The sequence below is a fragment of the Stomoxys calcitrans genome, chromosome 4, assembly GCF_963082655.1.
Source record: "Stomoxys calcitrans chromosome 4, idStoCalc2.1, whole genome shotgun sequence".
Taxonomy (NCBI): Eukaryota; Metazoa; Arthropoda; class Insecta; order Diptera; family Muscidae; genus Stomoxys; species Stomoxys calcitrans.
The window spans coordinates 13,180,739-13,252,827 of NC_081555.1; the positions used below are offsets into that span (position 1 = coordinate 13,180,739).

Sequence of the window (72,089 nt, forward strand, 5' to 3'; positions counted from 1 at the left end):
AATGGAAAGAACCGTACTCTTCCGCAGGCGAAAGGGTAAGAAAACTACCCTTCCCCAAGGTGAGCGTAACAAAACTACCCAAGGAAAGGGTTAAGAAACATAACCTTCCCCAAACGAAAGCGTTAGAAAACTCCCCTTCCCCAAACGAAAGGGTAAGAAAACTAATCTTCCCCGAACGAAAGCGTAAGAAAACTACCCTACCCCGAACGAAAGGGAAAGAACCCTACTCTTCCGCGAGGGAAGAAAACTATGCTTTTCCAAAAGAAAGGGTATGAAAACCTATTTTTCCCAGAGAAAAGATAAAAAACTAACCTTCGCCAAGAGAAAGGGTAAGAAAACTGCCCTTCTCCAAGAGAAAGGGTAATAAAACTACCCTTCTCCAGGAGAAAGGATAGCAAACAACTCTTCCCCAAGCAAAAGGGCAAGAAAACTACCCTTCTCAAAGAGAAAGGGGAACAAAACTACCCTTCTCCAAGAGAAAAAGTGACAAAACTACCCTTCTCCAAGAGAAAAGGTAAGAAAACTACCCTTCGTTAAGAGAAGAAAACTACCCTTCCCAAAGGAAAATGTAAAAAACTACCATTCTCAAGGGAAAGGGCTAGAAAACTATCCTTCCTTGAGGGATAGGGTAAGAAAACTTACCCTACTTAAGGGAAAGGGTGAGAAATTACCCTTCCCCTAGGGAAAGGGTACGAAAACTACCCTTCCCCAAAGGAAAGGGTACAAAAACAACCCTTCCCCAAGTGAAAGGATAAAAAATTACCCTTCCCCAAGGAAGAGAGTACGCAAACTACACTTCCCCATAGGAAATAGTAAAAAACTACTCTTTTCCAAGAGAAAGGGTAAGAAAACTTCCTCAAGAGAAAGGGAATGAAAACTCCGGCTTTTTCAAGGGTAAGAAAACTACCTTCCCCAAGGGAAAGGGTACAAAAACTACCCTCCCCAAGAGAAAGGGTACGAAAATTACCCTTCCCCAAGGGAGAGGGTACGACAATTGCCCTTCTCCAATGGAAAGGGTAGGACATCTACCCTTGCCCAAGGAAGGTAAGGTTGAAAAGAGGGTCCGGATATGTATCAGCCACATGCCAATATAGACATACACCTAAGCCAGTAATCGGCTTTTCCCCAAGGAAAGGGGTAAGGAAACTAGCCTTCCCCAAGCGAAATCGAAAGAAAACAACACTTCTCCAAGAGAAAGGGTAAGAAAACTATTCTTCCCCACGGTACAGGGACAAAAAACCCTTATCCTACCCTTCCCCATGCGAAATGGTAGAAAAACTACCCATTTCCAAAGGAAAGGTTAAGAAAGAAATGTAAGAAAAATATGCTTTTCCAAAGGAAATTATAAGAAACTGACCCTTTCCCAACGGAAAGTGAAGAAAACTACCCTTTGCCTAGGGAAGGGTAAGAAAACTTACCTTCTCGATTTGAAATGAGTGGAAATTTACCCTTCCCTTTGCGAATGGGTAGGCAGTCTACCCTTCCCCATGCGTATGGGTAGGCATTCTACACTTCCCCATTCGAAAGGGTGGGAAGCTACGCTTTTCGAAAGGAAAGTTTAAGAAACCTACCATTTCCCAACGGAAATTATAGGAAAACTACCCTTATACAAGGGAAAGGGTAAGAAAACTACCCTTCTTCAAGAAAAAGGGTAAAAAGGTACCCCTTCGCCATAGGCAAAGAAGAGGTAAAAAACATTTCTTCCAAGAAAGGGTAAAAAAATTGCCGTCCTCAAGGGAAAAAGTAATATAATATATAATTTTTATATTATTTTCCCCAAAGGAAAACGAAATAAACTGCCTTCATTTGCCAATGGGAAATGGTAAGAAACAAACCTTTCCCAAAGGAAATGGTAAGAAACAAACCTTTCCCAAAGGAAATGGTAGGAAAACTACCCTTCCCCAATAGAAAGGAAAGGGAAAGGAAAGAAATCTAGCCTTTCGCAAAGGTATGCCTGGGTAAGAAAAATACCCTTTCCTTTAGGGTAATAAAAATACCCATTCCCAAGGTATAGGGTATTGAAAATACCATTTCCCAAGGGATAGGGTATTGAAAATACCCTTTCCCAAGGGATAGGGTATTAAAAATACCCTTTCCCAAGGGATAGGGTATTAAAAATACCCATTCCCAAGGGATAGGGTATTAAAAATACCCTTTCCCAAGGGATAGGGTATTAAAAATACCCTTTCCCAAGGGATAGGGTATTAAAAATACACTTTCCCAAGGGATAGGGTATTAAAAATACCCTTTCCCAAGGGATAGGGTATTAAAAATACCCTTTCCCAAGGGATAGGGTATTAAAAATACCCTTTCCCAAGGGATAGGGTATTATTGGGTTGCCCAAAAAGTAATTGCGGATTTTTTAAAAGAAAGTAAATGCATTTTTAATAAAACTTAGAATGAACTTTAATCAAATATACTTTTTTTACACTTTTTTCTAAAGCAAGCTAAAAGTCACAGCTGATAACTGACAGAAGAAAGAATGCAATTACAGAGTCACAAGCTGTGAAAAAATTTGTCAACGCCGACTATATGAAAAATCCGCAATTACTTTTTGGGCAACCCAATAAAAATACCCTTTCCCAAGGAATAGGGTATTAAAAATAGCCTTTTCCAAGTGATAGGGTATTAAAAATACCCTTTCCCAAGGGATAGGGTATTAAAAATGGCCTTTCTCAAGGGATAGGGTAAGTAACATACACTTTCCCTTAGGAAAGGGTAAGAAAAATACCCTTTCCCAAGGGATAGGGTAAAAAACAACCCTTTTCCCAAGATAAATAGTAATACCCTTTCCCAATTGACAGTGTAATAAAACTACCCTTTTCCAAGGTAAATAATAAAAATATCCTTTCTTAGAGGATAGGGTACAAAAATACCCTTTCCCAAGGGAAAGGGTAAGAAAAATACCCTTTCCCAAGGGATAGGGTAGGAAAACTACCCTTTACTGAGGGATACGGTAAGAAAAATATTTTTTTCCAAGGGATAGGGCAATAAAACTACCCTCCACCAAAGGAAAGGGTTAGCATTCTACTTGGGAAACCAAGCGAAAGTCTAATAAAACTACACTTCCCCAAGGAAAGGAGTAGGAAACCTGCCCTTTACCAAGGAAAAGAGTAATTGAACTACCCTTTACCAAGGAAAAGGTTAATTGAACTACCCTTCCCCAAGAGAAAAATCAATAGATATACCCTTCCTCAATTATTTGAAGTCCATCCTACTTTTTCATAGAAATCCCCAATGTCGGGTAACTACTAATATGGCAATATTTTGTCTAAAGTTCTATGTCCAAATTACTCCACGCTTAGCATGTTTGCCATGGTTGTTACAGTAACATAGTTTCGACTGGTTTTTGTTTCGCTTATAGTTTATACTATTTTTTGTATCAATATAACTGAGAATTTAAACCTCAGCTAGTAACGGATTTAGAATGTTTGTTGTCTGTTTGGCTGCTCTTCCATCCGACAACCACTTGATTGCCGTGCAACCAACGCTAAGTTCATTGAGACTAAGGTGAGGTGAGTGCATGTGGAGCCAAGATGAGATGCTGGCTGGTGGGTTTGCTTCCGTCTTAAGATATCAGACCACAAACGAATGAATTGGAAATATTCTTAACAGTTTGTTTACAATTCTGGGCGCAAGCGCACGTATTTTGAATTTAATTCGTTCGCTTAATGTTACAACAGACGGTGTAGCTGAAACGACCAACAACTGTGCGTAGACAGCAGCTGAATAAAGAGAAAATTATAGCAAAGCACTTGAGAAAGAAACAACATAAAGAAAATGTGAAAGTAATTTATTCAACCCAATTTTGTATGTTACTGAAATCTTAAGGAAATATAAAAAAAGACAGCTTCCAAAACTTATGACTAAACCAAATCAACGAAAGTGTGACTCTGATATTGAATTTAAATTCAATCCAGTTTTATTTTTAAAAATTGTCTGTTTTGAAATTAAGTCAATAAAAAAAAGAGTAATGAAATGCATATCAGTCGCCGACCTCTAATATTATTATTCAATATGGTTTCGAAGGAAACACATTTAGCTGGGTCGAATTTTGTATCCACTTCAATGTGGGGGTAGTGAACTAAAATATCTTTTTAAGTGGGCAAAATGTTTAATGATTATAAAATGAAGCCAAAAGTTTCTTAAAGAAATAAAATTTTTAAAAAATATTTTTCTAAGAAATAAAACTTTGACAAGGTTTGCTATAGATGCATCTCTGCATGTTCACTTTTAAGGACTTTGCTAACGCATTTATCAATCGATCTTCCCAAGAATTTGCACAACGATTTACTCTATGGCTCCTACAATATGTTCCGTACATATGATCGAAATTCGACTTATCAAATTTAAGCAAATTTTAAATTCAATGACATAATCTGCATATCAAATGTGGTATAGGGTATCAAAAGGTCAGCTTTGCCCGACACTTCCTCACTTGTTTTTCATTAAAAAATTTTTATATTTTGATTTAAGAAAATAATTTGTGTAACAAACAGTGTAACAAATCGAAGATGCTCATGATGAAGCGTGTTATACAAATGCTTATAATCTAATGAATCACAAAGGAAACCTTTCAGTGAACTTAAGACAACGTAAACGGCTTGCAAAAAAAAAAACGATTCGCTAAAATCTAAAAAAGGTTAAATTTTAAAAACAGAAACTAAACATAAACAAAAAACAATATCGGTATTTTATGAAACTACAAAAAAAAATAGGTAAAAGCGTGCTAAGTTTGGCCGGGCCGAATCTTGGGAACCCACCATGGATTCTGCTAAAAGTTGTAGGGCATAATTTTATTCTACATACAAAACTTTTGTCAAACCAGCAAAAATTAAAGATTCTAGGAACCGACCAAGGATGATCGATGGACCGATTTACATGGGAGCTATATCAGATTATAGACCGATTTTGGCCGTATTTGGTATAATGGTTGGAAGTCATAACAGAACACCACATGCAAAATTTCAGTCAAATCGGACAAAAATTGCGGCTTGTAAGGGCTCAAGAAGTCAAATCGGGCGATCGGTTAATATGGGACCTATATCAGGCTATAGAACGATTTGAACCGTAATTAGCACAGACGTTGGAAGTCATAAAAGAACACCAAGTGCAAAATTTTAGCCAAATCGGAAAAAAAAATGCGGCTTGTAAGGGCTCAAGAAGTTAAATCGGGAGATCGGTTTATATGGGAGCTATACCAGGTTATAAACCGATTCGGACCCTACTAGTCGTGAAAAAACACCACATGCAAAATTTCAGCCAAATCGGACAAAAATTGCGGCTTCCAGGGGCTCAAAAAGTCAAAACGGGAGATCGGTTTATATGGAAGCTACATCTAAATCTGAACCGATATAACCCATTTGCAATCCCCAACGACCAACATCGATATTAAGTATCTGTGCAAAATTTCAAGCGGCTACCTTTTCTCCTTCGACCTCTATCGTGATTTTGACAGACGGACGGACATGGCTAGGTCGATTAAGTCCGTCGAGACGATCAAGAAAATATATATACTTTATGGGGTTTTAGAAGAATATTTCGAGGTGTTACAAACGGATTGACTAGATTGGTATACCCTCATCCTATGGTGGTTGGTATAAAAATAAAAGTTATTAAGAAAAGTCATGTATAATTCTTGAGAAGTTTAGGTTAGGCAAAAGTGGCAGTCCTTTACAAACTCATTTGGGCAATTTTAAGTCTATTGTGAAACCGCAGTAGTGACAGGCCTATACTGGAAATCGAACCTACATGCCAGCTCTGGTAATTTAAGCACGCTACCAATTCGGCTAACGGGGCGCTTACTTTTTGAGAAAAAACAAGTAAAAACGTGTTAAGTTCGACCGGGACGAATCATATATATCCTACACCATGGATCGCATTTGTCGAGTTCTTTTCCCGGTATCTCTTTTAAGGCCAACAAAGTTTAAAAGAAAATAATTGATATGCTATTGGAGCTATATAAAGTTATGGTCCGATTTGGACCATAATCGATTTTAATATTGAAGACCATAGTAGAAGTCATTGTGTTAAATTGCATGCAATTCGAGTAAGAATTGCGTCCTTTAGGGGCTCAAGAAATAAAATAGGATGATCGGTTTATATGGGAGTTGTACTAGGCTATGGACCGCTTCAGACCATATTTGACACGTATGTTGAAGGGAGAAGCCGTTGTTTCAGCCAAATCGGATAATAATTGCGCCCTCTAGCGGCTCAATAAGTCAAGATCCGAGATCGATTTTTATGGGAGCTATATCAGGTTATGCACTGATTTGAACCATATTTCGCATTGTTGTTGGAAGTCATAACAAAACACCTCATGCATTTCATCCAAATCGAATGAGAATTGCATTCTTCAGTGGCTCAAGAAGTCAAGATTCAAGTTCGGTTTATATGGCCGCTATATCAGGTTATGAACCGATATAGCGGAAGTCATAACAAAACACTCTGTGCAAAATTACAAAACACTCTGTTACAAAATATGTGCCAAATCGGATAATAATTGCGCCCTCTAGAGGCTCATGAAGTCAAGACCCCAGATCGGTTTATATGGTAGCTATATCAGGTTATGGAAGCCACAACAAACACCTCATATAAAATTTAAGAATTGCGCCCTCTAGGGGCTCAAGCAGTCAAGATCCAAGATCTTTTTATATGGCAGCTACAATATATCAAAATATAGACCGATATGGCCTATTAACAATCCCAACCGACCAAAAATTTCAGCCAAATCGGATAAGAATTGCCACCTCTAATGGCTCAAGAAGTCAAGATCCAAGATCGGTTTATATGGCAGCTATATCAAATGTTATATATTATATGTCTATGACCGATATCAGCTATATCATATGTCTATGACCGATATGACCCATTTACAATCCCCACCGACCTACACTAATAAGAATGTCAAGTGGCTAACTTTACTTCTCCGATAGACGGACGGACTGACGGTTTGATATGTGGGAAGTTTGCCCTATTCCTTAATGGAATGTTCATGGCCAAATTAATTTTGCCATATCTGAACAGACCTGCATCGCTTATAATGTTCCAGCACGATTAATTGTCGGCCTGTCTTTCAGACGTTTGGTATTGAACGGGTTTTCAGTTGTCTGAAGAACATTATCAGTACCAGAGTACAGCTTCTGAGTTATTTTAGCCTTATCAATGTGTCATCCACGGTCATAAATACTTCAGCTAGTAATCCATTGGTTCCTGTCACCTTATTGTCCTTCAATGACTGCTTTACTGACTTCATTCTAGGCGGTTAACATTCAATATCATCATCAGGGATTGATTCTTGGGGAGTCATTATTGCCGCCACTATAGCATACTCACTTGCACTTCATTCTGTCATTCCGACATGTTGATGAACTCACCTTATTCCACGTTTATTCCTGGTGAAAAGGCGATTCTATTGTACTTTCCTCATTTTTCCATCCGTCAGCCATTGGCTTTTGCTGCCTTCATAAAGTCATCTTATTTTTCCTTTCTTCCTGCTGCCTTAATGAACTCACCTGATTTCTCTCTTCTTCATGGTAAAAAGACGTTTCTACTCTCTCCTTTTTTTTTTTGTCTGCCTTGTTATTGTTCAGCAGAATAACTGCTTTACTGACGTCATTCTGATTAGACGGCATACATTTTATAACGTCATTTGTTTTGGGGTACCAGCGCCTCTTATATGGAATACTGGTCTGGGCAAATGTTCTTTTGACATCCCAAGAACACGGTATTTATCTTTCTTCCTTGCTTCTGTTATTTTTTATACCGAGGTAAAATTTTCGAACTTCATTTTGATTTCACGAAATGTTGATTCTCAAATATTTAATTTCCCATGTACATTCCATTAAATAAGGGGGGATACTTATCTCATATCAATGAGTGCAGTGCTGTTAAAGTTTAAGCTCAATGATAAGGGGCCTCCTTTTTTAAGCCGAGTTCGAATGGCGTGTCGCATAGCGACACTACTTGGTGGAGAACTTCTAACAAGGCAGGGTATCCCACAAATGAAGCCTGCATTAGTAAGGGGTTAACCACAGCTGAAAATGTTTCTGATCTTCACGCCGGGTTTTGAACCCAGGCGTTCGACGTCATTGTTGAACATGCTAACCTCTGCGCCACGGTGGCCTTTATTATTGTCGATTTAATTATCAGATTTCTCTCCTCTTGCTAGGGTCTTGAAGTTTCACATTTATCCTTTTCTCCCAGTTATTTTGCTTCGGTTGGTGAGATGTAAAAACAAATATTTTTGAAAAATTAAAATTTTGAATTTTTTTAATATTTATTTAACATAAATAATTATTTTTATTATGGCATACATTAGAACTCTATAACTCCCTGTTTGTTGAGCCAAAAATTGTTTTTGTTTAATAAATACGAGTAATCATACAACCTACAAATCGTTCATTCCCCTTGAAGTTTTATTGTCCACCATTCATATAGTACTAAAGAAATCATTCAGCTTTTAGCCAGTATTCACCGGTTTATATTTGTTTTTGTTTATTTTAAATTTTAGAAAAAAAACCCACTTATAATGGAATTGGCGATGTTCTTTACAAGAATTTGAGAGTAAATATTTTGCAAATCAACTGGAAAGAAATAGGTACGCACAAAAAAAAAATACATAATTATAACCCTCACATACAAAGCTAGTACTCAACCATAAAAGATTGCCCCCTCTTGGCACAATGGACAATATGGCTGATTTACCACATGATATGATCAATGTTGTCACAGATTTCAATACCTGCATGTCGGAGTTGTTTAATAATATTCATTTACATTCGATTATTAGAATATTTGAAATATGGCGTTATTTTTTTTCTTATTGAAGTGGATATCACCATTGAAAAATTAAAAAATAATGTAAAAGTTTAGGTTTTACTTACAGTTAATTATAAGAATTTATATTTATTTAATTTTTTTCTGAATGTTTATTTAAGTAAAAAAGACTTATAGAGAATAATATATGTATAATAATGTAATGGAATATATTTAGAAGAAAATAAAAATATATAGGATATATTAAACAAATTAAAATATAATTTAATACGGAAAAATAGAAAATACAACGATTTCGTTGACTAGATCGTTCGGCCGCAACGAATGGAAAGAAGTTGTTTGAAAATATACCAGGAGGTACATACAGATGGGGAGGACCAAAAATCTATTCTGAATACGTGGAGTGAACTAAACCTTCTAAGATAGACAACTATGCAAGTAAGTCAGTGAGTATTTAATTTTTTTTTTTTAAATTTTATTTTTTATTTTATACTAGCTGAGCCGGGCCCACTCTGCTGCCCCTTCTTTCACTTTATATTAAAGAGTATATGCAAATCGCTTGACTAGCAGTATTACAATATAAGTGCCATTATCTGAATCCCATATAAACTTTTTGGTCTACAAATTCGCTCGGAAGGTTTAATGTCATTTAAATTTAATTGCAGACCGATATTCTTATAAAGTCCATTTAGGGACGTTTTTGGGGTTGAGGTGGTCCCCTCAGCATCATGCTCTTCTCTTAAATGCGATTTGTCTAAACCCTATGTTGCCATTGGATTAAGGGGAGTTCATAGGATGAGGCGTCTCCCAAACACTTGGACCCAAACTGGTTATCAATTTTTGGTTTTCTAATCTCAAATACCACCGTAGCGCAGAGGTTAGCATGTCCGCCTATGACGCTGAACGCCGGGGTTCGAATCCTGGCGAGACCATCAGAAAAAATTTTCATCGGTGGTTTTCCCCTCCTAATGCTGGCAACAATTGTGAGGTACTATGCTATGTAAAACTTCTCTCCGAAGCGGTGTCGCACTGCGGCACGCCGTTCGGAATGGGCTATAAAAAGGAGGCCCCTTCTCATTGAACTTAAACTTGAATCAGACTGCTGTCATTGATATGTGAGAAGTTTGTCCCAGTTCCTTAGTGGAATGGGCAAAATTTTTATTTGCAATCTCAAATACCTTTCATTAGATCCACATATTGGCATGGTCAATAAATTTTTACTCGAAAATACCTCTTATTTGAGCCCCATATTGCAATGGTCACTAAATACGTCCTATATGGGTGGTGTTATGGGGGTGGGGTGGCCCCATAGACACTTTGTCCCGAATATTGATATCAAATTCGTGCTATACTCCTAAAGAACTTTTATTTGAGCCCCGTATTGCTATGGTCGTAAATTTGTCCTCTTTTGGCGACGTTTGTTTTTGGGGAGGGACGGCCTCCCAAATGCTTGGTCCCAAATTTGGATTTCAAATTCGTTTGGGGGTGTTTCGGGAAAGGGTCGGACCCCCAGAAACTTGATCAAACATTTGGATATCAAATTCGTATTCTATTCGTAAATACCTTTCATTTGAGTCCCATATTGGTTAAATAATGTCCGATTTAGGGGTGTTTTGGGGGGTGGGGTGGTCCCCCAAACACTTGGTCCGACAATTGGATATCAGATACGTTTTCTAATCTTAAATACCTTTTATATAAGTCCCATATTATCGCGATTGGCCAAAATATATATATTTTGCAGGTTTTGGGGGTGGGACGGGTACCCCCAGGTACCCCATCCGAAATTCGGATACCTAATTTTTGTTTTTAGTTTACTATAAGAGAGCACACAAAATTTCGCTTAAGTCGCACCACCCATCTCCGAGATCAGGGGTTTCTGAAAATTATGGTAAGGGGGAGGGTCCCCCTTCAGATGTCAAAAATGTAGTACCCTATTTTCACACACTCCAACAAACAAACAAATAAACTGAAAAACATACACAAATTGATTTTTATATATAAGATTTATTTTTATTTTATATATATTTTTATTTCATTTCATTTAACTTTATCTTATTTTATTTAAATTTAATTTATTTTGTTTTATTTTATTTTGTTTTATTATATTTTATTTTATTATATTTTATTTTATTTTATTTTATTTTATTTTACTATTTGTTTTATTTCATATTAATTTTTTTCGTTCTTCTCTTTGTTAATAAAAATGTATTCTTCCCACCCTATGGTATTTTCGCCTTCGCAGGTGAGTTCCGAATTATTTGATTTTATTGTTCTATTAAAAATCAATCTAAGTGGCTCATCTTTCAATACTATTGGAAAAGTTTATTTGTTTTGAAATTTTAATACAAAAGATATTGTTAAGTGATTTAATCAAAAACAACTCGAAGAGTTTATTGACTTATTTCAAATCAAAAGTGGGTGAATTAAACATTCATTTTGTATGATGCTACAACACATGAGGCACTTTTTTTACTTTTCTTTTAAATCCTCAATATTTATTTATAGAAAAGAATTCTCGTGATTTAGCAAATACCGGAAGATCTCTATTTTTGTTGTCATAACAATTGTTGTTGCTGTTTACTTTTGTGTTCTATGTTTATCCATTAATCTTAGTCAGAATATTTCAATTTCAGATGTAGCCAATAGGTGAATTAATAAGATATATTTTGGAGGTCATACATAAATTATAAACAACGGAATGGAAGTAGTGGAAACAAAATTTGTGGTATGGCTGTTTCAATGAATTCAATGAAGTTGAATAATCGCTTAGTTGGAGTTGAAACATTTCAAAAGACATCACTAACTATGAAATGAAATGTGACAAATTTTGAATTTAAATCTCAAATGTGAAACAGGTGATGTCAAAAATTATGGGTTTAAAGATTTAATAGTGTTTCATGATTAATGTGAAATATGTGGGATAATTGGGATGGGGAAAAAAAATATTTCAATATATTTTTTGTAGGTTGACTATAAATCCCAGATTTTGGGTTTGAATATTACTGCCAAGCTTTTAGGTGTGAGTTCTATGCATGCCATTTTATGTTACATATTTAGATATTCTCTTGATTCCCTTGTACGTAATTTTTGAAGTCATTTTAGAAACTGGTTTTAATTATAATTTTTTTTTTTTTATTTTATTAATTTGTATAACAATTCTCATAGAACAGTTGTCGATTTTTCTAATTTTCATTTTAATTTATGCAATTTAACAGCATTTCAAATGTCAATAGATGTTTAAGTGTTGCAATAAAAATATGTATAAGATGTGATCACATTTTAAGGAACGTGCCCGTCAAAGAGTTATCAAATATAATGTTAGATAATGAAATGATTATTGTAAAAAGATTGAAAAAGTAACAGGTAAAAGCTGTTACGTCCGGCCGGGCCGAACTTTGGATACCAATCACCTCGTGTATATGTGTAAACCACCTTTCATCATAATGCAGTGAAAAATGCATAATTTATGCCCCTATAGCAGCTTTTTTGAAATATGTTTCGATTTGGATTAAATTCGGTTCGGACATTAAGTGGTCTAATAAGTACAAGTCATTGTTCAATTTTGTAGAACAAAATATTGGTCATTTTGGTAGCAATAACTAAATGTAGACCGCTATAAAAAATATACGACACGGGTATTGAAAAGCCAAACATAAGTCACTGTGTTAAGTTTCATCGAAATCAGATTATAAATGCGCCTTTTTTTGGGGCCAAGGCTTTAAATCGAGAGATCCGTTGTCTATATGGCAGTAATATCCATATCTGAACCGATCTGAGCCAAATTGCAGAAAGATGTCGACGGGCCTAACACAACTAAAATTTCTGCGAAATCGGACAATAAATGTGATTTTCCTTGGCTCAAAACCTTAAGTCGAGAGAACGGTCTATATGGCAGCTATATCCAAATCTGGACCGATCTGTGCGAAATTGAAGAAGGATGTCGAAGGGCCTAACACAACTCACTGTCCCAAATTTTGGCGAAATCGGACAATAAATGCGCCTTTTATGGGCCCAAAACGTTAAGTCGAGAGATAGGTATATATGGCAGCTATATCCAAATCTGAACTGATCTGGGCCAAATTGCAGCAGGATATCGAAGGTCCTAACACAATTTACTGTCCCAAATTTCTGCGAAATCGGACAATAAACGCGCCTTTTATTGGCCAAAAACCTTAAATCGAGAGATCGGTCTATATGACAGCTATATCCAAATCTGAACTGATCTGAGCCAAATTGCAGAAAGATGTCGACGGGCCTAACACAACTAAATCGAGAGATCGGTCTATATGACAGCTATATCCAAATCTGAACTGATCTGAGCCAAATTGCAGAAAGATGTCGACGGGCCTAACTCAACTTACTATCCCAAATTTCAGCAAAATTGGGTAATAAATGTGGATTTTATGGGCCCAAAACCTTAAATCGAGAGATCGGTCTATATGGCAGCTATATCCATATCTGCACCGATCTGGGCCAAGTTGAAGAAGGATGTCGAAGGCTCTAACATAACTCACTGTTTCAAATTTTGGCAAAATCGGACAATATATGCGTCTTTTATAGGTCCATGACCCTAAATCGAGAAATCGGTCTATATTGCAGCTATTTTCAAGTCTGAACCGATCTGGGCCAAATTGAAGAAGGATGTCGAGGGGCCAAACACAACTCACTATCCTAAATTTCGGCAAAATCGGATAATAAATATATCTTTTATGGGCCTAAGACCCTAAATCGGCGGATTGGTCTATATGGGGGCTATATCGAGATAAAGTCCGATATAGCCCATCGTCGAACTTAACCTGCCTATGAACAAAAAGAATCTGTGCAAAGTTTCAGCTCAATATCTCTATTTTTAAAGACTGTAGCGTGAATTCAACAGACAGACAGACGGACGGACATGGCTAGATCGTCTTAGATTTTTACGACGATCAAGAATATATATACTTTATACGATCGGAAATGGACATTTCGATGTGTTGCAAACGAAATGACAAAATGGATATACCCCCATCCTTCGTTGGTGGGTATAAAAATGTGCTAAGGAACCTACCCACCATGGATTCTGCTTAATCGCACAGCAATTGTGGTTCCTAGGAGCTCAAGATGTCATATCAGAAGATCGGTGTATGTGGGAGATATATCAGGTTATAGACCGATTTGGATCGTACTTGGCACAGTAGTTTGAAGTCACATAATAATTACGGCATCCTGGAGCTTTAGATGATAAATCTGGAGATCGCTTTATATGGTAGCCACATAAGGTTATAAGCCGGTAGAGACCGATACCGATAGAGACTGAACCGATATGACCCATATGAAATCAGCAAAGACCTACATCATGAAGAAGAATCTGTGCAAAATTATGGGCTGCAAATTTTACGCGTTCGACCGCTATCGTGATTTCGATAAATAGACAGATGGACGGACTAACCGATGGACATGGCCGGATCGACTCAGAATGTCAAGATGAGCAACAATATTTATATTTAATGGGGTCCCAGATCAATATTTTGAGGTGTTGCAACCCCACAAAAATAGGTTAGTTTACCTCCCATCCAATGGTGGAGGGCATAAAAGTACAAACATTTCAAAATTGTAAATAAAATATTTTTTTTACTAATATATCAACAATAAGCAAGGAGAAATGTAACCAGTTTAAACCTTATTGGATAAATTCTCATATATTTTCTAAAACTATCTAAAATTGTAATAAGAAAAGAATCATTTTGATCGCTGAAGACAATTTAATTGAATTGCAAATTAATGTAAACTTATTTAATATTCTAATAAGAGTTTTTAGTGTATATTTTATTTCATTTGTAGGTAATTTTTGAAAGGCAGATTAAAATATGCAAAAAATTTTGCTATATTGCTCTCACAAAAAAAAAAAAAAAAACGTGGACATGTGTTCCACACGTGGACTTCAAATTTGTTTTTTTTTTAATACACCTTCATGTTATTCAAAGAAGAAAATAAACGAATGCTAGCGGATAGCGTTAATGACGCTCTCAGAATGAAGAAGTTTCTCTCAAAAACCCATGTTGGTGGACGATATGAGAGTAAGAGCGGAGAGGATGAAGATCGTGTTGCATAGGAGGGGTTTGAATCCATCTGCCGAATCATCTATGCAGAAATGCTGAAATGGCCTTGGAGTTGGTTTACAACTGGGCTAGACCTGAGACCCATATAAGAATAAGTTCTGCCTATTTACGAGAAAGACGAAGGTGGGGCAATTTGAGGCGCCACGTTTCCTCTACAGAACCATTTCGATATCCGACAAGGTCAAATACTTGAGAGGGAAATTGAACTGGTAGTGACAATTTCAGGAGCGAACTGAGCAGGCCCCAGATGTTGGGCATTATGTGGATGGTTCGCAGACTCAAAATAGGTCCTGAATCCGAGGATAGCTCACTGGCTCAACAGAAGTCTCAGGCGTTGGGTAGGCGGTGATGTATAAAGTTCAACATAAAGACTCTACAACGGGTTCAGCTGCCACGTTGCCTTTCCATAAGCGAGGTTATGAGAAATACGTCCTCTAGGGAACTGAACACTAAGATATTTTGCCCATAGACATACAGATTATATATAAGCTGGCCACTGCGATTATAAGACTTAAGGCAATGGGAAAGTGAATAAAGAATAGGAGCAAGGACAATCGGGGCGACGATATGAAACCTGCACGGATGAGAAGAGGTTTCGACACTTTCGACACCTGAGACGACACTTGAGGTAGAGTGCTAGGTACTGGTCTTGTATCAGATGGAACTCTGGTATTACCAGGGTGGGCCTGTGTGCCAGATTGAGGACCCCGAGAATGAAATCTTTTTCTTCCCGAAAGCCTGACTATAATACAGTCCTGCAGGAGTTTAAGCGATTACCATACCATCTTATAGAATAAGCTTAGAAAGTCCTCTGGGGGATGGGCTAAGCACCCCCGACAAGTTTCAGCTCCCAGAATCTTGAAAAATAAGTTGTTTTCGACAAAATACCTTTTCAAAATGTTATTGCTTTTCAACGAGTTTTAGCCTCCCTTGAGAGCCGAGCTAGTTTCGCTAATGCCTTATAGGCGAAGAGCGCTATAAAAGCCAGGATGGTAAGGTCATGTACGCTCTTGGAGTGTAAGAAGGAGATTAGCGCCTTCTCTATGAAGATCCGCATTGCTTGATTGCCTGCCCATAGCGGAACAAGGGGATATGAAGGGGCAATGAATGTGCCCTAGAAGTGAAGTGGCGGGTAGAACAACGAGGCATATAACTGAGAGGATAAGCAGGTAATCATAGGTTTGGGTGTCTTTACGGTTTGGGTGTCTTTACACATATCACTATGGGCACACATATGCATAATTGGAGGGGCAAGTGACGGCTTGTGTAGGGCATGTGGCGTAGATGATGAGATATTTTCTATGTCAATGTCCGGCTTTTGCGGCTATCAGATTCCGGCACTTGGCTGCGCATGCGATACCAGTCTGTTCTTCGGTTCGTCCGATCTTTAGTCCGTTTTCCATCCTTCCGTTCGGCCCTTCATCTGCCCTTCACGACCTTCTGAGCCGATTAAGCCATGTTTGTTGTCTGTCCGTTCTTCCGTCTTACCATCCGTCCTTCCGTCCTTCCATCCATCCTTCCATCCATCCTTCCATCCATCCTTCCATCCATCCTTCCATCCATCCTTCCATCCATCCTTCCATCCATCCTTCCATCCATCCTTCCATCCATCCTTCCATCCATCCTTCCATCCATCCTTCCATCCATCCTTCCATCCATCCTTCCATCCATCCTTCCATCCATCCTTCCATCCATCCTTCCATCCATCCTTCCATCCATCCTTCCATCCATCCTTCCATCCATCCTTCCATCCATCCTTCCATCCATCCTTCCATCCATCCTTCCATCCATCCTTCCATCCATCCATCCTTCCATCCATCCTTCCATCCATCCTTCCATCCATCCTTCCATCCATCCTTCCATCCATCCTTCCATCCATCCTTCCATCCATCCTTCCATCCATCCTTCCATCCTTCCATCCTTCCATCCATCCTTCCATCCTTCCATCCATCCTTCCATCCATCCTTCCATCCATCCTTCCATCCATCCTTCCATCCATCCTTCCATCCATCCTTCCATCCATCCTTCCATCCATCCTTCCATCCTTCCATCCATCCTTCCATCCATCCTTCCATCCATCCTTCCATCCATCCTTCCATCCATCCTTCCATCCATCCTTCCATCCATCCTTCCATCCATCCTTCCATCCATCCTTCCATCCATCCTTCCATCCATCCTTCCATCCATCCTTCCATCCATCCATCCTTCCATCCATCCTTCCATCCATCCTTCCATCCATCCTTCCATCCATCCATCCTTCCATCCATCCTTCCATCCATCCTTCCATCCATCCATCCTTCCATCCATCCTTCCATCCATCCTTCCATCCATCCTTCCATCCATCCTTCCATCCATCCTTCCATCCATCCTTCCATCCATCCTTCCATCCATCCATCAATCATTCCGTCCACCATTCTGTTTATTACTCATTCTTCCCATACTTCCATTCATTCTTCCATCCATCCCTCCATTCATCCAGAATGGACGGTAATTCTTCTATCCATTTGCCATCTTCCTTCTGCCCATTATTCCATCCATCCTTTCGTTTATCCTTCCGTCCATTCATCCATCCATACTTCAGTCTATTCTCTCTTCCATCCATAGTTCCGTCCATTCTTCCATTTATTCTTTCGTCCATCCTTCCACCTATACTACCGCCTATCCTTCCGTCCGTGTCGACCTTTTGAGCCGATTTAGCCATGTTTGTTGTTCTGACCGTCCTTTCGTCCGTCCATTCGTCCGTCCTTTCGTCCGTCCTTTCGTCCGTCCTTTCGTCCGTCCTTTCGTCCGTCCTTTCGTCCGTCCTTTCGTCCGTCCTTTCGTCCGTCCTTTCGTCCGTCCTTTCGTCCGTCCTTTCGTCCGTCCTTTCGTCCGTCCTTTCGTCCGTCCTTTCGTCCGTCCTTTCGTCCGTCCTTTCGTCCGTCCTTTCGTCCGTCCTTTCGTCCGTCCTTTCGTCCGTCCTTTCGTCCGTCCTTTCGTCCGTCCTTTCGTCCGTCCTTTCGTCCGTCCTTTCGTCCGTCCTTTCGTCCGTCCTTTCGTCCGTCCTTTCGTCCGTCCTTTCGTCCGTCCTTTCGTCCGTCCTTTCGTCCGTCCTTTCGTCCGTCCTTTCGTCCGTCCTTTCGTCCGTCCTTTCGTCCGTCCTTTCGTCCGTCCTTTCGTCCGTCCTTTCGTCCGTCCTTTCGTCCGTCCTTTCGTCCGTCCTTTCGTCCGTCCTTTCGTCCGTCCTTTCGTCCGTCCTTTCGTCCGTCCTTTCGTCCGTCCTTTCGTCCGTCCTTTCGTCCGTCCTTTCGTCCGTCCTTTCGTCCGTCCTTTCGTCCGTCCTTTCGTCCGTCCTTTCGTCCGTCCTTTCGTCCGTCCTTTCGTCCGTCCTTTCGTCCGTCCTTTCGTCCGTCCTTTCGTCCGTCCTTTCGTCCGTCCTTTCGTCCGTCCTTTCGTCCGTCCTTTCGTCCGTCCTTTCGTCCGTCCTTTCGTCCGTCCTTTCGTCCGTCCTTTCGTCCGTCCTTTCGTCCGTCCTTTCGTCCGTCCTTTCGTCCGTCCTTTCGTCCGTCCTTTCGTCCGTCCTTTCGTCCGTCCTTTCGTCCGTCCTTTCGTCCGTCCTTTCGTCCGTCCTTTCGTCCGTCCTTTCGTCCGTCCTTTCGTCCGTCCTTTCGTCCGTCCTTTCGTCCGTCCTTTCGTCCGTCCTTTCGTCCGTCCTTTCGTCCGTCCTTTCGTCCGTCCTTTCGTCCGTCCTTTCGTCCGTCCCTTCGTCCGTCCTTTCGTCCGTCCCTTCGTCCGTCCTTTCGTCCGTCCCTTCGTCCGTCCTTTCGTCCGTCCCTTCGTCCGTCCTTTCGTCCGTCCCTTCGTCCGTCCTTTCGTTCGTCCCTTCGTCCCTCCATTCGTCCGCCCCTTCGTCCGCCCCTTCGTCCGCCCCTTCGTCCGCCCCTTCGTCCGCCCCTTCGTCCGCCCCTTCGTCCGTCCTTTCGACCGTCCTTTCGTCCGTCCTTTCGTCCGTCCCTTCGTCCGTCCTTTCGTCCGTCCCTTCGTCCGTCCTTTCGTCCGTCCCTTCGTCCGTCCTTTCGTCCGTCCCTTCGTCCGTCCTTTCGTCCGTCCCTTCGTCCGTCCTTTCGTCCGTCCCTTCGTCCGTCCTTTCGTCCGTCCCTTCGTCCGTCCTTTCGTCCGTCCCTTCGTCCGTCCTTTCGTCCGTCCCTTCGTCCGTCCTTTCGTCCGTCCCTTCGTCCGTCCTTTCGTCCGTCCCTTCGTCCGTCCTTTCGTCCGTCCCTTCGTCCGTCCTTTCGTCCGTCCCTTCGTCCGTCCTTTCGTCCGTCCCTTCGTCCGTCCTTTCGTCCGTCCCTTCGTCCGTCCTTTCGTCCGTCCCTTCGTCCGTCCTTTCGTCCGTCCCTTCGTCCGTCCTTTCGTCCGTCCCTTCGTCCGTCCTTTCGTCCGTCCCTTCGTCCGTCCTTTCGTCCGTCCCTTCGTCCGTCCTTTCGTCCGTCCCTTCGTCCGTCCTTTCGTCCGTCCTTTCGTCCGTCCCTTCGTCCGTCCTTTCGTCCGTCCCTTCGTCCGTCCTTTCGTCCGTCCCTTCGTCCGTCCTTTCGTCCGTCCCTTCGTCCGTCCTTTCGTCCGTCCCTTCGTCCGTCCTTTCGTCCGTCCCTTCGTCCGTCCTTTCGTCCGTCCCTTCGTCCGTCCTTTCGTCCGTCCCTTCGTCCGTCCTTTCGTCCGTCCCTTCGTCCGTCCTTTCGTCCGTCCCTTCGTCCGTCCTTTCGTCCGTCCCTTCGTCCGTCCTTTCGTCCGTCCCTTCGTCCGTCCTTTCGTCCGTCCCTTCGTCCGTCCCTTCGTCCGTCCCTTCGTCCGTCCCTTCGTCCGTCCCTTCGTCCGTCCCTTCGTCCGTCCCTTCGTCCGTCCCTTCGTCCGTCCCTTCGTCCGTCCCTTCGTCCGTCCCTTCGTCCGTCCCTTCGTCCGTCCCTTCGTCCGTCCCTTCGTCCGTCCCTTCGTCCGTCCCTTCGTCCGTCCCTTCGTCCGTCCGTCGTTCCCACCGACATTTTGAGTCGATTTAGCCATGTTCGTCGTTCTGCACACTGTCTGTTTCTCCGTTTGTCTATGCGTCCGCCCTTCTGTCTGACCTTTCGTTCATCTTTCGTCTTTCTATCCGTCCTCCATCCTTCAGTCAGACCGACCATCTGTCCGTCTCTCGAAATCAAAATAGCGTTCGAATATGTACAGATACTTACTTGCAATCGCCACATAAATATCGCCCCATATGACTTCTTACGACCCAATAAAAATAAGAAATTCACCTGATTTTATTATTTACTAAGTTAATATGTGTGAATTTTGTTTTTTTTTTTAGAATCCTTGTTTCTGATGCCGAACTTAGAACTTTTTAATTGTTACTTTTCTATTCATTATTTATATATTTTTTACAAACTTATTATTTGTGGTTTTTTAACACAAATGAATTTTAATTTTCCCTTAATATGAATAACCATAGCCATTGCCACTGGAACCGCTGCCACGAGTTCCATCAGAAGAGGCATAACCAAAGCCTCCATTTCCACCTGAACCGCCATAGGGACCATTGGGTCCTATACCACCGTAGCCATAACCACCATTACCACTGCCACCACCACCGTCTCCTCCTCCGCCACCATAATATTGGGGTTTTCCTAGAATACCAATGGCACCGCAAATCAGCAAAAATCCAAGCAATAGGAACACCTTCATAGTCACCATCTTACAAAAGTCAGAACAATGGATTGATTATTCGGCCGAATAGACAAAATATTTATACTTTGCTACCAAATGAAAGCTTGTAAATTGAATAGGAAAATTTGTTTACAATTCAATTCAATCAAGTTTTAGTGATAAGGTTTTTAAAATTAAAAAAAAAAAAAAATTATAGAAGATTTGTTTACTCAAATTTAAAGATAAGCTTGCAGCTAATTACAGTCACTGCAATGTTTTATATTAAAACAAATATTTTTTTTTTAACAAAATTTTAATATACATATTTTTTCCTACTCATTAGGGAACATTTTTACAAATGTTTGTTTTATGGCACATTTTCACTTTGTTGATAGTCTTAGTAGCGTCCCGGGAAGTGATCATAGCGTTGTCCTACAGTTCGATCATAGTTCTCAGCTAAACGGCCTGCTTGGCCCCTTTCATTGCCACCAAAATTTCTTATATTTCTGTCACCTCGCATCTCTGTCAAGGGTCCCACAGCATCCATACGTCCTGTACCGCGTACCCCATTACGACCACCATATAAACCCTCATATTGCCCACGGCACAATTTTAAATTGCTCCATAGCAGAAGCAGCAGACCCAACCAGAGCAATGTTTTCATTTTATGGATGTTGAAATTCAAATGAACTATAGAAGAATGACGAATTGCCTTTATATAGATAGAGAGTCTTGCTAGACGAATCAAAATATTTTGAAATTCACATAGCTGATATGATCTGATGATAGTCAAATATTTCTTGTGCTTGCTAATCTGAGGTAAGATTCTCATATTGGGTCATGTATGACACATATTAAAACAAAAATAAGTAAACAAGAGCTAATTTCGGATGGGCCGAATCTAGGGAACCCACCACTATGGACTCTGCTAAAAATGTACACAAAATGAACTTACTTGAAGGGCATAATTCTACTTAATGTACCTACCCCATTCAGTCAAAAATTGAAGCTCCTGAGAGCCGTAGAAGACTTATCGGGAGAAGCTGCATCAGATAAAAAACTGATTTAGACAATCCATGGATGTTGTAAGTCATAAGAAATCACAAAGTGCAATATTTCAGCCTAATAGGACAAAAGTTGCGGCTTCCAGAGGCTAAAGATTTGAGATAGTCTCATATGGGAGTTATATCTGGTTATACCCTGATTTGAACCATACTTGGCACGGCCGTTGGAAGTCGTAACAAAACACAATGTGTAAAATTTAAGAATAATATTGGGTTGCCCAAAAAGTAATTGCGGATTTTTTAAAAGAAAGTAAATGCATTTTTAATGAAACTTAGAATGAACTTTAATCAAATATACTTTTTTTACACTTTTTTCTGAAGCAAGCTAAAAGTAACAGCTGATAACTGACAGAAGAAAGAATGCAATAGCAGAGTCACAAGCTGTGAAAAAATTTGTCAACGCCGACTATATGAAAAATCCGCAATTACTTTTTGGGCAACCCAATAATTGCATTGGATTAATTGTAGCTTCTAGGCGCTCAAAAAGTCAAGTCGAAGGACCGTCTTTTATGGAAGCTTTATCCAAATATGAACAGACATGGCCCATTTGCAGTCTTCAATGACCTACATTCCCTGTTCTTTAATGGTATGCTAAAGGGAAATTTAGTATAATTACCTACTTCAATAAGAAATATCTGTGCAAAATTTCAAGCGGCTAGCTCAACGTGTTTGACGGCTATCCTTATTTTCACAGACCGACATGGCTAAAAATACTATAAATGTCAAGCCGATCAAGAATATATATAAAAGTTTTATGGGATCGCAGATCAACGTTTCGATGTCTTACAAATGGAATGACAAGGTAAGTGTACCCCATTCTATGGTTAAGGGTTTTAAAAAGCAAGTAATAACAAGTAAAAGTTCCGCTGGGCCGAATCTTATACACCCTCAACCGGACATAGTATAATGGATAAGAATTGCCATGCTATTTCAGCTATACCAAGTTATGAACCGATTGGGGTCATACCAGATTTGGCTGTTGCACTATTGGAGAACAAAGTGCAATTCATTGTGCAAATTTTCCGCCAAATCGGATACGAATTGCTCCCTCTGGAGGCTCAAAAATTATAATCGGGATATTGGTTTATATGGGAGTTATATCTGGTTATGGACCAATTCAGGCCATACTTAGTAAAGTTGTTGATGGTCAAACCAAAACACTTCGTGCACAATTTCAGCAAAATCGGATAATAACTGCGCCCTCTAGCGGCGCAATAATTATGCTAAGTTCGGCTGGGCCGAATCTTATACACCCTCCACGAAACATAGGATAATAGATAAGAATTGCTATGCTATTTCAGCTATACCAAGTTATGATCCAATTGGGGTCATACTAGATTTGGCTGTTGGACTATTGGAGAACAAAGTGGAATTCATTGTGCAAAACTTCAGTCAAATAGCATAAGAATTACTCCCTCTAGAGGCTCAAGAAGTATAATCGGGCGAACGGTTTATATGGGAGCTATGAGATATGAGGTTAAAGACCAATTCAGGCCATACTTGGCGCAGATGTTGTTGGTCAAACCAAAACACTTCATACAAAATTTCATCCAACTCGGATAATAATTGCGCCCTCTAGCGGCTCAATAGGTCAATTTCCGAGATCTGATTATATGGGAGCTATATCAGGTTATTCACCGATTTGGTCCGTACTTGGCACAGTTGTTGGTGGTCAAAACAAAACACTTCATGCAAAACTTCAGCCAAATAGGATAAGAATTGCTCCCTCTAGAGGCTTAAGAAGTATAATCTGGAGATCGGCTTATATGGGAACTACATCAGGTTATGCACCGATTTGGACCGTACTTGGCACAGTTGTTGGCGGTCAAAACAAAACACTTCATGCAAAACTTCAGCCAAATTGGATAAGAATTGCGCCCGCTAGAGGCTCAAGGAATCAAGATCCGAGATTCGGTTTCTATGGGAGCTATATCATGTTAAGAACCGATTTGGATCGTACTTGGCACAGTTGTTGATGGTCAAACCAAAACACTTTATGCAAAACTTCAGTCAAATCGGATAAGAATTGCTCAAAAAATCAAGATCCGAGATCGGTTTATATGAGAGCTATATGTTAACAACTGATTTGGACCGTACTTGGCACAGTTGTTGATGGTCAAACCGAAACATTTCATGCAAAAATTCAGCCAAATGTGATAAGAATTGCGCCCTCTAGAGGCTCAAAAAGGCAAGATCCGAGATCGGTTTCTATACGAGCTATATCAGGTTATGAGCGGATTTAGAGCATACTTGACACAGTTGTAAAGGGTGATTTTTTTGAGGTTAGGATTTTCATGCATTAGTATTTGACAGATCACGTGGGATTTCAGACATGGTGTCAAAGAGAAAGATGCTCAGTATGCTTTGACATTTCATCATGAATAGACTTACTAACGAGCAACGCTTGCAAATCATTGAATTTTATTACCAAAATCAGTGTTCGGTTCGAAATGTGTTCATTCACCGTAACGTTGCGTCCAACAGCATCTTTGAAAAAATACGGTCCAATGATTCCACCAGCGTACAAACCACACCAAACAGTGCATTTTTCGGGATGCATGGGCAGTTCTTGAACGGCTTCTGGTTGCTCTTCACTCCAAATGCGGCAATTTTGCTTATTTACGTAGCCATTCAACCAGAAATGAGCCTCATCGCTGAACAAAATTTGTCAAAATTTGAACACATTTCGAACCGAACACTGATTTTGGTAATAAAATTCAATGATTTGCAAGCGTTGCTCGTTAGTAAGTCTATTCATGATGAAATGTCAAAGCATACTGAGCATCTTTCTCTTTGACACCATGTCTGAAATCCCACGTGATCTGTCAAATACTAATGCATGAAAATCCTAACCTCAAAAAAATCATCCTTTAGATGGTCAAACCACCTAGGTTAACTTCTTCGAAAGTTGGCGTGCTTTCGACAGACAGACGGACGGACAGGGAGACGGACGGACGGTCTTGGCTAAATCGACTAAGAATATCAAGACGATCTAGAATTTGTATACTTTGTTGGGTCTCAGATCAATATTTCCATGTGTTCCAAATGCAAGGACGAAAGTGGTATACTCCCATCCTTCGATGGAGAGTATAATAATGCATTAACTACAGACAGGACGAATCTTTTGCAATTTTCTCCATGGATTGTTTTTCGAGAGAACTGATGTACTATATATAATTAAACCCGACCCCACTATCCTACCCCACTACCCTACACCACTACCCTACACCACTACCCTACACCACTACCCTACACCACTACCCTACACCATGTCCGCCTATGACGCTGAACGCCTGGGTTCGAATCCTGGCGAGATCATCAGAAAAAAATTTCTGCGGTGGCTATCCCCTCCTAATGCTGGCAACATTTGTGAGGTACTATGCCATGTTAAACTTCTCTCCCAAGAGGTGTAGCACTGCGGCACGCCGTTAGGATTCGGCTATAAAAAGGAGGTCCCTTATCATTGAGCTTAAACTTGAATCAGACAGCACGCATTGATAGGTGAGAAGTTTGTCCCTGTTTCTTAGTGGAATGTTCATGGACAAAATTTGCAATTTGCAGATATCGAAATCGTCTTATTGAGGAAACGTGGTGTGTTCGTCTTCCTCGTGAACTCGCATATTTCAGTCTTCTCTGGGTTAACATTGAGACCTCTGGGTCTAGCCCCAGAGTCATATGCCATATGCAAGACCTTTTCGGCCATTCTGCATAGCTCGTTAAGATCGTTACCCCTTAAAAGTATTATAACATCGTCTGCTACGCAGACAGGTTCAAATCCCTCCTCAGTCTGCATCCGTAATAGATCATTTATGATGGTCACCCACAAGAGTGGCGATAAAATTCCCCCTGTGGCGTGCTTTTTGCCACTTTCTCCCTTATATTATGCCATGGGAGACGCAATTTATCCACCTGTTCCTTAGCATATGGTTTATCCAGTCTCTAAGGACCGGGTCCAGCCGGTACTGGTCTAAGGATTGGATCAGTGTATCTGTCCGCACATCGCTAAAAGCCCCCTCGATGTCAATGCATACCGCCAGGCTGTACCTTTTGGCATCGAAGGATTCTTCCATTTTATGCACAACCTCGTGCAGGCAGTCTCCACCGATCTTCCCTTGACGTAGGCATGCTGTTTGTATTTAAGCAGTTCGCTGGATGTCCTACTTTTTATCACGGTGTCCACAATACGTTTCATGGTTTTGAGTAGAAAGGACGTAAGGCTTATGGGTCTGTAGGCCTTGCCCAGCAAGGCAAGTTATGCGACACCTTTGCCTCCTGCCAGGCTTATAGGGTAGTTGTAGGGTATTTTGCAGTCGACACCTCAAGGTGATAACTCTCAATGTTAAAAGTATACAACTTGGCTTATATTAGCTCAAGAGGATGGATTTGAAGATCGTTCTGCATTTCTTATGCTTGCTTGCCTTTCAAAGCCATAGAGAAACTCATTAAATGAAATTTTTAGATACTGGTTTATTAAGTCATTTAAGATTTTATAAGAAATTCGAATAATCCATTATCACAAAATACGTTGCAGATGTCTGTTAAAAGGCAGTTCACTAAGGTTTACTTTCCTCCACCGCCGCCACCACCACCTCCACCGCCACTATCACCTCCACCGCCACCACCACCTCCGCCGCCACCAGCACCTCCACCACCGCCGCCGCCTCCACCTCCACCACCGGGCAGGGGATTAGGATAGGGATTAGCTTCAAGAAAAATCAAATGCTTCACAAAAATCCTTTTAAATCTTTTTACCAAAATCATTTACCCATGGCTAATGCCAGCAAAGATAAACCAAATGCCAACAGGGTGTATAACTTCATTCCGTTCAATGATGTCTTTGTTTTTGAATTGTTGCTTATTTATATTGAAAACTGTTTATGTTTTGGCCAGGGAACAATTGTTGACAACAAAACATAGAGAAGCTCACATTGCTATTCATTTGGCTTATCAAGAATTCCCAAGGGGTTCCCCATTATAAATTTGGAAAAAAATAAATGCTATGATCACTGCATGGGATGGATACTTGACACTTGAGATAATTTGTATTAGCATGGATGTTTGTTGAATTCTTGGAAAAAGGAAGGAGAAAAAACTGTTGTGCTTGGCTGATCGCTAAAATTATTTGCTTATTATTTAATTGAATTCTAAAGTGGTTATTTCCCAAAAAAAATGAAAACAACCATTGGTATCTGGCGGGTAACAAAGGCAATATTAGCCCTAGAAGCTTGTATTGTAAGATTAGTGTTTTAAAAATTATGTTTATTATGAAAGAACAGGTAAAAGTAGAAGACATTTGTAAGAGCATAGGCATTTAGAAGGGTGACATAGTGAGGAGGCTACCTAAAACGGTTGGCAATTTTTCTCGTTTGGATATTTAGGTATATAGGTGTCTTAGTCAATCTTGCGAATGACACGGCGAGCAAACAATTTTGTAGGCCTTAAGCGACTCATGTTGAAGTAAAATTTTTTATGCCTAGCTTTAATTACCACAAAATCCCTAAAATGGATTTAAGTTAAGTTAAAAAAAAAAAAACGAGGGTGGCTATATAAGTTTCTGGCCCAATTATGAAAACACAATATTTATCATCACAAAAGGTTTTTATTGTTTTTCAAAGTATTCTCCAGCAGGTTAGGTTGAAAAGAGGGTACGGATATTCATCCGCCCCATGCCACTATGGAGATACACCTAAGCAAGCAATCGGCTTGTTATGAGCTCTAAATACTAAATACGGTTAATAAATGAGTGCATTATTGCAATATTTCTCCAAACCGGAACAACATATATATGGGAGCTACCTCTAAATCTTAACCAATTTCGAGCAAGCTTCTTAGATATTGTGATAGGCGTTCAGCGTTGTACAAAATGTTGGTAATATTGGTCAATAAATGCGGCTCTTGAAGTGAAAATTGTGCGATATACATATATGGCAGGTATATCTAAATCGGAATCAATTTCTATGAAATTTTCCTTATAATGTCGAAAGTCAAGAGAAAATGCTTCCTTTATGTGCCAATTTTGAGGCCGATCGGATGAAAATTGTCATGGCATTACATATCTGCAGTATTCAAAAATCACAGACTGGAAACTTGATTCTGAAATTGTTCGGTTGCGAAATTGTGATGTTGAAAAAATGCAAATTTGCATATTCTGTGTTGTTCTGTGTTCGCAATGCGAACTTCGCATACTATAAATGTATACATATGCTTGATTGTTTTGACATAGGAAGTGGATACATAGTTATGTCCTTCCGCCTATCCGTTCTGCTGTTTGTTTATTTCTCCGTCTGTTTGTCTTCCAGTCCGCCCGTCTGTCTGTCTGTCCGTCTGTATGTCTGTCCGTCTGTATGTCTGTCCGTCTGTCCGTCTGTCTGTCTGTTCGTCTCTCCATCTCTCTGTATGTCTGTCTGCCTGCCTGTCTGTGTGTCCAACTGTCTGTTTGTATGTCCGTCCGTCTGTCTGTCTTTCTGTCCGTCTGTCTTTCTGTCTGTTTGTCTGTCTGTCTGTGTGTCTGTCCGTCTGTCTGTATGTCTGTCTGTATGTCCGTCTGTCTATCCGCCTGTCTGTCCGCTTGTCTGTCTGTCTGTTCGCCTTTCTGTCTGTTCGCCTTTCTGTCTGTCCGTCTGTCTGTCTCTCCATCTGTCTGTATGTCTTCTTGTATGTCTGTCTGTCCGTCTGTTTGTCTGTATATCTGTCTGTCTGTCCAACTGTCTGTTTGTATGTCCGTCCGTCTGTCTTATGTATGTCTGTGTGCCTGTCCGTTTGTCTGTATATCTGTCTGTCTGTCCGCTTGTCTGTCTGTCTGCTTGTCTGTCTGTCCGTCTGTCTGTTCGTATGTCTGTTCGTCTGTCTGTTCGTATGTCTGTCTATCCGTCTGTCTGTCCGTCTGTCTGTTTGTCTGTCCGTCCGTCTATCTGTCTCTCCGCCTGTCTGTGTGTCCGTCCGTCTGTCTGTCTGCTTGCCTGGCCGTCTGTCTGTCAATCCGTCTGTTTGTCTGTCTGCCTGTCTGTCTGTCCAACTGTCTGTTTGTATGTCCGTCCATCTGTCTGTCTTTCTGTCCGTCTGTATGTATGTCTGTCTGTATGTCTGTCTGTATGTCCGTCTGTCTATCCGCCTGTCTGTCTGTCCGTCCGTCTATCTGTCTCTCCGCCTGTCTGTGTATCCGTCCGTCTGTCTGTCTGCTTGCCTGTCCGTCTGTCCGTCTATCTGTCTGTCTTTCTGTCCGTCTGTCTGTCTGTCCCTCTGTCCGTCCGTCTGTCTGTCTGCTTGCCTGTCCGTCTGTCTGTCTGTCCGTCTGTCTGTCCGCCTTTCTGTCTGTCTGTCTGTCCGTCTGTCTGTCCGTTTGTCTGTGCATCTGTCTGTCCTTCTCTATATCTGTATGTCTGTCCCTCCATCTGTCTCCCAGTTTGTCTGCCTGTCTTCTTGTCTGTCAATCTGTTGGTTTGGCTGTTTGTCTGTCTGTCCGTCTATCTATTCGTCTCTCTAATTCTTTGTTTATTTTTTTTTCTGTCTTTCATTAGTTCTTGCACATTAACTTAAGTCTCCTCTTGAGACTTTTTCATTGCCGTTTTCTCCGGGATACTGCCCGTTGCGTTTTTCGTCCAGCCCCCAGGACCTTTGACATAACTGTTCCTAACCTGGGGATATTCCACGCTGACCGGCAAGGATAAGGATTTTTCTCAATAAATATGGGTGAACCAACCATTCATATCGCAGGACCCCTTCTGGTGAAGATATATGAAGGCCACCTGTTGGTTCCGGTAGTAGCCTAAGGCTAGGCCTACCTTTTTTGTCTGTCTATCTGTCCGTCTATCCGTCGATTTGTTTGTCTGTCTGTTTGAATATTTATCTGTTAATGTGTCTGTCTGTCTGTTGATCTTTCCGTTTATTTGTGTTTCTTTCTTTCTGTTACCCTGTCAGTTAATCTGTTTGTTGTCGGTGTAGCTGTCTGTCTGCCAGTCTTTCTGTTTGTCTCTCTTTGTGTTAATCTGTTTGTTTAACTGTTTGTCTGTCTATATGCCTGTCTGTCTATCTATCAGTCAGTCAGTCTTTCAGTTTTTCTCTCTCTCTGTTAGTTTGTATGTTAATCTTTCTATTTAACAGTCTGTCTGTCCGCCCGTCTATGCTGGTTTTTCTGTCTGTTCGTCCGTCTATCTGTCTTCGTGTCTGTCAATCCGTCTGTTTCCAAGTCATCCGTTTGCCCGTTCTTTCGTCTTCTAGATATAGGTCGTTGGGTAATGTAAGTGGGCCACATCGGTTCAGATTTGGACATGCAAATGCAAATTTGTCCATGAACATTCCATTAAGAAACAGTGGCAAACTTCTCACATATCAATGAGTGCTGTCCAATTTAAGTTTAAGCTTAATGATAAGGGGCCTACGTGTCCGAACGTCATGCCACAGTGCGACACCTCTTTTGGGAGAAGTTTTTACATGGCAAAGTACCTCACAAATGTCGCCAGCATTAGGAGGGGATAACCGCAGAGGAAAACTTTTTTCTGTTGTTCTCGCCTGGATTCGAACCCAGGCATTCAGCGTTATAGGCGGGCCTCCTTAGATGCGGATATAGCTGCCATAAAAAGAGATCTTCTGATTTGAAGCTAAGATCCCCCATATCCTTAAATTTTTACACAGTCGGGATTTATTTTGTTTATGATGTACACTTATGCCCTCTAAAACTCTTGTGCTATCCCATGGTATCTGGTTGTACGGATTGACCCGATAAAGTCCGTCATAGGCAAGGGCTGTCGCCTCAGGCTAAAACACACTACAACAACAACAATACACTTTTGCCCTTCAACATTTATGTCAAATGCCACCAAGGTAGGTCCATAAATAGATATAGCCCCAATACTAACCGCTCCCTTGAATTCATTTCTTGAGCTCCTAAAAGCATATTTTTTTTTTAATTGAGCTGCAGTTTGGTAAATTAAATACAACAAGTTTCAGACGAATAGGAAAATACATGAATATAGTCCTCATATAAATCGATCCCTCAACGTGACTTCTTAAGCCCCTTGAAGATATATTCGTTTAAAATTATAGAGTTTTTTACATTTTTGCTGCACATCCCACTGTGCGACGTTGTTAAAAATGTAATATAAAATAATGTAATTTTCAAAAAAAAAAAAAACTTAATTAGAATTACATTTTACTAAAACTTGGTTCGCTGTAACTCCTTCGGAATCGGAATCATCTATCACATCAATTATTTAAATATAAGAATAAAAGTCCTGAAAACCCTTGATTAGGAACTCATTTATTGTAAATATGGGTTGCCCAAAAAGTAATTGCGGATTTTTCATATAGTCGGCGTTGACAAATTTTTTCACAGCTTGTGACTCTGTAATTGCATTCTTTCTTCTGTCACTTATCAGCTGTTACTTTTAGCTTGCTTTAGAAAAAAAATTAAAAAAAGTGTATTTGATTAAAGTTCAATATAAGTTTTATTAAAAATGCATTTACTTTCTTTTAAAAAATCCGGAATTACTTTTTGGGCAACCCAATAAATAGTTTTTATTTTTTTTATATATTTTTGATTTTATTTTCTTAGTAGGGCTCCGGTGAATTATTTGCCACCACCACCACCGTTTCCATCACTGTTGAGGTATAATATTGGGTTACCTAAAAAGTAGTTCCGGATTTTTTAAAAGAAAGTAAATGCAGTTTTAATAAAACTTAGAATGAACTTCAATCAAATATATAATTGCCATTTTGTTCGATAACCTTTTGCCATCTTCCTGGCAAATTTAGTATCCCACGCTCATAGAACTTCTGGCCTTTATCTGCAAAAAACTGAACCAAGTGCGATTTTATAGCCTCATCATTGCCAAAAGTTTTACCATTTAAGAAGTTCTGCAAAGATCGAAATAAATGGTGCAAGGTCAGGGCTATATGGTGGATGCATCAAAAGTTCCCAGCCAAGCTCACTCAGTTTTTGGCGAGTGACCAAAGATGTGTGCGGTCTAGCGTTGTCCTGGTGGAATATGACACCTTTACGATTGACCAATTCTGGTCGCTTCTCCGAATTAATTGTTTGGTTCCTTGGAAGCAGTTCAAAATATACCACATCCTTTCAATCCGACCAAACAGACAGCATAACCTTCTTTTGGTGGATATCAGCCTTTGAAGTGGTTTGAGCTGGTTCACCATGCTTGGACCATGATCGTTTTCGACTAACCTTGTTGTAAACAATCCATTTTTCATCTCCAGTTATGATGCGGAGATCGAATTCATTGCGTTTAAGGTGCATATCACAAGCGTTGATTCGGTTTGTTAAATGAATTTCTTTCAATACATGTGGTACCCAAATATCAAGCTTTTTCACCAGTCCAAGACTTTTTATGTAATAATGAACGGTTGATTTTGGTATATTTAACTTCTCTCCTATCTCACGCTCAGTTACATGACGATCCAATTCGATTAATGCTTAAAATTTTGCTTACAATTTGTCAACGCCGACTATATGAAAAATCAGCAATAACTTTTTGGGCAACCCAATACGTATATGTCTGACAGGTGATCCACGAATCAAGTAAAGCTGCGACAATCTGATAAGAGTCCTTTCGGCTTAACTTTTTTCTCGGGATATGCAAACTAATCCGAAAAAAATTTCGGCGTCTAGGGGCAATCCCCAACGACCTACATTAATTAGAAGAATATATGCAAAATTAAAAGCGGATAATTTTACGCTTTCGACAGCTGTTTTCGACAGACGGACGGACGGACATGGCTTGATCGATTTATGTCAAGACGATCAGGAATATTTAACGCCATGACTAGATTAGTAAGCCCCCATCCTATGGTTGTAATAAAATATGGGGTATAAAAATGTTTAAGAATTATTCCCCTCTTCTGCTGTGCGAAGTTGTTGAAACTATCTTTTCTTCACATTGCAGTAATCTAAATTGTTATAAAAACTTCCTTTACAAAAAATTTTGTTTAATCTTCCAAAAAAACATTTTCTAAAATAAAAAACATTAATTTTAAATAAATTGTTTTTAATTTTTTATATTTTATTGAGCTCTTTTCCTTTTCTTATGTTCCCAGTCAGATTCAGGTGAATTATTTGCCACCACCACCGCCGCCGCCTCCACCGCCACCACCGAAAAAGCCACCACCACCGCCGCCACCGCCTCCTCCACCACCAGGCAAAGGTCTGGGTTGAGGATGGGGATTAGGATTGGGATTAGCTAAAAATTGGAAGATGCAAAAATTCATTATTGAAAAAAACCTTTTTTTCAAATTCGCTTTGTAGAGAAAACTTACCCATGGCCATAGCCATTAAAGCCAAGACAAATGCAAATAGAGCGTAGAATTTCATGTTGGCAAATGATAATTTCCTCCACAAAACACAGTTTATTTATACAAAATACCACCAGACAGGCTATTAACTATCGTGTGTACTAAACACCTCCAGATACATGTTTCTTTTTTTTATCTTCTTTGGGAATTCCCTTTATTGTTTGCTTTACTATCACTCGACGAGTCTCAATGATTTGGAACAAAACACAGCCTACTCCAGAGATTGATTACACTTATGTACCTGGAATTTAATACGCTTCAACTTGAGATATTTCTTGAGATTTGTTGATATTTATTTTGTGTGTTTGATTGCCTAGCACTTATCATTGATGTTGAAAATTCAGACGTATTAAATTCTAAGAATTTAAGGGGGAAATCTAGTGCTAAGCTAGCTAGAAGCTAAAGTTATAAAATATTAAATGAGAATGGCAGCCTGAATTAGTATAGAAGTTTGTAAAACCTAGAAATATTTATCTGGGACCCCATAAAGTATATATATATACTGGATCCTCTCGACATTCTGATTCGATCAAGCCATGTCTGTCCGCTCGTCCGTCTGTCGAAATCACGACAGGGGTTCGCAGATACTTAATATTGATGTAGGTCGTTGGGGATTGCAAACGGGCCATATCGGTTCAGATTTAGATATAGCCCCCATATAAACCGATCTCCGGATTTGACTTCCTGGGCCCCTTGAAGCCGCAATTTTTTTTCCGATTTGGCTGAAATTTTATATGTAGTGTTCTGTTATGACTTTCAACAAGTGTGCCCAGTATGGTCCAAATCCGCCTATAAACTGATATAGCTCCCATAAAAACCGATTTCCCAATTTGACTTCGTGAGCCCCTAGATGCCGCCCCTGTCGAAATCACGACAGCGGTGCAACGCGTAAAGCTATCTGCTTGAAATTTTGCACAGATACTTGATATTGATGTAGGCTGTTGGGCATTGCAAGCGGGCCATATTGGTTCAGATTTAGATATAGCCCCCATATAAACCGATCTCCCGATTTGACTTCTTGAGCGCCTTGAAGCCGCAATTTTTTTCCGATTTGGTTGAATTTTTGTATGTATCGTTCTGTGATGACTTTCAACAAGTGTGCCAAGTACGGCCCAAATAAGCCAATAACCTGATATAGCTCGATTGTAAACCGATTTGACTTCGTGAAACCCAGGAAGCCGCAATTTTCATCCGATTAAGCTGAAATTTTGCACGTGGTGTTATTTTACAACTTCCCATAGCTGTGCTGAGTACGGCTCAAATCGGTCTATAACTTGATAAAGCTCCCATATAACCCGATCTCCCGATTTGACTTCTTGAGCCCCTGGAAGCAACAATTTTCATCTGATTGAGCTGAAATTTTGCATGTAGAGTTCTGTTATAACTTTAAACAACTGTGCCAAGTTCGGTGTAAATTGGTCTATAACCTGATATAGCTCCCATATAAACCGATTTCCCGATTTGACTTCGTGAGCCCCTGGAAGCCTAACCTGATATAGCTCCCATATACACCGATTTCCCGATTTGACTTCATGAGCCCTTACAAGCAGCAATTTTTGTCCGATTGAGCTGACATTTTGCATGTGGTGTTTAATTGGAGGCCACCGTAGCGCAAAGGTTAGCATGTCCGCCTATGACGCTGAACGACTGGGTTCGAATCCTGGCGAGACCATCAGAAAAAAATTTCAGCGGTGGTTTACGTCTCCTAATGCTGGCAACATATGTGAGGTACAATGCCATCTAAAATTTCTCTCCAAAGAGGTGTCGCACTGCGGCACGCCGTTCAGACTCGGCTATAAAGAGGAGGCACCTTATCATTGAGGTTAAAATTGAATCAAACTGCACTCATTGATATGTGAGAAGTTTGCCCCTGTTCTTTAGTGGAGCATTTTGTTATTTTAAAGAGGGATTTTTGAATTCAAATTTTTTTTTTACCATTAATATACCCACCTCTTAAGGATGGGGAGTACACTAGCCTAGTCATTCCATTTGTAACATCTCGAAATAGTCATCTCCGCCTTCATAAAGTATATATATTCTTGATCGTTTTGACATTTGGAGTCAATCTAGCCATGTCCGTCCGTCCATGGGTGTGTCTGTCCGTATGTGGAAATCGTGTACGCGGCCGAACGAATAAAGATATCCCTTTGAAATTTCGCACAGAGACTTCTTACTGATGGAGGACATGTGAATTGAAATATCGGCCATATGGGCTTCAATTTCGATATAGCTCCCATGTAAAGTGCTCACTCGATTTTACTTTTTGGGCGCTTAGAAGTCTCAAATGTTATAATACAATAAGGCTGCATGTAGTGATCTGTTATGACTCTCAATGACCGTGTCAAGAACGGCCCAAATCGGTACTTAACCAGATGTAGCTCCCATGTAAAATTTCTCTCCATAGAGGTGTCGTACTGAGGCGCGCCGTTCGGACTCGGCTATAAAAAGGAGGCCCCTTATCATTGAGCTTAAACTTGAATCGGACTGCACTCATTGATATGTGAGAAGTTTGCTCCTGTTCCTTAGTGGAATGTTCATGAGCAAAATTTACAATTTGCATTTGCTCCCATGTAAAACGGCTTTCTGATTTGACAACTTGAGCCCTTGAGTCACTGGAAGCCGCCATTGATATCCAATTTGGCTGTAATTTTGTATATAGGGATTTGTTATGTTTACCAACATCCATGATAAGTATTGTCCAAATCGGAGTATAATCTGCTGCAGTTCATATATGTAGAGATTTTCAGATAAGTCTTCTACGGCCCCCAGATTTCTGACTTGAAAACTTGAGCCCTTGAGTCACTGGAAGCCGCCATTGTTATCCGATTTGGCTGTAATTTAGTACACAGGGATATGTAATGACTACCAACAGCCATGATAAATATTGTCCAAAACAGCTTCTATATATACAGATTTCTAGATTAGCCTTCTAAGGCACCTAAAAGTTTGAATTTTTGCCAGATTTGGCAGAAATTTGGTATGTAGAGTACCCATATGCCCTTCAACTTAGTTTATTTTTTTTAAATTTTTAGTAAAATCTATGACGGTAGGTTCCCAAGAGATTCGGTCTTGAAGAACATAGCATTTTTTTTTTGTTATACGTAAACAAGAGAATTAAATATTTTTCAATGTCTGCCTCAACATTGGTTTTTAAAATTGGTATTTTATACTCCAGTAGCTACTTCAATACTAGGTATTTAATAGATAACTTATTTGCAATTCCTCCAATGAAGTATCAATTTTAATTAATAATTAAGTGCCATAGAAGTAAGTGTTAAAAATCAAAAGTTTTAATTAAAATACTAAAGAAAATAAGAAAAAATAAAACATTTATCTTTTTCTATTGGTTGCCCAAAAAGTAATTGCGGATTTTTCATATAGTCGGCGTTGAAAAATTTTTTCACAGCTTGTGACTCTGTAATTGCATTCTTTCTTTTGTCAGTTATTAGCTGTTACTTTTAGCTTGCTTTAGAAAAAAAGTGTAAAAAAAAGTATATTTGATTAAAGTTCATTCTAAGTTTTATTAAAAATGTATTTACTTTCTTTTAAAAAATCCGCAATTTTTGGGAAACCCATAGGTTCAGTTTAGGGTTCGAAAAATGTATATTGCGAAATTGTCCTAACAGACAAAAAACTTGAAAAATGAAAAAATTCGGCAGAGCCCGGCCGGGATTCGAGCCTGGGCAAACGGAGCAACAGCGAGAGCCGTTGTCATTGTCTAGCGTTCGAAGCCATCAATACAACTTCCAATTGCCACAGAAAAAAAGTCAGTCATTACACAAAAATACATGCATTGGGAAAAAGTATAGCTGATAGACAGGGTTGACGAGCGTGGTTAATGTGGTAGTTGTATCATAGATGCGTTTTCGCAGTGAATACGATTCAAATACAACATACCAACGCACGGCCCTTGAAGCCATCACACCTTATATGGATGAAAAGTCTTCAGACGAAACGTGTCCCATAGTGGTTGGTGTGTGTTACTATCTTTGGCTTTCCTTTGTCATTTGCAATCTCCGATCATTGAACTCGTCTCGAAAGAGAAACAGACAAAAAGATTGTAAAATTTAATGATATTCGCCTTAACAAGCAAAAATTTTGAAAAATGACAAAATTCGGCAGAGCCCGGCCGGGACTCGAACCTGGGCAAACGGAGCAACAGCGAAAACCGTTGTCGTTGTCTAGCGTTCGAAGCCATCAATACAACATCCAACAGATGCACAAAATCATGTGTAGTACGGAAGAAGTGCAATTGCCACAGAGAAAAAGTGTGTCATTACACAAAAATACATGCATTGGGAAAAAGTACAGCTAATAGACAGAGTTGACGAGCGTGGTTAACTCGGTAATTGTATCATAGATGCGTTTTCGCAATGAATACGATTCAAATACAAGATACCAACGCACGGCCCTTGAAACCATCGCACCTATGCTTGATCGTCTTGACATTCTGAGTCGACCTAACCATGTCCGTCCGCCCGTCCGTCTGTTGAAATCACGATGCCGTCGAAGTAGCTGATTTAAATCTGTCTACAAGCTGATATACCTCCCATTTTTTAGCAGAAACCTTAGCAGTGGGATCCCAAGATTCGGCCCGGCCGAACTTATCACTCTTTTACTTGTTTAATTTAAGAAAAACTCATAGATAGCAATTGCAGCTAAGTATATCATTGTTGCATCTTTAAAATCTTGGCCTTACAAAAATCTTTTAACATTGTGTTCTTCTTAATGTCTTACTTGTTGATTAAAGCTTTCCCAACAATTTTATCAGTTTTTCTCAAGAACTATTTAACATTAACAAACTCTTCCAGTAGCAAGTCATATAAGCAAAAAATAAAACGAAAACTACGCTTGTGTTCATTAATAACCTGGTGGAAAAGGTATATAAATGCAATAGCTTTCATTGGAAGGCTTTAAATAGACAATTCTCTTGAAGCTAAACTACACGGCAAAATGGGCAAATTTTTCATTGTTGGCATTTTAGTTGTATTCAGTGCTTTGTGTGTGTGTAATGCCCAATATCGAGGAGGTGGTGGTGGAGGTCTATATGGCGGTGGGGGTGGTGGAGGTGGTTCTCTAGGAGGCGGAGGTGGCGGTGGAGGTCCTATAGGCGGTGGTGGCGGCGGACCCTTTGGAGGAGGTGGTGGTGGCGGAGGATCCTATGGAGGAGGTGGTGGCGGCGGCCCTTTTGGTGGTGGAGGTGGTGGTAACTATGGAGGCGGTGGTGGAGGACGCTATGGAGTCGGTGGTGGCAGAGGATATAATGGCGGCAGAAAAAGAGTCAGCCCTCGGCTCTAGACCAAAGATCTAATGAGAAGGTTGCTATGCTTTAATAAATTTGAAGTAGGTGTAAAATATTTGGCTTTTTTTCACTCTGAGATTCACTAGAATAATATGGGATTTAAGGAAACTGTAATTTTTATAGCCACCGCCATAGAATGGGCGGTATGCTCATCTAGTTATTCTGCTCATAATTAGAGATGGGTGATGGGTAAATACCCAAAAGGTATTTACCCGGTAAATTGGGTAAATACCCATTTATACCCTAAGGCTATCTTATATCGATATAGATATCTTATATTTCAACAAATTTTAGATGATTTCATATTCATTGTATATAAACCTGACCTTCTGATTTTATAAAATCGGATTTTAGTTTTATTGGGTTGCCCAAAAAGTAATTGCGGATTTTTCATATAGTCGGGGTTGACAAATTTTTTCACAGCTTGTGACTCTGTAATTGCATTCTTTCTTCTGACAGTTATCAGCTGTTACTTTTAGCTTGCTTTAGAAAAAAAGTGTAAAAAAGGTGTATTTGATTAAAGTTCATTCTAAGTTTTTATTAAAAATGCATTTACTTTCTTTTAAAAAATCCGCAATTACTTTTTGGGCAACCAATATATAGTCGCTATATTGACCGATCTCCAGACTTAAACTCTTGAGGCAATAAATTGTTTATTTATCATCCGATTTCTATGAAATTTGGCACAGTGAGTTCGGGAAGACCCCCTTTTCATTTCTGTGAAGTGCGGTTCAGATCGGATTATATTTGTAGTTGCCTTGTAGACCGACCAACCGATCTCCCGATATAGGGTATTGAGGCCATAAAAGATCCATTTATTACCCGAATTCGATGAAATTTGGCACAGTGTGTTCTGGTAGAACTCTACCCATTCCTGTCAAATGTGGAACGGATCAGATCTTATTTGGATATAGCTGCCATATAGACCGATCTCCCGATATAGTGTAATGAGCCTATAAAATGAGCATTTTTCATCCTATTTCGATGAAATTTGTCACAGCGAGTTCCGGCAACCCTCTAAACATTTTTATTTAATATTGTCCAGATCGGACCCTATTTGGATATAGCTGCCATATAGACCGATCTCCCGAAAAAGAGTATTGAGCCTAAAAAAACGAGCATTTTTCATCCGATTTTGATGAAATTTAAAACAGTGCGTTTTGGCAACCCTCTAAACCTTTATAGGGAATGTGGATCAGATACTCTACACAATGCTCTATACAATACTCTATATTGGGAGATCGGTATATATGTCAGCTATAACCAAATATATTTCGATCCGGACGATATTCAACAAACAGGTGTAGAGGTCTATCAAAACGCATTGTTTCAAATTTCATCCATATATATACAACAACAAAGCTTAAACTTGAATCGCACAGCTCTCATTGGCATGTGAGAAGTTTGGCCCTGTTGTTGAAATGTTCAAGTGCAAATTTGCTTTTTCATTATTAAGCCTAAGCTTTTTTATAAGGTCCTGGGGGATTTGCCAAAATTAACAAACATTTAACTGAATATAAAAATAATTGAATTATTTGCTTTAAATATTTTTTTTTTTAATTATTTTTATTATTTTCTTTATTTGTTTTTCAGAGATTTTCCATTTCGCTTTCCTTGCCTTTAGACTACAATGGCAAGAGTGATTTATTTGCCACCACCTCCACCGCCGCCTCCACCACCACCTCCGAACCAGCCACCACCTCCGCCGCCACCGCCTCCTCCACCACCAGGTAAAGGTCTGGGTTGTGGACGAGGATTAGGATTGGGATTGGCTACAATGAAATAGAGAATTATTTAAAAAGAAGTCCTTAAAGTTATCCTTTTATCATTGACTTACCCATAGCCAAGGCCAAAAGAGCCAAAACAAATGCAACTAAAGAGTAGAATTTCATTTTGTCAAATGATGCTTTACTCTATGAAATGCCATTTATTTATACCAAAAGTTCAAGAGATTTACTACCAGACGTTAAATTGAAGGGCTTTTCATAAAATTCACATGAATTTAGATGTTAGAATTGTGGGAAGTACCTTTCGTTATTGGAAATTTACTGCTTGATTTATTATCAGTTGTTGACATTAAATGTGCTGTTGCCAGATACGTTTCAAGAGATTGATGACACTTTGCTGTAAGCACCGCGATTGTTATTTTTAATGTGAAGGTGGCTAAAAATTTTAATTTTTCAGTTGCTTTTCACTTAAGATAGTCTATAGCAATTGAGACAAATTAAATTCTTGGAACTTAAGTGTGGAATGAAAAGTGTTTCTTCGTAGACTCAATTAAAATCCAGTTGGAGGAAAATGAAATACATTTTTGGTGGGGTAAGGTTAGTTTTGAGGCCACCGTAGCGCAGAGGTTAGCACGTCCGCCTATGACGCTGAAAGCCTGGACTCGAATCCTGGCGAGACCATCAGAAAAAAAATTTTCAGCGGTGGTTTGCTGGCCTCCTAATGCTGGCAACGTTTGTGAGGTACTATGCCATGTAAAACTTCTCTCCAAAGAGGTGTCGCACTGCGGCACGCCATTCGGACTCGGCTATAAAAAAGGAGGCCCCTTATCATTGAGCTTAAACTTGAATCGGACTGCACTCATTGATATGTGAGAAGTTTGTCCCTGTTCCTTAGTGGAATGTTAATTGGCAAAATTTACGATTTTATATTTTTAGCAGAACATATGGTGGTGGGTACCCAAGATTCGCCCCATGTGAACTTAGCACGCTTTCACTTGTTCTTTTAGATGCGGATAGGTTAACGGAAATCGCCTCTTAACGCTTAACGGCACGCTTCTCCAATGTTGCTTCTCGCACTATTTCAATGACAGGATAAAATCTTTAAGATTGTCGGCACTTAGTAAGAAAAGGCCAAAAAAAGGCAGAGCTGTGTACAAGAACATAAGCCCATGGCTTTGGAAATACTGTACAAGTCTGTTAATACGCCCATCACTGACTTAAATCCATGTCAGTGTTCATTAAAATTGTGGTTCTAAATATGCTCTGCTAAAAAGATTGTGAACATTTCATAGGACATTGGGTCGGATACGTAATATGTACGGAACACGTATACGCCAACTTGTACATATGTGTGTACGAATGTTTTCAATTCAAATTAATTCCTTTTATACCCACCACCATAGGATGGAGGTATACTAATTTCGTCATTCTGTTTGTAACTGCTCGAAATATTCGTCTGAGACCGTCGTGACATTTTATGTCGATCTAGCCATGTCCGTCCGTCTGTCCGTCCGTCTGTCTGTCGAAAGCACGCTAACTTTCGAAGGAGTTAAGCTAGCCGCATGAAATTTTCCACCAATACTTTTTATTAGTGTAGGTCGGTTGGGATTGTAAATGGGCCATATCGGTTCATGTTTTGATATAGCTGCCATATAAACCGATCTTGGGTCTTGACTTCTTGATCCTCTAGAGGGCTCAATTCTTATCCGATTTGAATGAAATTGCACAACGTGTTTTGCTATGACTTCCAACAACTGTGCTACGTATGGTTGAAATCGGTCAATAACCTGATATAGCTGTCTTATAAACCGATCTTGGGTCTTGACTTCTTGAGCCTCTAGAGGGCGCAATTCCTATCCGATTTGGCTGAAATTTTGCATGACGTATTTTGTTATGATATCCAACAACTGTGCTAATCGATTGTATCGATCAAATCGGTCTATAACCGGATATAGCTACCATATAAACCGATCTTGGGTCTTGACTTCTTGAGCCCCTAGAGGGCGCAATTCTTATCCGATTGGAATGAAATTTTGCACAACATGTTTTAATATGACTCCCAACAACTGTGTTAAGTATGCTAAAAATCGGTCAATAACCTGATATAGCTGCCATATAAACCGATCTGGGATCTTGAATTCTTGAGCCTCTAGAGGGCGCAATTCTTATCCGATTTGAATGAAATTTTGCACGTAGTGTTCTACTATGACTCCCAACAACTGTGCTATGTATGGTTGAAATCGGCCAATAACCTGATATAGCTGCCATATAAACCGATCTTGAATCTTGACTTCTTGAGCCTCTAGAGGGCGCAATTCTAATCCGATTTGAATGAAGTTTTGTACGAAGTAATTTGTTATATCTAACAACTGAGTCAACCTGATATAGCTGCCATACGAACCGATCTGGGATCTTGACTTCTTGAGCCTCTAGAGGTCGTAATTATTACACTGAAATTTTGTACGACAGATCCTCTCATGACCATCAACATACGTGTTGATTGTGGTCTGAATCAGTCTATAGACTGATACAGCTCCCATATAAATCGATCTCTCTATTTTACTTCTTGAGCACCCAAAGGGCGCAAGTCTTATTCGAATTGGCTGACATTTTACACAGGTCTCCAACATATAATTTAATTGTGGTCTTGATATCGCTCTAATAGCAGAGCAAATCTTTTCTTTTATCCTTTTTTTTACTAAGAAGAGATGCCGGGAAAGAACTCGGCAAATGCGTTCCATGGTGGAGGGTATATAAGATTCGGCCCGGCCGAACTTGGCACGCTTTTACTTGTTTAATTTGAAAGAGAAACACATACCCTCCATGATTTCTTTTTTATCACAATAAGCCAAATATGGCGGTCGTTTAACGACAACCCGTGCCGACAATACGTTGAAAGCTAGACGTAGTACTTCCCAAGGAAACTTCCCAGTTGAGGATTTTAGATCTTAGCATGAAATACGCAAAACTAAGTTCGCATTTATAAAGAATTTATGATTGAAACATCAACTGCACCCTGTGTCACTACTGTGGCTGTGATAAAATGTGTAGATCGGCACAGAAATTCCAGCTGATTCGGCTTAGCCATGTCCGTCTCTCCGAATATCCTTTTTGAGGTGATAGTTCGTCTGTATTTTTTTTTTGTAAGGTGAAGATCGCATTTATTATCCAATCATTATGAAAATTTGCATATATTACGTTTTTAGCCCAAAGACAAACGCTATCAATTTTGGTAAAAATCGGTTCAGATTTAGATATAGCTCCCATGTAAATAATTAGCCCGATTTACACTAAAAAGGGCCTAGTTACCACAATTATTAACTGATTTGCATGCGATCCTTGGTACGGAATGTTGTGTTACTCATGTGAAAGCCTGTGCTAAACTTGATTACAATCGGTTCAGATTTGGATATATTTCGTATTGTGCTTATTAGGACTAGTAGAAAAAAAGATCAAGGGATTGCTTTTCTCTATTTGCAAAAAAAAATCTCTCTTTTAGGATGGGTCGGTCCAATGGGTATATATGGAAGTTGGTGTTCAAAGTTCAATATGACAGAATTAAATTCCTTTTACTTGGTTTGCTTGTAACACGTTGAACATTTCTTATCGTAAGGTGAAAAAAATCTGGAATCAAACCAAATTGAAAAAATTTTAGACCTTCATGTCTTAAGGCAGGAAACATGGACTCAAATCTTTCAAACAGGGTTTCAAACTACTGACAACCAAAAATGCGACATGTTCACCAAAATCAGTTGTATTACCTAACCAGTAAGGAAGGGCAAAGGTCGGGCGGTGCCGACTGTATAATACCCTACACCTACCCTATAAGTACAATGTGGGAGCTATATTCAATTCTGAACCATTTTTGATGGACCTCGGCCAGCTAAAATACATTCAAACTGTAATAACTACGGTTGACAAATGACAACATTTTGGCAATTTACCCAAAATCTGACGAACATATATATATGGGAGCTATATCCAAATCTGAACCGATTTCTAAGAAATTCACCTGTCGGGAGTCGTAAGAAAATCCTTCCTGCCAAATTTCGAGAAAATAGGTTAACAAATGACCATTTTATTGCAGTATTACTGCAAATCAGACGAACATATATATGGGAGCTATATCTAAATCTGAACCGATTTTTTCCAAATTCAATAGGCTTCGTCTCTAAGCCGAAAAAAACGTCCATACCAAATTTGAAGACGATCGGATGAAAATTGCGACCTGTAGTTTGTACACAAATTAACATGGGCAGACGGACAGACAGACGGACATAGCTAAATCGAATGAAAAAGTGATTCTGAGTCGATCGGTATACTTATAAATGGGTCTATACCTTTTGGGTGTTACAAACTATTTCACTAAGTTATAATACCCTGTACCACAGCAGTGGTGTAGGGTATAAAAAAGGCGGCACCACACCTAACCGTGAACAGATAAGTCTCTTTTCCAATATCTTAGATCCCAAAGGGCTTGGATCTTGTCAAACTTTCAAAGCTCTATCTTAAATAAGAAGACGTGTAGCTTAAAATATTACCGATTCTTTATCCTTCAGAGAAGTAATATAGGGTATCTAATAAGAGGAGGTATTTTGGTATTCAAAAGAAATATAATTTTTTGAGATAAATGATCGGAAACTGATCATTCGCTAGACTCACTCCCCTTCGGGAGAAATAACGTAAATATAATTAATTAACCAGCCGTAATAGGCTACCATAATAAATAGGATGGGATAGGTTATTTCATAACCAAATGGTCATCTCGACTACGCTTACAGGACCATACCGAGTGAGAACAACACCTTTCCTTGGTAACCCTATATATATATAGAAAGGACCATAGACAAATTAGGCCTGAGAATTCTGTGGAATTTTCTAAATCCCAGATAGGAGCCAATCTGGGATTTAGAAAATTCCAAATTCTGACTTAGTAACTTCACTCTAATATGAAATGTCACAACCCCTAGATTGACTATTGTATTGTGTCATCAGAGGTTTATTTTCAACACATTTGAACTCATTGCACAATTCGAGGAATTTTTTTTTATATTTAAAAAGAAACATTTTCTTAATAGCTTTAATGTTTCCTACTAACTCTTACATTAAATATACAAATTGATGTCGAATGCTCTAAATGTCAATCAAAAGTTAATGCTCGATCTCACGACACAATGCATTGTTTAGGTCTATCGATCTATGGAAAATCTATATATAAAGATTGAACGCTTAGCATTGTAAACAGTTTTGGCGAAAAACTCTAACAATAATGAAGTTCTCCTTAATTTTTGTGGTGCTTTTGAGTTGCCTTTTTGTGAGTTGTAAGGCTCAGTATGGCGGAGCAAAGGCAGGTGTTTCATCAAAAATTGGATATCGTCAAAGCAGTGGTGGTCTGAGTGGCGGTGGCGGTGGAAGTGCCCTTAGAAGCAGTTATGCTGGCCGAGGTGTTGGTGGTGCCACAGGAGGTGGCAGTTTTGTCAGCAAAATAAAATCTGGTTGATTTTATGGGAAAGAAAGAAAAAATCATACTTGCCTAAAAATATGCAATGGATATGTATTTAACATTGATACACTGAAAAAATTAAAACATTATTAACAATTGTGGTTAATTTAAATTAAATTATTTAAAAAAATATTTTTTTTCGTTTTTGTTGCACCGAAGGATGGATCAAAATGAGATGTTGAGCTGAAACTATGCCCAGATTCTTGTCTTGTGCCTAGGAAGATTAAGTTCGAAGATCTACAATATCGGATTTTATGTTTATATAACCCACATATAGACCGATATCCCGGTTTAAGTTCTTGGGCCGGCCCATAAAAGGTGCATTTATTAATAGATTTCGATGAAATTAGGCACAGTGAGATGTGTTACGCTTTTCGACATCCGCAAAACATGGAAACATTGGTCCAACACCCCATAAAGTATGTCCACAGGTTGCGGCTAGATCACCATGACATTTTAAATCGATCTAGGCATGTCCGTCCGTCTGCCTGTCTATCTGTCGAAAGCTCGCTAACTGTCGAAGTAGTAAAACTAAACACTTGCATTTTTTCACAAAAATTTTCTGTTAAGATAAGTCAGTTGGAATTGTAAATGGGCCATATCTGTCCATGTTTTGTTATGGCTTCCATACAAATCGATCTCCCATTCATATTTCATGAGCCCCTAGAGGGCGCAATTCTTGTCCGATTTGGCTGAAATTTTGCACAGTGACTTCTCTTATGACCTTTAACATACGTATCAAGTATTGAATCGGTACAAAATCTGATATACGTCCCCTATAAACTGATCTCCCGATTGCACTCTTTATGATCCTAGAGGGCGCAGTTCTTGTCTGAACTTTGCACAACGACTTCTACTAGTGTCTCCAACATCAAAATTAAGTATGGCCCCAATCGGTTCATAACCTGACATAGCTCCAATAGCATAGCAATTCTTATCCAATCCCCTATGCTTTCCTAGAGATGCTGTAGAGATACTTGCCTATAAGCGAAACAGCTCAATGCATCAAATTTCGTCTGATATATGCGCCTCTTATGGACGTAAGATATCAAATCTGAAAACCGGTCTACGGCAGTGTGGCCCGCATTGGATTACATTTAGCAAGGATATTCATTTGTCTTAAATTTCAGCAAACTCAGTAAGTAAATGCGTTTTTTATAGGACGAAGGATGGACGGACAGAGATACTGATAAAATGAAAGACAGACGGATGGACTGACGTACAGATGGGCAGACAGACGTATGAACGGACGTATATGGTTAGCTTGTCTTAATTTGTAAAGACGGAATGACAAAATGAATATACCCTCATTCTTTTGTGGTAGGATAAATTCCCTTCATCCCGTTTGGAAACAAAAGTTATGAAGAGGTTGGAGAGTAAAGACCTATGCTATACTTCCTCTTGCATATTCCATGGAGAAGCATTGGTTCTTCCTGCCGAAAGCATTCCGCCCTGTAACTCAGGGATTCTACTTTAAGATCCCTCAGCATGGAGAGCCATGTTCTCTTTGACCACTGGAAAAATTTACCCACTCTACAGGTCATCGTCTTTGGAAGGCGATGAGAAAGATCAAACCTTCGATGGGAAGACCAAGTGGTGCAAGATATCTCGAAACTGCTAGTCAGAGATTGGACAAGGAGCGCAGAAGATCGAGGCGTATGAGTATATATTCTACCTTCAGCTAGTAGAATAAATGCTCTGTAATGACCACCTATCCTGGTGACAGTTAGGGAGACACTAAGATTTCTATACATTCTACCAAGCACCTGAAATTCACTGTACTCAAATACAAGGTATTGACCCGGCACGCAATGGCTGTGACCACCACACAGGCTGGAACATTGAGGTGCGATCTGTGTGGTGTTCATTGCTGTCAGAAGAAGCTTAGTTGCGAGCTACCGGGCGCGTCCACAGCTTGCGGATAGTGGAATGCTCCATACGAAGTAGCTGTTACGGTAGGCGGGGACAATCAGCGGTATCGAGCGGAGAGTCTCAGTGAGAGGTCGGGCGGCACCGGCTCTTGCACAAATACTGAGTGCCTATAATGCTCGATATGACAAGGCGAGGTATTGGCGCCTTTGAATAACCCATGGCCAACCTGTTCCCGAGGCGATCCGGACGAGCTTGCTCATCCACAGTAGCTTGACGTGGATCATTACCTCCACATGAATATGTGGCTGCAACAACAAGGTACTAAGACAACAACCAATCCCATGGCAACCGGATTGACCCAATGGAGTCCTTCATCGGCAAGGGTTCCAGCCTCAGTGTACAACACAATGCCAAAATAACAACAACAAGGTATTGCGTACTACTATGCTATCCACTTGATTCCTCTTCCCAGGATGTCTGCCTGAAAACCCATATACTTGTCTGGCAATCTCAACAACATGCCGATTTCGAATACTTTGGAGCAAACCTCTAATCCATAGGACACATTTATCTCCCTGCCAGCATTATAGTCCGAGGTCATATCATCCTCAAATACAGTATTCACAGTCCAATCTTACCTAAAGACCTATCTCAGGATTTCCAATCTTACCTAAAAACCCATCTCAGAATTTTGGTATAGATGCGAAGGTAAAGCAGCGATCCTTTTAATTTGCTCTAAATATTCATAGTATCCAAAAAGGAATGGTGGTCAAATCTAATCTCTTTCACCGTGCTGGGTTCGCCTAGCGTAACCGTGTCACAAGAATGTTTCGTTAGGAATAAAGTTCTCAATATTTAGCTTCGATTGCATACCAACCGGCAGTGTGGACCATAGCGATAAAAACTTCATGGTACAACTTGCCCTATCTAAGGCCTTTATTTTTGCCAATGGCCCATATGCCAGCGCTGTGCTTACAACGGCCTATTACATCCTGTAGATCTTTCTTAGACAACTTTTCCAGTTTCCACCAAATATCCTTCCTCCTGTAAAAGCCGAAGGCGTTCAGTGCCTTGTGGCTTCATTCTTTTCAGGTATTGGGCTACATTCGACAATTGTAAAGTAATCCCATTCGGGCTTTCATCATAAGGATGCCCAATAAGTCAGCACTGGTCCTACGATGGTCCTACATCGAGAATTTGGACTTTGGACTAACTGCATGAATTCCGTCATATATCATGCTGTAGGAGACGACAAAGGCCTGGGGCTACTTTCCAAACATATGTTTTACTTTTCAAGAACCATTCTAAATTGACCACTAGACCCTGGTATTTCGTCCCCTTCAAATCAAAAATATGGTACCTTATATCACCAGTGAAAAGCACCTGCTACATATTCTTTGGGTGTGGTTCCCGAACCATTCTAAGTTGCTCATGTTAATAGTCTCCTCATTAGCCTTTTTATCATCTCACCAAGCGTATACTAATTTGGCCTCGTACTAACAAAACGATATTGTCCGCATAGGCGCTTAATTTCCCGCCATCCTTAATGAGATTTATAAGGACTTTGGTTATCAGGTTTTTCCATAGAATTTGATAATGATTTTCGTGCACCTTTAAATTGCCAAAAATTGAGCAAGGTTTCGGCTAACACATGAGCAGAGGTATTACAAAGGCTTTGGTAGAAACCCCCCAAAATGGAAGGTATGAAAAGTGTTTATTTTTATTATCCAATAACTCCTAAAGAATTTTTTACTGTTTTTTTTTATTCAAAATTTTATTCATTAAACATTCTTCATTCCAGCTGTATAAAGTTTCTCCAAGATGCACATGGTAGCCTTATGCGAACGTTCACAACGATCGGTTTCTTGAGCAATGCCATCATTACAACTGGCTATGATTCCCTTGAGGTGGAAAATATCTATGGCATTATTAAAGAGATATGTGAAGAAGGGTACCACAGCGGTTTCATCCAAAGAATTATCGGGAGTGAACTAAAAAGGGGGGAAAAAAATCATGAAATATTTGATATTTTACTAAGTTTTTAAAATCAACCAGCTCATGTTTTTTCATAATACAATAGCGAATACATTTGGCATTGCGTACAGCATCGCGAGAGCCCTTGACAATGTCCTGGAAGCCATCTGAAAGCAATGTTGTGGTAAGATAGGATTAAAATTAAGTTTTTAAGTTGTTACAATAAGTTTTATTTTATTCTAGTTATACCCACCACTCTGGGATGGGGGTACACTAATCTAGTCATTCCGTTTGTAACACCTCGAAATATTGATCTAAGACCCCATAAAGTACATATATGGGTTGCCCAAAAAGTAATTGCGGACTTTTCATATAGTCGGCGTTGACAAATTTTTTCACAGCTTGTGACTCTGTAATTGGATTCTTTCTTCTGTCAGTTATCAGCTGTTACTTTTAGCTTGCTTTAGAAAAAAAGTGTAAAAAAGTAGATTTGATTAAAGTTCATTCTAAGTTTTATTAAAAATGCATTTACTTTCTTTTAAAAAATCCGCAATTACTTTTTGGGCAACTCAATATTTTTGATCGTCTCGACATTCTGAATCGAATTAGCCATGACCGTCAGTCCGTCTGTCGAAATCACGATAGCGGTCAAAAGCTAGCCGCTTTAAATTTCCCATAGATACTTAAAAGTGATGTAGGTCGTTGATGATTGCAAATGGACCATATCGGTTCAGATTTGGATATAGCTTTCATATAAACCCATCTTCCGGTTTGACTTCCTGAGCCCCTGGAAGCCCCAATTTTCATCCGATTTGGCTGAAATTGTGCACATAGTGTTATGTTATGACTTCCCACAACTGTGCCAAGTATGGTCTGAATCGGTCTATAACCTGCTATTGTTCCCATATAAACCCATCTTCCGGTTTGACTTCCTGAGCACCTGGAAGCCCCAATTTTCATCCGATTTGGCTGAAATTGTGCACATAGTGTTATGTTATGACTTCCCACAACTGTGCCAAGTATGGTCTGAATCGGTTTATAACTTGCTATAGTTCCCATATAAACCGATCTCCCGATTTGACTTCTTGAACCCTTACAAGCCGCAATTTTGCACATGGTGGTCTGTTATGGCTTCCAACAATGTGCCAAATACCTTCCAAATCAGTCTATAACCTGTTATAGCTCCCATGTAAAGCGGTCTCTCGATCATACTTGTTCGGTTCCTAGAAGCTTTAATTTTTGCTGGTTTGACAGAAGTTTTTGCAGAATCCATGGTGGTGGGTTCCCAAGATTCGGCCCTGCCGAACTTAGCACGCTTTTACTTGTTATTTTTTTCTGTTTTCATTTCTTTTTGTTATACCCTCCACCATAGGATGGGGGTATACTAATTTCGTTATTCTGTTTGTAACTACTCGAAATATTCGTCTGAGACTCCATAAAGTAAATATATTCTTGATCGTCGGGACATTTTATGTCGATCTAGCCATGTCCATCCGTCTGTCCGTCCGTCCGTCCGTCTGTCTGTCGAAAGCACGCTAACTTCCGAAGGAGTAAAGGTAGCCGCTTGAAATTTTGCACAAATACTTCTTATTAGTGTAGGTCGGTTGGTATTGTAAATGGGCCATATCGGTCCATGTTTTGATATAGCTGCCATATAAACCGATCTTTGGTCTTGATTTCTTGAGCCTCTAGAGTGCGCAATTCTTATCCGATTGGAATGAAATTTTGCACGAAGTGTTTTGTTATGATATCCAACAAGTGTACCAAGTATGGTTCAAATCGGTCCATGACCTGATATAGCTGTTATATAAACCGATCTTGGGTCTTGACTTCTTGAGTCTCTAAAATGCGCAATTCTTATCCGATTTGGCTGAAATTTTGCATGACGTATTTTATTTTTACTTTCAACAACTGTGCCAAGTATGGTTCAAATCAGTTCATAACCTGATATAGCTGCCGTATAAACCGATCTGCGATTTTGACTTTTTGAGCCTCTAGAGGTCGCAATTATTATCCGATTTGGCTGAAATTTTGTACGACGGATCCTCTCATGACCATCAACATACGTGTTTATTATGGCCTGAATTGGTCTATAGCCCGATACAGATCCCATATAATTCGATCTCTCTATTTTACTTCTCGAATTGGCTGACATTTAATTGTGGTCCAAACAGGACCATATCTTGATATCGCTCTAATAGCAGAGCAAAACTTTTCTTATATCCTTTTTTGCCTAAGAAGAGATGTCGGGAAAAGAACTCGACAAATGCGGTCTATGGTGGAGGGTATATAAGATTCGGCCTGGCCGAACTTAGCACGCTTTTACTTGTTTTTTTTTCTATTTTCATTTCTTTTTGTTTTTATTGGGTTGCCCAAAAAGTAATTGCGGATTTTTCATATAGTCGGCATTGACAAATTTTTTCACAGCTTGTGACTCTGTAATTGCATTCTTTCTTCTGTCAGTTATCAGCTGTTACTTTTAGCTAGCTTTAGAAAAAAAGTGTAAAAAAGTATATTTGATTAAAGTTCTTTCTAAGTTTTATTAAAAATGCATTTACTTTCTTTTAAAAAATCCGCAATTACTTTTTGGGCAACCCAATACTTTTTTATATGCTTTCTAAAATTTAACTTATTGTTTTTAAAAAGTATTTTCCAAATTTTTAGATTCCTTTTTTAGAGCTTTTTTAAAGAGCTTTTTTTAACCCTAGAACAATTTTTTAGATTATTTTTTATCTATTTTTAATATTAATAGTCCATAAAAGGATATATGCTTGTCGTTTGTTAATTTTTTCACATACCATCAGTGATTTCAATTTTCTTGGTTTTGGCATCGTCTTCATAGCAGTCTATTACAGAAGTTTTGGCCATTTCCAATAATGGAGAGGTGTCCGTTTGCTTAAAAAAAAGTTTTTTTATTTTAAAATATTTTATTAATATATATTTTAAAATATTTTAAAAATAAAAATAATATATGTTAAAGTAAACATATTTTAGCATAAATTTTTTTTTATATAAAAATTTATTTATTTTTTAATTACCTCCAACTTATTTATGCTTAAAAAATCATGTTTTTTTTTGGCTTAACATATTTGTATACCCTACACCACTGCTGTGGTGCAGGGTATTATAACTTAGTGCATTTGTTTGTAACACCCAAAAGGAAGAGAGCTAGACCCATTGATAAATATACCGATCGACTCAGAATTACTTAATAATTCGATTTAGTTATGTCCGTCCGTCTGTCTGTCTGTCCATGTTAATTTGTGAACAAAGAACAGCTGGCAGTTTTTACCCCATCATCTTCAATTTTGGAACGGGCATCTTTTTTGGCCTAGAGACGAACCCTATTGGAATCGGACAAAAATCGGTTATGATTTGTACATACCTCACAAAATTTAGCTCAAGGAAGTCTCTAATGAGTCTTGACATTACTGAATTTGATAAAAATTGGTTCAGATTCAGATAAAGCTCCCATATATCTTTCGGCAGACTTCCACATCTAGAGCCTTTGCAATCACATTTATCAACCGATCTTCTTAAAACTTTGCGCTACGATTTCTTCTACGACTATCATAAAATTGCGGATCTTGGCCGAAATCAGTTCAGACTTGAATATAGCACCCATACGTATTCATCCGATTTGGACTAATATTGCAATAATGTGGTCACTTGTTAACCGATTCAAATGAATTTTGGCACAACGAATTCGATTATTACTCCCGACATTGCTGATGACTTTCATAGATCGGTTCATATTCAGATATAGCCCCCATTTATATATTGGGTTGCCCAAAAAGTAATTGCGGATTTTTCATATAGTCGGCGTTGACAAATTTTTTCACAGCTTGTGACTCTGTAATTGCATTCTTTCTTCTGTCAGTTATCAGCTGTTACTTTTAGCTTGCTTTAAAAAAAAAGTGTAAAAAAGTATATTTGATTAAAGTTCATTCTATGTTTTATTAAAAATGCATTTACTTTCTTTTAAAAAATCCGCAATTACTTTTTGGGCAACACAATATATATATATATATGGGGGCTACTAGGCATAGAGGTTAGCATGACGCCGAACGCCTGGGTTAAATCCAGGCACGAACATCAACCAAATTTTCATCAGTGGTTATCCCCTTACTATTGCTGGCTACATTTGCAAGGAATACTGCCATGTTTAAACTTCTCTATCAAGTGGTGTCGCTATGCACCGTCCGTTTCGACTCGGCATAAAAAAGGAGGCCCCTTATCATTGAGCTTAACTTTAATCGGACTGCACTCATTGATATTGATCCTTTATGGAATGTTAAGGGGAAATTTAGTATTAAGTATTGTATATGTAAATCAACCGATTTTCAACCTTTGTCAGCTAAGTTGACCTAAACACTATACCACTCAAAAATTACTGCTAATTTCTAATTTTTTGGTTCCAACCCATTTTGCAACAATCCAAAAATGTGAACCCTTTGATATTAAAGCTTTGATAACCAATGGTAAGAAAGAAACACCTTTCCTATTCCATTCAAAATATATTTGTCAGACAATATTTCCTCTTTCATCCCACTGTGCAATGGCTCAAAAATAAACATACTCTGTTTTTATACCCACTACCGAAGGATGGGGTATATTCATTTTGTCATTCCGTTTGCAACACATCGAAATGTCCATTTCCGACCCCATAAAGTAGATATATTCTGGATCAGCATAAAAATTTAAGACGAGCCATGTCCGTTCGTCTCTCCGTCTGTCTGTTGAAATCACGCTACAGTCTTTAAAAATATTGATATTGAAACTTTGCACAGATTCTTTTAATTTTGCACATTGTCTTCTTGTATAATTTTAGCTATCTGTGCCGATTTTAGCTAAAAATTTTTAAAGATTTTTGTTTAGCTCCCATACATATTTTTGTCCAATTTTGACAAATATTGCAATAATTTGGTCATTTCCCAGCAATGTTTTTCTTATTACTCTCTGATCACTGGTACATTTCATGGAATCTGTTAAAATTTAGATAGAGCTCCCATATATATGTATCCCCCGATTTTCACTTTTAAGACCTTTGTTAACGCATTTATCAATCGGCCTTCCCAAAATTTTGCACAGCGATTTATTCTATGACTCCCACAACATGTCCAAATTTTGGTCGAAATTCTACATTTCAAGTTTAATCAAATTTTAGTTTCGACGACTTAGACTGCATGCCTACTATGGTGAAAGCTATCAAAAGGTTGGCTACGCCTGACTTTAATCCGTCCTTTCTCGTTTTAAATTTCATTCTGCTTGAATTTTTTTCTAATTAAATTGCTTGAAATTTAAAAATTTTCTTTTTGGTTTAAAATATTTTTTTAAATTTATTTTTATTAAAATATTTTATATTAGATTAAACATTTTCAGCACATACCTGCAACGATTGCTTGACACAAAGCATGATAAAAAAGAAAGTAAAACTTTTCATTGTCAAAGCAAATTTTTTTTTGTAAAAATTAAATCTGCTTCAAAGTTTAAGTCAATAGAAGATTCACAAAAATACTAAAAGTTGTATAAACGATGGCTCATTATTTTATATACGGAGAGCAGTTAAAAATAAAAAACAATTGATTTCATATTCCGCCAATTTTTCCATTTTTCAGGTTTAATTGTAATTTATAGCAAAACTGTTTGAGGGAAAATGTCTATTTGTTTTTGGTTATTCACTAACGAAAATTTGATAAAGATTCAAATATATCCCATTGTTTTTAAAATAATGTATCTACACCTTTTTTCCCAGAAGGCTTGTTTAAATGACTGCATTTCCGTTTTATGTGAATATGGGTTAATGGCTAGTAAATCAGTTACAAGCCAACTGATTGCAAACAGAGTTTCACTGTTGCCCATATGAAATAGTTGAGTAAGATAAAATTGAAAAAGAGAGGTGATTTTTTTGGTATAGCGTATAATAGTGTCCGCCTATGACGCTGAACGCCTGTATTCGAATCCTGGCGAGAACGGCATGAATAGTTTTCTATGAAAAACTCGTAAAAATCCATATATTTTGGGCCTAAAAATTTCAAGGTCATCTCTAAGTTCAAAAACGCTGTAACTCCTTCATTTTTGCGAATTTAGAAAATCTTAAAGCATTCCGCAGTTCGAAATTCGACAACGAATCGCAAAGTAAACAAAATTCCTAAAAAATCGAAATTTTATTTTTTTTGCATTTTTTTTCAAATTTTGATGCGAAAAAATTTTTTGAGTTGAGTATGCAGCATTGAAGTTTATGGCGAGAAATGAGATTTAGTGCAACTCCAATGTTGTTTCCCAAAAAAACAAGCTCAAAATCGCATAATTGAACTCAGAAATAATCGAAAAAAATACGTGGGAGTTCGAAACTGCTGTAACTTCCTTAGACTTTCGAACTCCGAAATTCGGGAAGCATCATTCGATTTGTGGAGAAAAGCTCTTTCCGTAATGGTGCTGGTCGAAGCAAAACATCAAAGTTTTCTATGAAAAAACTCGTAAAAATCGATTCATTTTGGGCCTAAAAATTTCAAGGTCATATCTAAGTTCGAAAACGCTGTAACTCCTTCATTTTTTCGAATTTAGAAAACGGTTAAAGCATTCCGCAGTTCGAAATTCGACAACGAATCGCAAAGTAAACAAAATTCCTAAAAAATCTAAATTTTATTTTTTTTGCATTTTTTTAGCAAAGGGGTAACCCTTTCCAAAATTTTCAATTTTTGATGCGAAAAAATTTTTTGAGTTGAGTATGCAGCATTGAAGTTTATGGCGAGATTTAGCGCAACTCCAATGTTGTTTCCCAAAAAAACCAAGCTCAAAATCGCATAATTGAACTTAGAAATAAAGGAAAAAAATACATGTGAGTTCGAAACTGCTGTAACTTGCTTAGACTTTCGAACTCCGAAATTCTGGAAGCATCATTCGATTTGTGGAGAAAAGCTCTTTCCGTAATGGTGCTGGTCGAAGCAAAACTTTAAAGTTTTCTATGATAAAACTCGTAAAAATCGATTCATTTTGGGCCTAAAAATTTCAAGGTCATCTCTAAGTTCGAAAACGCTGTAACTCCTTCAATTTTTCGAATTTAGAAAACGCTTAAAGCATTCCGCAGTTCGAAATTCGACAACGAATCGGAAAGTAAACAAAATTCCTAAAAAATCGAGATTTTATTTTTTTTTGCATTTTTTTAGCAAAGGGGTTAACCTTTCCAAAATTTTAAATTTTTGATGCGAAAAAATTTTTTGAGTTGAGTATGCAGCATTGAAGTTTATGGCGAGAAATTAGATTTAGTGCAACTCCAGTGTTGTTTGCTAAAAAAAACAAGCTCAAAATCGCATAATTGAATTTAGAAATAATCGAAAAAAAATCATTGTGAGTTCGAAACTGCTGTAACTTCCTTAGACTTTCGAACTTCGAAATTCTGGAAGCACCATTAGATTTGTACCATTGGTATGGCAGCCATGTAAAAACTTCTCCACAAAGAGATGTCACACTGCGGCACGCCATTCAAACTCGGCTATAAAAAGGAGGACCTTCATCATTGAACTTAAAAAACTTGAATCGGACATCACTCATTGATATGTGAAAAATTTGCTCCTGTTCTTTAATAGAATGTTCATAGCGTGTAATTCGACATTTCATTGTAGCCCTACAAGAGTTTGTTTTCAGTACCATCTCTTGATGTTCAAATGAGACACGAATCCACAGCAAAAATGAAAATTTGCCTATGAACACTTTGTTAAGGAACAGGGGCAGACGAACGTACAAACCCATAGCACATAACAGAAGTAATATTGGGTTGCCCAAAAAGTAATTGCGGATTTTTCATATAGTCGGCGTTGACAAATTTTTTCACAGCTTGTGACTCTGTAATTGCATTCTTTCTTTTGTCAGTTATCAGGTGTTACTTTTAGCTTGATTTAGAAAAAAAGTGTAAAAAAATATATTTGATTAAAGTTCATTCTAAGTTTTATTAAAAATGCATTTACTTTCTTTTAAAAAATCCGCAATTACTTTTTGGGCAATAGAATGTGAAGGATAAGTTAACTTGGGTGATATATCAGGGTGTGGATAATTCATGCTTGGGATGGATAACAGACCTCAATATGTCAAATAGGAATAAGTATTGTGTATCTCCCGATTTAGGGCTTTAATCCCATAAAAGCCCCATTTAATACTTAAATTCATTGAAGTTCAGAATAATATATTGCCATTATTGAATTACTTTTCACTGTCAGCACCTCGAGTAGTAAAGTAATCAAATTGTATTGATATAAAAAAATGCAAGAACCTACATCAAATAATCGAAGCAGCAGAATTTGAAAAATTGGTTTCCATAGGAGCTGTATCTGATTATGGCAGACACAAACCATACCTGGCATGTGCACTGGACACAATAAAATTAGCATATTTGGATATAACTGCTCTATAGACAGTCATCGGATTTTTAGAATCTTAAAAGGTTTTTTATGCCCACCACCATAGGATGGGGGCATACTAATCTAGTCATTACATTTGTAACACCTCGAAATATTCATCTAAGACCCCATAAAGTAAAGGGTGATTTTTTTGAGGTTAGGATTTTCATGCATTAGTATTTGACAGATCACGTGGGATTTCAGACATGGTGTCAAAGAGAAAGATGCTCAGTATGCTTTGACATTTCATCATGAATAGACTTACTAACGAGCAACGCTTGCAAATCATTGAATTTTATTACCAAAATCAGTGTTCGGTTCGAAATGTGTTCAAATTTTGACAAATTTTGTTCAGCGATGAGGCTCATTTCTGGTTGAATGGCTACGTAAATAAGCAAAATTGCCGCATTTGGAGTGTAGAGCAACCAGAAGCCGTTCAAGAACTGCCCATGCATCCCGAAAAATGCACTGTTTGGTGTGGTTTGTACGCTGGTGGAATCATTGGACCGTATTTTTTCAAAGATGCTGTTGGACGCAACGTTACGGTGAATGAACACATTTCGAACCGAACACTGATTTTGGTAATAAAATTCAATGATTTGCAAGCGTTGCTCGTTAGTAAGTCTATTAATGATGAAATGTCAAAGCATACTGAGCATCTTTCTCTTTGACACCATGTCTGAAATCCCACGTGATCTGTCAAATACTAATGCATGAAAATCCTAACCTCTAAAAAATCACCCTTTATATATAGTCTTGATCGTCTTGACGTTCTTAGTCGATCTAGCCATTTCCGTCCGTCTGTCGAAATCACCATAGAGGGCGTAGAGTTAGCTGCTTGAAATTTGCCACAGATACTTAATAACGATGTAGGTCGTTGGGGATTGCAAATTAGCCATATCGGTTCAGATTTAGATATAGCTCCCATATAAACTGATCTCCCGATTTGACTTCTTGAGCCCCTGGAAGCCGCAATTTTTATCCGATTTGGCTGAAATTTTAAATATTGTGCTCTGTTACAACTTTCAATAACTGTGACAAGTACCGTTCAAATCGGTCTATAACCTGATATAGTCCCCATATAAACCGTACTCCGGATTTGACTTCTTGAGGCCTTACAAGCCGCAATTATTGACCGATTTGGCTGAAACTTTGCATGTAGTGGTCTATTGTTATTTCCAACAACTGTGCTAAGTAGAGTCTAAACCGGTCCTTAACTTGATATAGTCCCCATATAACCGATATTCCGATTTGATTTCTTGACTCCCCAGAAGCCTCAATTTTCATCCGATTTGGCTGAAATTTTGCACGTAGTGTTCTTCCAATAACTGTGCCAAGTACGGTTCAAATCGGTCTATAACTTGATATAGCTCCCATATAAATCGATCGCCCGATTTGACTTCTTGAGGCCTTACAAGCCGCCGAGTCCGAATGGCGTGCCGCTGTGCGACACCTCTTTGGAGAGGAGTTTTACAAGCCATAGTAACTCACAAATGTTGCCAACATTAGGAGGGGAAAATTTTTTCTGATGGTCTCGCCAGGATTCGAACCCAGGCGTTCAGCGTCATAAGCGGACATGCTAACCTCTGCTCTAGGGTGGCCGCCAAATACGGTCCAAATTAGTCTATAACCTGCTATAGCTCCCATGTAAACTGGTCTCTCGATCATCCTTGTTCGGTTTCAGAAGCTTTAATTTTTTCTGGTTTGACAGAAGTTTGGTATGTAGAATAAAATTATGCCCTACAAAAAAACTTTATTTTGTATAAATTTTTTGCAGAATTCATGGTGGCGGGTTCCCAAGATTCGGCCCGTCCAAATTTAGCACACTTTTACTTGTTTATTACTTAAATTCATTTAAATTTAAAGGGTGATTTTTTTGAGGTTAGGATTTTCATGCATTAGTATTTGACAGATCACGTGGGATTTCAGACATGGTGTCAAAGAGAAAGATGCTCAGTATGCTTTGACATTTCATCATGAATAGACTTACTAACGAGCAACGCTTGCAAATCATTGAATTTTATTACCAAAATCAGTGTTCGGTTCGAAATGTGTTCAAATTTTGACAAATTTTGTTCAGCGATGAGGCTCATTTCTGGTTGAATGGCTACGTAAATAAGCAAAATTGCCGCATTTGGAGTGAAGAGCAACCAGAAGCCGTTCAAGAACTGCCCATGCATCCCGAAAAATGCACTGTTTGGTGTGGTTTGTACGCTGGTGGAATCATTGGACCGTATTTTTTCAAAGATGCTGTTGGACGCAACGTTACGGTGAATGAACACATTTCGAACCGAACACTGATTTTGGTAATAAAATTCAATGATTTGCAAGCGTTGCTCGTTAGTAAGTCTATTCATGATGAAATGTCAAAGCATACTGAGCATCTTTCTCTTTGACACCATGTCTGAAATCCCACGTGATCTGTCAAATACTAATGCATGAAAATCCTAACCTCAAAAAAATCACCCTTTAGATTAGTGTGTTGTACTAAGTGGGTTATTTTTCAATACCGGCACCATAGGTGGTTGTTGGGTAATCAAAGTATGTTGATATAAAGCAAAAGACTTAAAACACGAACCCGCTGCATATAATCAGAACACGAGAACAGAAAGAGCGAAATCCTGTGCTGGATACCCATCGAAAGTGTTTAAAAAAATGTTTGGGTATTTGGATCATTTTTTTCAGTTGCTGTAAACGGTATGGTGAAGTTAGTTTACCGCCCATGCTATAGTGGAGTATATAACAAACAAATCGAATGATTTGTTTAGAGTTTGCGTAAAACGTAAAAGATCACAAGCACATAGCGTTCCAAACAACAGCGTAAATATTACTTTTATATTGGTTTTCAGTGCCATCTGTTGAAATATGGATGCATTACATTTGGACATGCATTTGGTTTCGCCTCAAGGTATGTTATATGAACTATTTCAATATAATTTGAAATCAGCTTTTAAATAAGCAATGGGCCATTGTGAAGCAGAGGTTAGCAGGTTAAAGCTGGTGACATTTGTGAGGTTTTGAGTCAGGTAAAACTTCTTTATACCAAGGCGTCTGAGCGTTGGATTCTGCCTGTCTTTACATACGTTTTTCCCTCCATTGTGTGTCCATCCATCGTCGGTGCGTGCATAGTTTGATCCTCCGACCGTCTGTTTGACTGTTCAAATGTTATTTTTCCATCCATATTTCCACCCATCATCCATATTTCCGCCCATCATCCATCCGTCTATCTTTCTGTTTATCAGTTGGAGTCATGCCAAAGTGGAAGCAACCATAGCGCAGAGGTTAGCATGTCCACCTATGACGCTGAACGCCTAGGATCGAATCCTGGCGAGACCATCAGAAAAAATTTTCAGCGGTGGTTTTCCCATCCTAATGCTGGCAACATTTATGAGGTACTATGCCATGTAAAACTTCGCTCCAAAGAGGTGTCGCAGAGCGACACACCGTTCGGACTCGGCTATAAAAAGGAGGTGCCTTAGCTTTGAGCATAAGCTTGAATTGGACTGCACTCATTGATATGTGAGAAGTTTGCCCCTGTTCCTTAGTGGAAAATTCATGGGCAAACATTTGCATTTTGCAGTACGTAGACTAGGTGGTGTAGGGTATTATACAGTCAGCTCCGCCCGAGTTTTGCTTTTCCTTACTGGTTTTTTCTTTCTTATTTGCTTGCTTATTGTAAGTTTCTTATTTGAAATGGGGAAATGGCATCATTGCTTAATTATTTACAAGTTCTCCAACAAGTTTTGTTTCAGAACACATTGCAAGCAGAATTCATTTGTAATGTGCCAATCCATCAAACGTCTCTCATAGTTGCTGTTGACTTTAAGGCTTTTGAAAGCCAAATAAGGTTATCAGGCAAATGTAAAAAGGTTTTAGTTGAGGCTGTAGGTGAATATTTACATTATGGTAATTATGTTATATTCTCAATTTTACTTAGAAAATTAGCTTTTTATTGTTACAGTTAAATGAAATACTTAATGCAATGTGAAATATTAAAAATATTAGTTTTTTCACAATTTTTTATTTCTTCATAATTAACACTTTTTTCCAATTAACGATGAACTGATGCAAGTTAAAATTTCTATTCACATTACTTTATGATGCATGAGATGTGCTTAATAAACCTTTCAGTAGATAAGCAAACGTTTACAAGCCAACATGTTATCTAAACTGTCGTTACTATTCTTTTGTGGAATCACACTGAGTTTGATTTGCATGGGTTCAGGTAAGACGTAGTAATAAAACAATAAAAGTTATTTTTTTTTTTCAAATGTTTTCACATCATTTATTTATTTGATATTAACTAATAGTTACAAATTATCAATTAATGTGTAAGGGATCAGCTCAATTTGTGTAGAAATTATATTTAAAACAGTTTTTGTGACTTTAATTTTCAAAATTTTCTGTTATATATATTTTTTTTAATTATTTTTTGTTTTTTTGCACTTCTAGCCCAAGGCCAAGGCGAATGGGGTGGTGCTCGTGACAGCCAATCGGATCATCAGGGTCATCCTGGACAATGGGATAATTATGGCAATCCTCCATGGAATAACAATCAAAATAGTCATTCGATGGATCATAGCTATCACAGTCACGCGGCAGCAACTGCATCGACTTGGTCATTAAACAATTTTGTAGTAATGGCTGCCATGTTGTTGTTATGCATTTTTCAAAATACTAATGTTTGATTTTTAAACCATCAACAATTATATTTGAAAGGAGTAAACAAATTGTTTGTAAATATTTGAAATAAAAAATGTTTGTAAAAGTAAAAGGACTTGTAAGTCCTGAAATTTGAAAACTAGCCCACGAACATCCCTTAAAGGATTTGCGATTAAAGTTTTATCTCAATAATAAGGCTTTCATGGAAGATATTTCAAGTTGTAGGCCGATTCGGACCACCACCTGCGAAGTTTAAGTCATATCGCATAATAAAAGGCGCCCTCCAAGTTTATTTGAGGATAATATTAAATCTTGAAAATCATAGTGAAACGTTCCAGCCATATCGGATATAAATTGCACTCTATAAGTTTACAAACATCAGGTCGATATAACTGTACTTAGACTATAGCATACTATTGGCCTCAGGTCAAACAAAACACCTAAAAAAATAACGTAAAATTCAATTTTATGCAGATTAGTTATGAACATTGCAGGAATTTTTTTTTTGAAAATTTACATAAGTTAAACGAAAGACTTAAGAAACGAACTTAATCATAGTTTTTATGTAACTAAAAGTACTTATACATTGGTCACAAAATCCGGATGTATGGCCTTTTCGAGATTTAAGTGCTAAATCCTGTGTTTGTTTGCAGGTTTTACCATACAAAAATAAATCCCATGCTCTCAAAAACAATTTTAGAAATTTTTCTGATGAATTTCGTTTCTTAAGTCTTTCTTTTTCTTTAAGCAAAAACTGTAGTACAAGTTTTTAATCAAGTTCGTTTCTTAAGTCTTTCTTTTTCTTTAAGCAAAAACTGCAGTACAAGTTTTTAATCAAGTTCGTTTCTTAAGTCTTTCGTTTTCTTCAAGCAAAAACTGCAGTAGAAGCTTTGATCAAGTTCGTTTCTTAAGTCTTTCGTTTTCCTCAAACGTTGTAGCACGTTTACACTGAAAATTTTATTACCTGGATTTGGACTAAATCCAAAAACAAATCCTGTTCGTTTACACTGGGTTTTTGGGGATTTAAGTTACATACACAAGCGTACATGCGTACACATCAATGTGCATATCACACACATCCATACACAATTCTTGAAACCAGTTGCATATTTTGGTACTTTTATCGATTATTCAGCCATTATTCGGCTTTATTTGGGATTTAAAAATATATTCTGCAAAAATATATGAATGAAAGCCATGAAATCGGCTTTTTTGGGATTTAAAAATACATTTTTGCAGAATATATTTTTAAATCTCAAATAAAGCCGATTTCATGGCTGAATAAAAGTACCAAAATATGCAACTGGTTTCAAGAATAGATGTGTGTGATATTCACATTCATGTGTACGCATGTACGCTTGTGTATGCAACTTAAATCCCCAAAAAACCAGTGTAAACGAACAGGATTTGTTTTTGGATTTAGTTTCATCCAGGTAATAAAAATTTCAATATTTTGCAGAATATATTTTTAAATCCCAAATAAAGCCGATTTCATGGCTGAATAATCGACAAAAGTACCAAAATATGCAACTGGTTTCAAGAATTGTGTATGGATGTGTGTGATATGCACATTCATGTGTACGCATGTACGCTTGTGAATGTGACTTAAATCCCCAAAAAAACAGTGTAAACGAACTGGATTTGTTTTCGGATTTAGTTTCATCCAGGTAATACAAATTTCAATGTAAACGTGCTACAACGTTGGAGGAAAACAAAAGACTTAAGAAACGAACTTGATCAAAGCTTCTACTGCAGTTTTTGCTTGAACAAAACGAAAGACTTAAGAAACGAGCTTGATCAAAGCTTCTACTGCAGTTTTTGATTGAACAAAACGAAAGACTTAAGAAACGAACTTGATCAAACACTTGTACTGCAGTTTTTGCTTAAAGAAAAAGAAAGACTTAAGAAAAGAATTTCATCCGAAAAATTTCTTAAATTATTTTGAGACCATTTTGTGTGGTGTATAGGAAAAAACAAAAGATTTAAGACACGAAGATGATTTAAACTGAGGAATGGCTAATACTCGGCAAGAGGTTACTAATCATCATAGTGATTTGCAATCATTTGAGAATCCCGCATGATGACTGTTTTGTTACCAGCCTTGGGTGAGAACGAGAGGGAGACTCTTGAGCACATTCTTTGTTCATGTTCAGGTCTAAAGGGCCACAGGCTCTCCATAATGACAAAAAGCTTTTTCTTTGATCTTGAAAACTCCTCAAGTACATAGACATGATGGTATTTTTGGGATAGGGATGGTTGCTATGAAAACCTGGGTGAGTAAAGTCATATCTTATAAACGTTTAGATGGATGTGAGAAACAGAGATTGCCCGTGCGTTGCATATGGGGGTTATACTCGGCAAGAGGTTACTAATCATCATAGTGATTTGCAATCATTTGAGAATCCCGCATGATGACTGCTTTGTTACCAGCCCTGGTGAGGTGAGAGAGGGAGACCCTTGAGCACATTCTTTGTTTAAGTTCAGGTCTAAAGGGCCTTTGCTATGAAATCCTGGGTGAGTAAAGTCATATCGTATAAACGTTTAGATGGATGTAAGAAACAGTGAATGCCCGTATGTTGCATATGGGGGTTATACTCGGCAAGAGGTTACTAATCATGATAGTGATTTGCAATCATTTGAGAATCCCGCATGATGACTGTTTTGTTACCAGCCTTGGGTGAGAACGAGAGGGAGACTCTTGAGCACATTCTTTGTTCATGTTCAGGTCCAAAGGGCCACAGACTCTTCATCATGACAAAGAGCTTTTTCTTCGATCTTGAAAACTCCTCAAGTACATAAACATGATGAAATGGTTGGAATAGGGATGGTTGCTATGAAAACCTGGGTGAGTAAAGTCATATCGTATAAACGTTTAGATGGATGTGAGAAACAGAGATTGACCGTGTGTTGCATATTGGGGAGCACTACTTTTGGGGGTTGTCGCAATCGAAACAAAACGATAAATTGAAAACAATAATTTTCTTTTTATTTCCCTTTCAAGACGAGCTTAATGATGGAAACATTTTTTTTCATGGAATAGTAAAGCCAGAAGATACCACAACACCAACCATAATGTGACGCGTATCGACCTCTTGGTTGAGGAGGTTATTATAGGACAAATTTAGGTGTGAAGACTTCAAGGGAAGTTTGTTGGCAGGTTGTACTTACATCCAATTCATTGCGAAAAAGCCTTTACGACATAAGCACGACACTAACCAAGCTCGATCCTGTCTACTAGCTGTTATTTTTTGTCCACGGAACAACAATGCGTTCAATGTGTTTTTGGATCTTTCGGAAGATGTGTCAATAGCTTCGAATGCTAGTCAACGGCAAGGTCTTTCGCTGTTGCTGCGAGTGTCGAGGTTGGATGTTAACCAAGTAGCGCAAGGTTACTACTTGGTTAAATACCTTGGGCTTTTTGACGGAGTTCTGAGAAGATCTGTCCATGAAACCATGGGTCTAATCTAAATCTAGCTTTCAATTTTTAATGATAAACTTGGAAGTTTGGTGACAACCTCTTAGTGAATGGTTTTTGGCCCTTAGAAATCGACCTGCACTTATGCACATAGATGTGAGTGCATGCACTTCTCATCTTTATTCGCTCTTTCTGTTGTAGAAATTCACACCTTTTTATACCCACCACCATAGAAAGACTTTATATTGGGTTGCCCAAAAAGTAATTGCGGATTTTTTAAAAGAAAGTAAATGCATTTTTAATAAAACTTAGAATGAACTTTAATCAAATATACCCTTTTTACAATTTTTTCTAAAGCAATCTAAAAGTAACAGCTGATAACTGACAGAAGAAAGAATGCAATTACAGAGTCAGTGAAAAAATTTGTTAACGCCGACTATATGAAAAATCCGCAATTACTTTTTGGGCAACCCAATAATAATTGAGTCATTCCGTTTGTAATACCTCGAAATATTGATCTACTGCCCCATAAAGTATATATGCATATATTCTTTATAGTCTTGATATTGTAAGTTAAGCCAGCCATAAACATTCATCCGTCTGTGGAAATGACGACAGTAGTCGAATGAATAAAAATGTCTATTTGAAATTTTGTAGAAAAACATCTTGCTGATGGGGCTTGGAAATGGCTTAGATTTGGATATAACTTCCATATAAAGTGGTGCTTCGAATTGACTCTGTGGGTCCCTAGAAGACAAAATTATTGTCCGACTTGGCTTACACTTTGTGCGTAATGTTTTCTCATGACTTTTACCAAAAACATTGCCAAGTACGATTGGAATTGGTCTATAATCTGATAGAGCTCCAATATAAATCCATCTCCTAATTTGATATCCAAGCACCTGAAGGCGCAATTGTTCTATTATGACTTCCAGCATGTGTAGTAAGTATGGTCCAAATCGGTCTCTATCTAATATAGCTCCCTTATAAATCGATCTCCCGATTTTATTAGAATTCATGTCAGTGGGTTCTCTAGATTCGGCCCGGCACTCTTTTATACTTTCTTTCTGTTGTTATAACTTACACTCTTTTACATATTCTCATCTATACATCTACTCACCAAGGTATGATAATAGGTCAAACTGGCCTCCGAGTGAACGTTCATGGTATGCAATTAATTCAACCTTTGAACGTTTGAAAACGAAAGACTTAAGAAACGAACTTGTTCTTAATATTCCAAATAAGAATTTAATCAGTAATTTTTTGTATTTTACTGCATATACTTTTTGAAAGAAACGAAAGACTTAAGAAACGAACTTGGCATATCCAAGCTATAAGAACAAATAGAAAGACTTAAGACACGAACTTGATTAAAGTTTTGCTGCAATAACTGTTTAGAGAGGTTGCCCGAATTGTTAGCGTGCTCGGATTACCAGTGCGGGTGTCGTGGTTTCAATTCCTACCAAAGGCCTGGTGTGTCGCTACTGTGGTATAACAAGGGACTTAAATAATCAAAGTGAGTCTGCCAACGAGAAAAGAATGCCACTCTAACCTTACCTTACTGTTCGAATAAAACAAAAGACATAGAGGCGAACTCGTTTGAAAGTTTCAAAAACGGGGCATGATTAACCTGACTTTATTGATTAAATTGTGGACACATTAAGGTAAAAAAATGCCACATTCAAAAATTTCTAAAATCTAAGTAACGTTGAGGGTAACAGCCGACAATGTTCATATCAGATGACACAGATTTGAGATAATGATAATGTATGAGAGCGATATCTAATACCCCTACACATTCTTCCCCAATATGGTGCAGTTCTGACAATATTTGGATATTGCTGCCATATATAACAATTTCCAGATTAAAGTTTCTGGACCCATTAAAGGCGGATTTATTATACGATTTCATCATAATGGACCCCCTGAGCTGTGTTGGACTCCCAAACCTTCATGTCAAGTATGGTCCAGTTCAAACTATATTTCGATATAGCTGTCATGGGATCATATATGTTGAATTTTTTATCGAATTTTGACAAAATGCTTTTTTACTTGTTTTCAATATGAATAAAATTCTTCTTAGGGGGGGAAATTGATATATGCTGAAGTGAGGAGCAATCGGCCAAAAATCGAAACTGTGTTTTGACTATAAAATTCATGAGAATAGACTCGAATGAGAAAATGACTCGAAGTTGATTGGTCTACATCTTTTACTTCTAAGTGGTTCAAAATAAATTCACAAAGCCATAATAACCTGTACCAAAGTGTGGTGTAGGGTATTACAAATAAAATAAAATTCTAAACTTCTTTTTCTATAAGCCTTACTCAGTTGGCAAAAATGACATTTTTACATTTTTACTTTTTCTATTAGCCTTACTCAGTTGGCAAAAATTACATTATTACAGTGTCTCATCATTTGTATATGCTTTCTTACAATTAACTATTTATTTTAGCTTAAAATGTTGACATGATCGATCTAACTAAACACGTAACTAGTCCACTGTTTAAAACAAAAAATGCTTAAAATCCATTCATATTTCCGGTGGTCGTCTATCCGCTATTTATTCACAATGCTGAACTGATCGTAAGTTTAGGCTGCATGTTCCTTCATACAAGCGGCATATTGAACAGCAGCTTCACAACTATTAGGGAATTTAGAGAACATATATTAGAATAATCTTTTCTTAAAATGAAAAAACTAATCATCACTTACTGATCCTCATCAGCTTCTAAATCAACACAAGCCTCCACAACAGCAGTCGCCTTCTCAGCATCCTCTTGGAAAATGGCTGTGCCCACTTCAATTGCTCTATCTTTGTCCAATTTGCCTTCAACCAGCTATAACACGTTTAAAATTTTAGTTATTCTAAAGCTTCTTTTAAATTTGTATTTTAATTGTAGAAAGCACCTACCACTCCGAACTTTTCCATTACACATGCCGCCATACATTTTCCTTCTTTGGTTAGAGCTCCCTCATGAGCCTTGAAGGCTTCCATGTCAGCTAAAAATAATTAATATTGCAATGCAATTTTCTGAAGAGCTTCAGATTTGTATTTCTTTACCATCCGATGCTCCATGTTCGTCTTTACAAGCCATTGCTATGGCGATGACATTCTCTTTGGTTAACTCTTCAGCCTGTAATGAGTAAAATAATTGAAATGTCAGAGTATTTCTATAGAAAATTTGTCGGACCGATAAGTTTTCTATAGAAAATTTGTTGGACCGATAATTTTTCTATAGAAAATTTGTCGGACCGATAATTTTTCTATAGAAAATTTGTCGGACCGATAATTTTTCTATAGAAAATTTGTCGGACCGATAATTTTTCTATAGAAAATTTGTCGGACCGATAATTTTTCTATAGAAAATTTGTCGGACCGATAATTTTTCTATAGAAAATTTGTAGGACCTATAATTTTTCTACAGAAAATTTGTCGGACCGATAATTTTTCTATAGAAAATTTGTCGGACCGATAATTTTTCTATAGAAAATTTGTCGGACCGATAATTTTTCTATAGAAAATTTGTCGGACCGATAATTTTTCTATAGAAAATTTGTCGGACCGATAATTTTTCTATAGAAAATTTGTCGGACCGATAATTTTTCTATAGAAAATTTGTCGGACCGATAATTTTTCTATAGAAAATTTGTCGGACCGATAATTTTTCTATAGAAAATTTGTCGGACCGATAATTTTTCTATAGAAAATTTGTCGGACCGATAATTTTTCTATAGAAAATTTGTCGGACCGATAATTTTTCTATAGAAAATTTTTCGGACCGATAATTTTTCTATAGAAAATTTTTCGGACCGATAATTTTTCTATAGAAAATTTTTCGGACCGATAATTTTTCTATAGAAAATTTGGTCGGACCGATAATTTTTCTATAGAAAATTTGTCGGACCGATAATTTTTCTATAGAAAATTTGTCGGACCGATAATTTTTCTATAGAAAATTTTTCGGACCGATAATTTTTCTATAGAAAATTTTTCGGACCGATAATTTTTCTATAGAAAATTTTTCGGACCGATAATTTTTCTATAGAAAATTTGTCGGACCGATAATTTTTCTATAGAAAATTTGTCGGACGAAAATTTTTTTATATAAAGTTTGTCGGACCGATAATTTTTCTATAGAAAACTTGTCGGACCGATAATTTTTCTATAAAAAATTTGTCGGACCAATAATTTTTCTTTGGAAAATTTTGTCGGACCGATAATTTTCTATAGAAAAAATTGTCGGACCTATAATTTTTCTATAGAAAATTTGTCGGACCGATAATTTTTCTATAGAAAATTTGTCGGACCGATAATTTTTCTATAGAAAATTTGTCGGACCAATAATTTTTCTATAGAAAATTTGTCGGAACAATAATTTTTCTATAGAAAATTTGTCAGACCAATAATTTTTCTATAGAAAATTTGTCGGACCGATAATTTTTCTATAGAAATTTTGTAGGACCTATAATTTTTCTATAGAAAACTTGTCGGACCGATAATTTTTCTATAGAAAATTTGTCGGACCGATAATTTTTCTATAGAAAATTTGTCGGACCGATAATTTTTCTATAGAAAATTTGTCGGACCGAAAAAAAATTTATCGGACCGATAATTTTTCTATAAAAATTTTGTCGGTCCGATAATTTTTCTATAGAAAATTTGTCGGACCGATAATTTTTCCATAGAAAATTTGTCGGACCGATAATTTTTCTATAGAAAATTTGTCGGACCGATAATTTTTCTATAGAAAATTTGTCGGGCCGATAATTTTTCTATAGAAAATTTGTCGGACCGATAATTTTTCTATAGAAAATTTGTCGGACCGATAATTTTTCTATAGAAAATTTGTCGGACCGATAATTTTTCTACAGAAAATTTTGTCGTACCGATAATTTTTCTATAGAAAATTTGGTCGGTCAACAATTTTTTAGAAGAAAATTTGTCGGACCGATAATTTTTCTATAGAAAATTTTGTTGGAACGATAATTTTTCTATAGAACATTTGGTGGGAACGATAATTTTTCTATAGAAAATTTTGTCGGACCGATAATTTTTCTATAGAAAATTTGTCGGACCGATAATTTTTCTATAGAAAATTTGTCGGACCGATAATTTTTCTATAGAAAATTTGTCGGACCGATAATTTTTCTATAGAAAATTTGTCGGACCGATAATTTTTCTATAGAAAATTTGTCGGACCGATAATTTTTCTATAGAAAATTTGTCGGACCGATAATTTTTCTATAGAAAATTTGTCGGACCGATAATTTTTCTATAGAAAATTTGTAGGACCTATAATTTTTCTACAGAAAATTTGTCGGACCGATAATTTTTCTATAGAAAATTTGTCGGACCGATAATTTTTCTATAGAAAATTTGTCGGACCGATAATTTTTCTATAGAAAATTTGTCGGACCGATAATTTTTCTATAGAAAATTTGTCGGACCGATAATTTTTCTATAGAAAATTTGTCGGACCGATAATTTTTCTATAGAAAATTTGTCGGACCGATAATTTTTCTATAGAAAATTTGTCGGACCGATAATTTTTCTATAGAAAATTTGTCGGACCGATAATTTTTCTATAGAAAATTTGTCGGACCGATAATTTTTCTATAGAAAATTTGTCGGACCGATAATTTTTCTATAGAAAATTTGTCGGACCGATAATTTTTCTATAGAAAATTTGTCGGACCGATAATTTTTCTATAGAAAATTTTTCGGACCGATAATTTTTCTATAGAAAATTTTTCGGACCGATAATTTTTCTATAGAAAATTTTTCGGACCGATAATTTTTCTATAGAAAATTTGTCGGACCGATAATTTTTCTATAGAAAATTTGTCGGACGAAAATTTTTTTATATAAAGTTTGTCGGACCGATAATTTTTCTATAGAAAACTTGTCGGACCGATAATTTTTCTATAAAAAATTTGTCGGACCAATAATTTTTCTTTGGAAAATTTTGTCGGACCGATAATTTTCTATAGAAAAAATTGTCGGACCTATAATTTTTCTATAGAAAATTTGTCGGACCGATAATTTTTCTATAGAAAATTTGTCGGACCGATAATTTTTCTATAGAAAATTTGTCGGACCAATAATTTTTCTATAGAAAATTTGTCGGAACAATAATTTTTCTATAGAAAATTTGTCAGACCAATAATTTTTCTATAGAAAATTTGTCGGACCGATAATTTTTCTATAGAAATTTTGTAGGACCTATAATTTTTCTATAGAAAACTTGTCAGACCGATAATTTTTCTATAGAAAATTTGTCGGACCGATAATTTTTCTATAGAATATTTGTCGGACCGATAATTTTTCTATAGAA

The 72,089-nt window shown here is 38.1% G+C and overlaps 5 protein-coding genes and 2 long non-coding RNA genes across 7 annotated transcripts in view; 2 read left to right on the plus strand and 5 right to left on the minus strand.

Annotated features, from left to right (window-relative positions):
• Window positions 1-20,324: 20,324 nt before the first annotated feature.
• On the minus strand, window positions 20,325-20,585 carry LOC131996721 (uncharacterized). Its single transcript, XM_059366527.1, has one exon. The coding sequence runs from the start codon at window positions 20,583-20,585 to the stop codon at window positions 20,325-20,327; it is 261 nt and encodes an 86-aa protein (XP_059222510.1).
• Window positions 20,586-32,518: 11,933 nt separating this feature from the next.
• On the minus strand, window positions 32,519-33,080 carry LOC131997300 (uncharacterized). Its single transcript, XR_009398181.1, has 2 exons — window positions 32,867-33,080; window positions 32,519-32,790 (listed from the first exon to the last, which is right to left on the minus strand). It is a non-coding gene; the product is annotated as an uncharacterized LOC131997300 (long non-coding RNA).
• Window positions 33,081-37,855: 4,775 nt separating this feature from the next.
• LOC131996724 (ctenidin-1-like) lies at window positions 37,856-38,200 on the plus strand. The gene has a single exon (XM_059366529.1). The coding sequence runs from the start codon at window positions 37,856-37,858 to the stop codon at window positions 38,198-38,200; it is 345 nt and encodes a 114-aa protein (XP_059222512.1).
• A 1,551-nt stretch (window positions 38,201-39,751) lies between these two features.
• Window positions 39,752-40,504, minus strand: LOC131997216 (uncharacterized). The gene is made up of 2 exons (XR_009398120.1): window positions 40,042-40,504; window positions 39,752-39,976 (listed from the first exon to the last, which is right to left on the minus strand). It is a non-coding gene; the product is annotated as an uncharacterized LOC131997216 (long non-coding RNA).
• An 8,562-nt stretch (window positions 40,505-49,066) lies between these two features.
• LOC106087418 (uncharacterized) lies at window positions 49,067-54,786 on the minus strand. Its single transcript, XM_059367642.1, has 4 exons — window positions 54,670-54,786; window positions 52,079-52,175; window positions 49,359-49,447; window positions 49,067-49,297 (listed from the first exon to the last, which is right to left on the minus strand). Exons 1-4 carry the CDS (start codon window positions 54,721-54,723, stop codon window positions 49,088-49,090), a joined length of 450 nt encoding a protein of 149 aa, XP_059223625.1. The 5' UTR covers window positions 54,724-54,786; the 3' UTR covers window positions 49,067-49,087.
• A 7,004-nt stretch (window positions 54,787-61,790) lies between these two features.
• Window positions 61,791-62,477, plus strand: LOC131997264 (uncharacterized). The gene is made up of 2 exons (XM_059367936.1): window positions 61,791-61,901; window positions 62,129-62,477. The coding sequence occupies exons 1-2, from the start codon at window positions 61,835-61,837 to the stop codon at window positions 62,362-62,364; spliced, it is 303 nt and encodes a 100-aa protein (XP_059223919.1). The 5' UTR covers window positions 61,791-61,834; the 3' UTR covers window positions 62,365-62,477.
• A 5,589-nt stretch (window positions 62,478-68,066) lies between these two features.
• LOC106087404 (general odorant-binding protein 19d-like) overlaps window positions 68,067-72,089 on the minus strand; it is a 6,004-nt gene continuing 1,981 nt past the window's right edge. Inside the window, 5 exon segments of the mRNA NM_001311254.1 lie at window positions 68,067-68,095; window positions 68,169-68,395; window positions 68,467-68,591; window positions 68,666-68,754; window positions 68,816-68,888. Of these exon segments, the coding sequence (NP_001298183.1) occupies window positions 68,344-68,395; window positions 68,467-68,591; window positions 68,666-68,754; window positions 68,816-68,888 (339 nt within the window). The 3' untranslated portion in view covers window positions 68,067-68,095; window positions 68,169-68,343.

What these genes read in the sequence shown, in the direction of transcription:
- LOC131996721 (XM_059366527.1), bottom strand. Translation starts at nt 20,585, where the DNA reads ATGGTGACTATGAAGGTGTTCCTATTGCTTGGATTTTTGCTGATTTGC.
- LOC131996724 (XM_059366529.1), top strand. Translation starts at nt 37,856, where the DNA reads ATGGGCAAATTTTTCATTGTTGGCATTTTAGTTGTATTCAGTGCTTTG.
- LOC106087418 (XM_059367642.1), bottom strand. Translation starts at nt 54,723, where the DNA reads ATGAAAAGTTTTACTTTCTTTTTTATCATGCTTTGTGTCAAGCAATCG. An exon ending in GTGTCAAGCAATCGTTGCAG is followed by an intron (nt 52,176 to 54,669) that starts GTATGTGCTGAA and finishes CTTTTTTTTAAG; the next exon opens with CAAACGGACACCTCTCCATT. An exon ending in GAAAATTGAAATCACTGATG is followed by an intron (nt 49,448 to 52,078) that starts GTATGTGAAAAA and finishes CATTGCTTTCAG; the next exon opens with ATGGCTTCCAGGACATTGTC.
- LOC131997264 (XM_059367936.1), top strand. Translation starts at nt 61,835, where the DNA reads ATGTTATCTAAACTGTCGTTACTATTCTTTTGTGGAATCACACTGAGT. An exon ending in TTTGATTTGCATGGGTTCAG is followed by an intron (nt 61,902 to 62,128) that starts GTAAGACGTAGT and finishes TTGCACTTCTAG; the next exon opens with CCCAAGGCCAAGGCGAATGG.